The sequence below is a fragment of the Mus caroli genome, unplaced genomic scaffold, assembly GCF_978045245.1.
Source record: "Mus caroli unplaced genomic scaffold, Mus_caroli_1 scaffold_7, whole genome shotgun sequence".
Classification (NCBI taxonomy): Eukaryota; Metazoa; Chordata; class Mammalia; order Rodentia; family Muridae; genus Mus; species Mus caroli.
Window position 1 is genome coordinate 108,631,160 of NW_028227262.1, and position 72,089 is coordinate 108,703,248.

Sequence of the window (72,089 nt, forward strand, 5' to 3'; positions counted from 1 at the left end):
CAGGATTGTATAAAAATCTAAGCTATATTTTAAAAATCTATATCATGTAAATTTTCAGAATATAGTTGTACTCTACTGTTGTCATATTCTGCTGACCACACAGCAGCCACTTACTCTTTTCTCAGCCCAAAGAATGAGACAACCATGATTTTCCAGCTGTTTTCCACCACACACCATTCAGTCATAGATAAGCAAACTAAACATTTGTTATAGAAGATCCTACCAATGCTTTCCTGTATTGTCTGGAATGACTAATGACTACTAAATTTATAATGGGATTGTCTCAAGCATAGTGGAGCAAATGAAAGAGTTCTAAAAATGAAAACTATCCTCAGAGATAAGGAACGAAAGCGTTATTGTTTTAGGACACTCAGGATGCCATGACAATAATTCAGTAGACTACAGCCTAAAAACACAAATTAATTCCTTATAAATTAATTCCTTAGATAGGAATTCCTTATAATTCCAGTCTTTACTATCTTAACAGTTTCAAGTGATCAAAAGCCCAAGTCCAAAATCCCCTCTGAAACACAAAGCAAGGACAGCTGGCGATGAATCTGAGAGATTCACAAAAAGTTACACACTTCCAAAGCACAATGGTACAAAATAGAAATTTTTGTTACCAAAAGGAAGAGTGGAATACAAAAGAAGCAATGATTTAACTTTAAAGAATAAGCATTAAATCATAAAGCTTTGTGTGAAGTATCTGGGGAACATGCTTTCATTATCTGTGCTCCAAGAGACTTAGCACCACCCTGTGGCCTTGACAGACATAGTACATATTCTTTGTCTTTCTCTCCCCAAGAAGACATAACTTAAAGCTACCAGCTATTCTGAGCAGATGACTCAGATTCCTGGCACCTCTAGGTCAGTAATTCTTCCTTGCAATTAGGGCTTTCCACTACATTCTCAAGCCGTACCAGCTCATAGATTTCCCGAATAGATGTTCTTTCTTCACATTGGCTGAAATCACAGACTTTTAATAATAATTGAGATACAAGCTCTCATAACTCTGTGACACTTGAACCCTACATGGCACTGTCACCATCTCATAGACAGCAAGTTCATTATCAAGTTGATGTATGAACTTTTTACTTCTCTCTATGACTGCATGTCTTTTGACAATGGAAATAATACTCCCCAAGACGTTCTTTTCTAGAAAAGCAACAGGAGGTTTTGTTTTCACACTCCGTCTATCTCAAGGAAGTTCATTCAAGTGAGAATATGTCTAGAGACATTGACAGATGCAGTGTTTCACTCCAGAGACCTTCCTGATGGTCTCACTGCACACTGATCAGTTTCATTATAAGAATGATAATCTTTTTATAAAACTTCAGCTGATTGTAAGGCCTATTCTGTCCACAATATTACAGAGGTTCTTTGTTATATCCATCTTACACTATCCTATTCCCCATTTACTCCACAAACCACACTATAAACCTGTGTAAGCAGGAAGTAATACCCATGCCACAAATGCCTTTTCTAACTAAATTTTGACTCAAATGTCTTCTCAAAGCAATGAAGTTTGTAAGGAGATAATAGCATTCTTTCCTCCTGGAGACATTAGACTAGTCATTGCTTTGTTAGAAACTCATCATTCAAGGAATGAAAGCTTGCGCACGCCTTTAATCCCAGCACTCGGGAGGCAGAGGCAGGCGGATTTCTGAGTTCGAGGCCAGCCTGGGCTACAGAGTGAGTTCCAGGACAGCCACGACTACACAGAGAAACCCTGTCTCAAAAAAAAAAACCAAAAAAAAAAAAATGTTGTACAACACTTACATGATCTAACATTTAAAACTTTTAGTCCTAAATGTCTGTCATGTCTGTCAAGTAGTTTACTGTCATCAAATGAAGCATAACTATGAGTCACATGGTAAAATAGAAGAACACCATCTTGATGTACTATGCTGTGATAGTAAAGTCACTGTTGAAAGAATTCTTGTACAGATCAAAGAAATCATAAATGATGTAGGAGTCAGATATTGTAACTCTGTAAACATGACTTGGCATTACCACTTAAAGATATTTTGGTCCCTAGTTTGAGAGTATTAACTCTAACATTACATGGTGATAGATACTTTGGTAGTAAATCTTGGTAGCAGAAATTGGTGCCAGTGAAGATTTACTACATGAAGACATGCATAAAATAAAGAGTGAGGAGCTATTAGCACACAATATAAAATACAAGTAATAGCCCAATAGGCCACTACTGCCAACTCAGCTGCCAATTCAGTTTTAATCATGTCAACTGTTTAACACATGAGAGCATGAGTTCCATTTCAGCATTGAGCTACAACTTCCTCCAAACTGTCATGAATATGCTCCTGATTGTCTCATAATTGAAAATGAATTTTATCCATTTCCAAATATTGCCAAAATCTTAAATCACGTTACATACTTCTAACAACAAATGCAAACACCTAGTCACAAACAAAATGAATGAGACAAAGCAAGGAGGAAGCAAAGTAAGGCAGATACATAACATGGAAAAGAGTAAGTCCTGCAGCAGCAAGATCAGATTCTATGGCACACTCTACCTTAATATGGATTACTAAAAATATATTCTTGCTATCTTTAGCCACATAAACAGGGAATCTCTCTTGGTATGGGAAAATGCACTGCCTTCAACTTTTCTTTCTGTACATTCTGTGTTGCTGGCATCTCCAAGCTTTTTATCGCCACTGTATAATAGTTTTCACCATTACAGGTGGAGAAGCCATTCTCTCAAGGATTCCTGCAAGTACTATGACTCCCAATTTTAATTTTGGAAGTCAATTTTTCTTGGGAGTCAATTGCAAGACTCCCAAGATTTCTTTTGGTATTAGGGTGTCAGTGTCCATAGCTTTGCCTTCCTTTCTTTCTGCATATTTGCAAAACCATCAAGTGAATGATGTCAAATTTTGCCAACAACTTCAGATATGTCTAGGTTCAAATGTAGGATGTCTATAACTTCTAAGAATCTGCATGGTTACTTATTGTGAAAAGCCCACTGTTAAGGTTAGGTCTTTTGCTATGTATTGTAATGCTAAACACTGGCCCCCAAGGCCTGGTTACCCCCAGAGATGAGAGAATGAACACATAGACCCAAGTGGTGCTATGTAACCTTGCCCCCAAATTATCAATGATTAGTGAATAAAAATGCATACAGGTTATAGCTGGGCTGAAGAAAGATAGGCAGAGATTGGGTTTCTGGACTTGGGCTCAGAGGAGAGACAACAAGGAGAGAGATTGGTAGTAGGTGGGAAGAGTAGAAGATGCCATGGAGTTAGAAAATCATGAAAACATGGCCATGAGGGCTGGCCAATTGAAGAGCAGCCCAGATAAAACATAGCAAATTATAACTTGGGTTATTGGCAGAAAAATAGACATAATAACTTAGAGTATATGTATCTCTAGATTGAGTGCCTGTTAAGGGTTTTTTTTTTTTTTTTTTTTTTTTTTTTTTTTTTTTTTTGTAAATATAAGAGTTATGTGTCTCTTATCTGGAGACTGAATAATGAAAGGCATAGTAGAAAACCCCAAATGAGACTAAATATTTACTACAGCAGCCTGCTTAATCATACAATTTACTACTTGTTTGTGACTGAGTCATATGTATAGAAGCACTCTTTACTCAAGGAACATTCAGATAAATTTACCAATTCCTGTCCTTGAACTTTTGCTGGGCAACATACAGATACTTCCCAAGACATACTACAGACATATTTCTTTTTTTCCCATAAGAATCACATGGCATCCTTTTACTAAATCTAACATTTACCAGAATCTAAACTGCAAATGTCCAATACATTTTGCTGTGAAATTCTGTCTTAACTTCAATTCTCAATTTGGCCAAAAAATAGGCATAATATTCATGCTATGGACTCAATACTAGACTCCCTTCACATTTTGTATATTAGATAATTTATTTTATAAGCATTCATCGAGACAAAAAGTATCAGGACATAAACCACAAAGATTGTGCTTTTCCAGAATAGAGCATCAGAAAGTTGAGAATAGTTCTACTCAAGACCCAACTTTACCAATCCTGGGCATATACCCAAAAGATGCTCCACCAGTGGTAACAAGGACACTTGTTCAACTATATTCATAGCCGCTTTATTTATAATAGCCCCAAAATGAAATGACCTAGATGTCCCTCCACCAAAGATGGATAAAGAATGTTTATAATATTACTTAACTTTTAAAAGCAATGACCTCATAACATTTTCAGGCAAATGGATGGAACTAGAAAAGATCATCCTGAGTGAAGTAACCCAGACCCAGAAAGACAAACATGGTATGTACTCACTTAAAAGTGCACAAACAACCTAAATAACAAGGATGGCCCAAGGGGGATGGGACAATTTAATGTGGACATCCGGAGTGGAGGGAATTGTTGGAGAGAGGAACAGGAGGGATCAAGATGGGTAGGAAGGAGAGAATATGGAGAGAGAAAACTGGAATCAGTGAGCAGGGGGATCTCTGGGAGTTAGTTAGAAACCTAGGAAACTGGACACTCCCTGGAATCTATGAGGGTGACTCTGGTTGGGACTCATAGCAGTAGATGTGGAGCCTGAAATGGCCATCTCCTGGCCAGAAAAGATTTCCAATGAAGGAACTAGGAAAACAGCCCAGTCACAATACCTTAGACCCACAATTTCTCCTGCCAACAAGGTATGCAGTGGTGAAGATGGAGCAGAGATCGAAGGAATGACCAACCAATGACTGCCACATCTTCAGACATATGAGAAATACAGCTGACTTGGTGATATGGACATGGGGAATCTCTGTCTGAGAGTGGGAGTGGGAGAGATTGCCCCACCACCTAGTCAGAGCAGTACTGAAGAGCTAGCCCTAGTGGCTCAGGCACAGAAGAGCTGGCAAGCTGAAAGACAGCCACCACTCAGACACAGATCCAGGACTGTAAGTTGGCCCACCTCAACATCTACTCCATTTATAAACCGCATTATCTCCATGAGACCGGGCAACAACAGGATATCTACTACAGTATATCTGAGAGGAGCACCAGAGAGGATCCAGTATTGATTTCGTATCAAAAGCCAGAGGCCTCAGACCAGACCAATGACTCAATGTAATGAACATTTACAAGTAAAGCTGTTTGGACAAAAAGGTAAACTGTGGGATGCACCACAGCCTCCACAGCGAGATAGGTGTTTTCTTTTTCCTTTCGTATTCTTTACATGTTTTTATGAGAGAGCCCACAAATAGTGCAAATAGTGATAATTTTTCAATTTGCACCCCCTTGATATCCTTTAGTTGTTTTATTGCTATAGTTAGAACTTCAATTACTATTTTGAATAGATGTGGAGAGGACAGCCTTGTCCTGTCCCTGATTATAGTGGAATTGATGTTTATATTTGATGTTTTCTATAGGCTTGTTGTATTTGTTATTTTTTTGGCATGTGCCTTGTATCCCTGATTGAGCACTCAGAAAATGAATGAGTGTTGGATATTGTCAAAGGCGCTTTTAGCATTTAATAAGATGATAATGTGATTTTTTTTCAGTTTACACACACACACAGTGGATTACATTTAGATTTTTTTGTATGTTGAATCATCCCCGTATCCTTCCTATGAGGCCTACTTGAATATGATGGGTTTTTTAAAATATTTTTATTACATATTTTCCTCAGTTACATTTCCAATGCTATCCCAAAAGTCCCCCATAGCGTCCCCCACTTCCTTACCCACCCATTCCCATTCTTTTGGCCCTGGCATTCCCCTATATTGGGGCATATAAAGTTTGCAAGTCCAATGGGCCTCTCTTTCCAGTGATGGCCGACTAGGCCATCTTTCCATACATATGCAGCTAGAGACAAGAGCTCCGGGGTTCTGGTTAGTACATCATGTTGTTCCAACAATAGGGTTGCAGATCCCTTTAGCTCCTTGGGTACTTTCTCTAGCTTCTCCATTGGGAGCCCTGTGATACATCCAATAGCTGACTGTGAACATCCACTCCTGTGTTTGCTAGGCCCCGGCATCGTCTCACAAGAGACAGCTATATTTGGGTCCTTTCAGCAAAATCTTGCTAGTGTATGCAATGGTGTCAGCGTTTAGAAGCTGCTTATGGGATGGATCCCTGGATACGGCAGTCTCTAAATGGTCCATCCTTTCATCACAGCTACGAACTTTGTCTCTGTAACTCCTTCCCTGGGTGTTTTGTTCCCAATTCTAAGAAGGGGCACAGTGTCCACACTTTGGTCTTCATTCTTCTTGAGTTTCATGCGTTTAGCAAATTGTATCTTATATCTTGGGTATCCTAAGTTTTGGGCTAATATCCACTTATCAGTGAATACATATTGTGTGAGTTCTTTTGTGATTGTGTTACTTCACTCAAGATGATGCCCTCCAGGTCCATCCATTTGGCTAGGAATTTCATAAATTCATTCTTTTTAATAGCTGAGTAGTACTCCATTGTGTAAATGTACCATAATTTCTGTATCCATTCCTCTGTTGAGGGACATCTGGGTTCATTCCAGCTTCTGGCTATTATAAATAGGGCTGCTATGAACATAGTGGAGCATGTGTCCTTTTTACCGGTTGGGACATCTTCTGGAGGATTTTTTTTTAGATTTGGTGTTCTTAGCTTTGGTTTTCAAGTATTTAATTGCATATATTTGCATTGATGTTTATGAAGGAAGTTTGTCTGAAATTTTCTTTCATCGATGAGTCTGTATGGGTTAGGTGTCAGGATTACTGTGGCCTCACAGAATGAGTTTGGCAATGTTCCTTGGGTTTCTGTTTTGTGGAATAGTTTGAAGGTTATTGCTGTTAACTAGTATTTGAAAGCTGGTAGAATTCTGCACTAAAACCATCTGCCCCTGGGCCTTTTTTGGATGAGAGAATTTTGATGACTGCTTCTATTTCTGTGGGACTATTTATATTATATAAATAGGACTATTTATATTGTTTATCTGATCTTGATTTAACTTTGGTAACTGGAGTTTATCAAGAGAATTTTCCACTTTATTTGGATTTTCCAATTTAGTGGAGTACAAGCTTTTGAAGTAAGGCCTAAGGATTCTTTGGATTTTCTCACTGTCTGTTGCTACATCCATCCTTCATTTCTGAATTTGTTAATGTGGATACTGTCCCCCTGCCTTTTACTTAGTTTGACTAAGGATTTGTCTATTTGGTGAATTTCTCAGAGAACCAGCTCTAGGTTTTGTTGATTCTTAGTATCATTCTCTTTGTTTCTAATTGATTGATTTCAGCCTTGACTTTGACTATTTCCTGCCATCTACTCCTTTTGCCTGAGTTTGCTTCTTTTTGTTCTAGAGCTTTCAGGTGTGCTGTTAAGTTGCTGGTATAGAATCTCTCCAATATCTTTAATGAAAGCACACAGTGCTTACATCTTAGCACTGCTTTACATGTGTCCCATAGGTTTGGTATGCTGTGCCTTCATTTTCATTGAATCCTAGAACTTCTTTATTTCTTCCCTGAACCAGTAGTCATTGAGTACAGTGTTTTCTTTTTCTTTTATTTATTCTGTCTCCTATTATTTTTTTTCTTATTAGATATTTTCCTCATTTACATTTCAAATGCTATCCCCAACACCCCCTATATCCTCCCCCTGCCCTGCTCCCCAACCCACTTCCTGGCCCTGGCATTCCCCTGTACTGAGGCATATGATCTTCGCAAGACCAAGGGCCTCTCCTCCCACTGATGGCTGACTACGGCATCCTCTGCTACATATGCAGCTAAAGACACGAACTCTGGGAGGTACTGGTTAGTTCATATCGTTGTTCCTCCTATAGAGTTGAAGATCCCTTTAGCTCCTTGGGTACTTTCTCTAGCTCCTTCATTAGGGGCCCTGTGTTCCATCCAATAGATGACTGTGAGCATCCACTTCTGTATTTACCAGGCACTGGCATAGCCTCACAAGAGACAGCTATATCAGGGTCCTGTCAGCAAAAACTTGCTGGCATATGCAATAGTGTCTGAGTTTGGTAGTTGTATATGGGATGCATCCCCAGGTGGGGCAGTCTCTGGATGGTCCTTCTTTCCATCTCAGCTCTAAACTTTGTCTCTGTAACTCCTTCCATTGGCATTTTGTCCCCCATTCTAAGAAGGAGCCAAGTATCCACACTTTGGTCTTCCTTCTTGTTTTTCTTCTGTTTTGCAAATTGTATCTTGGGTATTCTAAGTTTCTGGGCTAATATCCACTTATCAGTGAGTACATATCATGTGTGTTCTTTTGTGATTGGGTTACCTCACTCAGGATGATATCCTCCAGATCCATCCACTTGCCTAAGAATTTCATGAATTCATTGTTTTTAATTGCTAAGTAGTACTCCATTGTGTAAATGTACCACATTTTCTGTATCCATTCCTCTGTTGAGGTACATCTGGGTTCTTTCCAGCTTCTGGCTATTATAAATAAGGCTGGTGTGAACATAGTGGAGCATGTGTTCTTATTACCAGTTGGAACATCCTCTGAATATATCCTCAGGAGAGGTATTGCTGGATCTTCTGGTAGTACTATGTCCAATTTTCTGAGGAACCTCCAGACTGACTTCCAGAGTGGATGTACAAGCTTGCAATCCCACCAGCAATGGAGGAGTGTTCCCCTTTCTCCACATCCTCACCAGCATCTGCTGTCACCTGAATTTTTGATCTTAGCCATTTTGATTGGTGTGAGATGGAATCTCAAGGTTGTTTTGATTTGAATTTCCCTGATGATTAAGGATGTTGAACATTTTTTCAGGTGTTTTTCAGCCATTCAGTATTCCTCAGTTGAGAATTCTTTGTTCAGCTCTGTACCCCATTTTTAATAGGGTTATTTGATTTTCTGGAGGCCAGCTTCTTGAGATATATATATATATATATATATATATATATATATATATATATATATACTTGATATTAGTCCCCTATCAGATTTAGGATTGGTAAAGATTTTTTCCTAATATGTTGGTTGCTGTCTTGTCTTATTGACAGTGTCCTTTGCCTTACAGAAGCTTTGCAATTTTATGAGGTCCCATTTGTTGATTCTCTATCTTACAGCACAAGCCATTGCTGTTCTGTTCAGGAATTTTTCCCCTGTGCCCATATCTTCGAGGCTTTTCCCCACTTTCTGCTCTATAAGTTTCAATGTCTCTGGCTTTATGTGGAGTTCCTTGATCCACTTAGACTTGAGCTTTGTGCAAGGAGATAAAAATGGATCAATTTGAATTCTTCTACATGATATCCAGTTGTGCCAGCACCATTTGTTGAAAATGGAGTACAGCGTTTTCAGTATCCATGAATCTGCAGTCTTTCTGTCTTGTTTCTGATGTCATTAATATCTAGCTTTAATCTATAGTGATCTGATAAGATGCAAGACATTATTTAAATATTTTTGTATCTGTTAAGGCTTGCTTTGTAACTGATTATATGGTCAATTTTGGAAAAGGTCTTTGAGGTGCTAAGAACAAGGTGAACTCCTTTGTGTTTGGGTGAACAGTTTTATAGATAATTTTTAGGTCCATCTGTTAATTCCTGTTACTTTGATGTTGTCAATTGTAGTGTGTGTGTGTGTGTGTGTGTGTGTGTGTGTGTGTGTTCCTTTGATCTTACTGGTATGAAATTATGTGTTTCTTCTTGGGTATATTTGAATGCATCTTGGGTTGAAGTTTTTATTCTTCTATCTTATGTAGGGGTGGATTAGTGGAATGATTTTCTTTAAATTTTGTATTCTCATGGAATATCTCCATCTATAATGACTGAACATTTTGCTAGGTATGGGCTGACATCTGTGGTCTCTTAGAGTCTGAAAGACATCTGCCCAGGCTCTTCTGTCTTTCAAATTCTATTTTGAGAATTCAGGTATACTTCTGAAAAGTCTGCCTTTATATGTTACTTGGCTTTTTTCCACTGAAGATTTTAATATTCTTTTGTTGTTCTTTACATTTAGTTTTATTATTATTATTATGTGATGGGAGGATTTTCTTGTTGGGGTCGATTTATTTGGTGTTCAGTAAGCTTCTTATACTTTTATAGGCATCTCTTTCTTTAGGTTAGGGATTTTTTTTCTATGATTTTGTTGATATTTTCTGAGCCTTTGAGTTTGGAGTCTTTTCCTCCTTCTTTTCTGATTACTCTTGGATTTGGTCTTTTCATAGGTCCCAAATTTCCTTGCTGTTTGTGTTAGAAACTTTTTGCTTCAGTATTTTCTTTGACAAATATATCGATATCTTCTTAGTTTCTATACTTGGGATTTTCTCTTTCATCTTTTGTGCCTAAAGTTCCTTATCTCTTTCTTAGGTTTTTCATCTCCAGTATTGTCTCATTTGTGCTTTCTTTATTGCTTACATTTCTATTTTCAGGTCTTGAACTCTTTTGTTTATTTCTTTTACTTGTTTAGTTTTATTTTTCTATAGTGCTTTATATTTATTCACTTATTGAGGGATTCTATTTGATTGCGTGTTTTACTGCACTTCTTAAAGAATTCATTCATTTCCTCCTTAAAGGCCTTTATCATCTTAGTAAGATTAGATTTAAAGCCATTTACTTGCAATTAGGTGTGTTAGGCTTTCCAGGACTTGCTGTAGTCTCTCTGGCTTTTGTCAGTTGTGTTCTTACTCTAGCCTTTATCCATCTGTTTTTTTCCTGGTGTTGTCAGATCTATTAGTCTCTGGTGAGGGGAGGCCTGTGTTGTTCAGGTGTAGTTGTTAATCTCTGATGTCAACAGGCCTCTGGGATTGCAAATGTAGCTCATTGTCCCTGGTGGCAGCAGGTTTCTAAGGATACATATAGAGGTGGTAGTCCCAATGGCTTCAGTCCTCCAGGAATACTGGTGTAATTGTGGCCCAGGAAATGGAGGGCAAAGGGGACAGGGAAGAACTCAGACCTGCTGGGTTTGTTCAATTCCAGGCAGGCAGGGCATTTGGGTAGGTGTCTCAGCTGGTTGTCTCTGGTAGCTGCAAGCCTCTGAGATTACAGGTAGAGGTTTTGACCAGAAGATGGGAGGGTTGCTAAAGAAACACCTGTAACTATCAGTCTACTATATTACTAAACTAGTAGACCCTAAACAATGAGAATTTCTCCAGGAATCTCATACTGGGAAAGGAAAATGTGTTGGCCTTAGGAGGCAAACTATCTTCCTATAAGAAATATCACACTTCTGTACTTGCCAGGCACTGGCATAGCCTCACAAAAGACAGCTATATCAGGGTCCTTTCAGCAAAATGCTGGCATGTGCAATAGTGTCTGCGTTTGGTGGCTGATTATGGGATTGACCCCTGGGTGGGGCAGTCTCTGGATAGTCCATCCTTTCGTCTTAGCTCCAAACTTTGTCTCTGTAACTCCTTCAATGGGTATTTTGTTCCCTATTCTAAGGAGGAATGAAGTATCCACACTTTGGTATTCCTTCTTCTTAATTTTCTTGTGTTTTGCAAATTGTATCTTGGGTATTCTAAGTTTCGGGGCTAATATCCCATCTATTAGATGGAACACAGGGCCCCCAATGGAGGAGCTAGAGAAAGTACCCAAGGAGCTGAAGGGGTCTGCAGCCCTATCAGTGGAACAACAATATGAACTAACCAGTACCCCAGAGCTCATGTCTCTAGCTGCATATATAGCAGAAGATGGCCTAGTCGGCCATCATTGGGAAGAGAGGCCTCTTGGTCTTGAAAACTTTATATGCCCTAGTACAGGGCTATGCCAGGGCCAAGAAGTGGGAATGGGTGGCTAGGGGAGCAGGGCGGTAGAGGGGGAGGGTATAGGGGAGTTTCGGGATAGCATTTGAAATGTAAATGAAGAAAATATCTAATAAAAATTGAAAGAAAAAAAGAAATACCACACAGTTTTTACAACTTTTCATGCCACTTTAGATGATGGGACGGAAACCCAGACAACGGTGTGTCGATGGTAACCAGAACTATAATACTGGAACTGCTTTGATGTGCATTATTGCAGCCCTCTGAATGAATTTCATTTTTAACTCAGGAGCCTAAGATGTATTAAGCTCTCTGTGAATCTCATTGTCCAACTTCCCAATGCAGATACATTGATAAATCTCCTTTTTATTCTCTCCATTGTTACCATGGTTCTTTTATGGGTTTATTGAGCATGTGTTGCTATACCAGACATGGGGCACATACTATGATCCCCGTATTCAATAATGCTGGAGACACCATCAAAAGAGCCGTTTCTGTAGAAAAATAATGATTCATCATAACTGCATTCTGAGTTTTTAAAGCTATAGCGAGGTATGGAAAAATCATATTTCTTCTAGTTATATATGTAAAAAAACTATGAACTGTGGCCTTTATACTTATATTCCTTATAACAAAAACTGATTCACCAAAATCTATATTTAACTATTCTTATATAACACATGTTCTCACATAAAATACAATAGATAAGTACCAGTTATTTCACATCCACTGTATGCTTTTACCCAGTATAGCAGTTAATTTATTGGTTAAAACTAATATATGTTAGCATGTAGGTAAAATGAACTCAAATCAATAAACTTGCCTAAACAGAACAAACACAAGATACTTTTGTTCTTAGAACCCTGACTTAGTCCATTAAATTGAACCCAAGCAATTGTTATGTCTTATAATAATTACCATTTTAAAGATTAAAAACAGTTAATGCCAGTTGGTATATTGTTTTCGATGTATGATGGTATGTATTTTATGTCAACTTGACAGGAGCTATGATTAACTTGAAAACAGTTCTCTCTGCATGTCTATAAAATATTTTCTAACTCTTGTTAATTGGAGTGAAAAGATTCACTTTAACTCTAAGCAGCACCATTTTTTTTTTGGTTGGGGTCTAGAATGTATAAGAACAGAGCTACCGAATTTGTCTTCCTCTCTTTGTATTTCTGACTCTGGATACAATGTGCCCATCAAACTCATGATTCTGGTAACATGCCTTCCTTACTACAATGGACAATATTTTCAAACTACAAACCAAAATAATTCTCTCTTTTTAAAGTTTCTTTAGTAAGTTATTGTGTCAAAGTAATGAAAAAAGTAATTGAGAGACCTTTTAGAAAGTAAAATTAAAAATGCCAACCATTTCTCATATTTCCCTGGTAGAGAAATATAATCTGCATTCTTTTATCTCAACCTGTAGAGTGAGATACAACCACATATCCTCGCCCACATTCCACCAAGGTGGAATCAGGGTTATGCACACTAAATATTTGTTATAGAAGAGCCTACATATGTTTCTTATGATAAATTAGAAAGATCAAGTGAAATTAAGAACATAAGGGCTTGGGTCAAAGCACACTGGAATAAATAGAAGAGTTTTGAAAGTGAAAAAGTAAATTATCTCAACAAGGAAAAGAATCCTATTGCCTTAGGTCGTTCAGGTTGCCATGATTTAAAAAAAAAAATCACAGCTTCAAAACATAAGTACATTTCTCATTAGTCTTCACTATCAACTACAGTTACAATGTATCAAAACTACAAATTCAAAAGGCCCGTCTGAGACACAAAGCAGTGTCCTTTAATCTTTCTCCACTGTTCTTTCCTGCTATGGAAACATATTACCACCAGCTGCAGTTGTTCCTTCCATTCCCATAACCTTTAGAGAATACTGGGGGAAACAATGATGTGGAAACTTGGTGCTGAATCATCTTCCACCAATCACAGAACAGAATTGTAAGTTTGATTTTGTGTGTGTTCAATGAAATCACCTTTTTTTGTTTGTTTGTTTTTCACCATTGATACCAAAAACTCAAGGTATAAATAGCTGTAAAGGAAAAGCGTTTATCCTAGTGCCCACTTCAGACACACTGAAAAACTATGAAGATCATCTTCTTCTTCACTTTTCTGGGAGCTGCTGGTGAGTCTTTCAAAGAACATTTCATCAGATGTGTATTATACATATAAGTTTGTGTTTAGTGAGTGGGAAAACAGTAACTAAGTAAATATTCCATGTGCAAGGGGCTAAAAGCTGGCAGTCAACACTATTTGCTACATTTATGTATTCTATAGCTTAGTAGATGAAAAGAAACAAACAGTGCAAATGAACCTAATGGGCATCCTGACATTTGTGTGAAGAAGTATAAATAATTGGAATTATTTTCTGCTCCAAGGAAAAGATGTAAATATTAAATTCTAATTATGTGGAAGATGAAACTCTGCTTATTTATATGAAGTTATCATAATTAGAAGAGATAGGGTATTTTTCATGGGTAAAAACTTTAGGTTCTACTCACAAAATCTTTACTAACAAAATCAGTCCTATATCAGTGTTGCTGAATACTGAAAAACAGGAAAAATGATCTTTTCTAGGGTAATACAACTAAATTTAAAACTAAATTTTCATAATTAAAATGGGTTTCAATTTGTAAAGTTTCTCATGTTTGGAAATTTCAACCACTATTTTTAAATATTACAATGTTCAGCTCATACAGATTTATTATGGTCTTTAGAATTATATTAAATATTGAGGGTAGTTATAATCATTATAAATTATGTACATGTATTGAATTTAGTAATAATAAAAATACTAGGACAAACTCTTGAGGAATCAGTGTATGAAAAATGCTAAATACATTAATATATGTCCAACAGATAACTGAAATAACAGGCAAGTTTTCGTAAGAAAAACATAGAATTGTGGTTAAATGATTTACACCAATTGTATTCAACAAATTAACTCAGTCACTCATTTGTATGTGTTAGGTATTTAAAAAATTAAAGATAAATTTAAAAGTCCATTGAATGTGATGAAAAAATGTTCCTTTGAATAAATAGCTTGCCTCTAAGCCTTGGGAACCAAGAAAGATACTGGGACCCTGTACCAAACAGATAAATTAAACACTTGAAAGTAGTTTTTGCTCTCCAGGGACCACTATGCTACACATAATCACACACACACACACACACACACACACACACACACACACACACACACCACAAACAGAGAGAGAAAATAAATAATTTTTAATTTTAGATTTGATTCATAGCAATATCAAGAGAGTATATGCTGATATTAGAAAATGATAACTTTCAAGAGACTACAAGCATATTTTACCCAACAGGAGGATATGTGTCATTTCTGGTTGGTCTGTACAAACTTCATTTGGAAGACCCATTGTGAGACAAGTCTTCTTATGCTAAATATGCAAAACTCTCCCCCAGTTGCTCTCCCTGCTAACAGTGATGACAAGATTGTTGGAGGCTACACATGTCCGAAGCATTCGGTTCCTTACCAGGTGTCTCTGCATGATGGCATTAGCCATCAGTGTGGTGGATCCCTTATCAGTGATCAGTGGGTACTGTCTGCTGCTCACTGCTACAAAAGGTAATGAAACAATACTCAAATTTCTATGCTCTACAGTCATTCTGTCCTCCAGTATCACCTTAAGGGCATGGTCCTTTGTGAATCTGTATGGGCAGGACACACGTGATGGAATGCTCTATCCTGAACATTGGTTGTAAGGCACAATACACCTTAACTTCATAGCCCTGACAGTACTGGATGCTTTAAGAAAATGATGTCTGTGTTTTTATGTTCAGAACTTTCAGTTTGGTAAAGAAAAACCTCTACAGGGATATTTAGAAATCTTTTATCTTTTAATGCAGAAGACTCCAGGTTCGCCTTGGTGAACACAATATTGATGTCCTTGAGGGTGGTGAGCAATTTATTGATGCAGAAAAGATCATTCGACACCCCGAGTATAACAAGGACACTGTGGACAATGACATCATGCTGATTAAATTGAAGTCACCTGCCATCCTTAACTCCCAAGTATCCACAGTTTCTCTGCCCAGATCCTGTGCATCTACAAATGCTCAGTGCCTTGTTTCTGGCTGGGGAAATACTGTGAGCATTGGTGGTAAGTGTCAATGGAACTTTTCCATGTGTAAAAGTATGAGAGTATGTAAAATGTATGTTGGTTGTCAACATGACAAAATTGTCACTGTGAGAGATACTTGTAAACGTTTTAAACAAAGACAATCTAGGAATGTATAATTTGTAGGCCAGAACATTGCTTCACTGAGACCATGGGGGAAAACCAATAGCATTTGAAATGTGAATGAAGAAAATATCTAATAATAATGTTTAAAAAACATGAGCTATTAGCAAGATGCTAAAGTATTTAGCTGGTGAGGTCAGTTATATGAGGGAATGAAAACTCAAGTGAAAAACAGAAGAGAAGCTTGGGATTTGTTGTTCCCTGAGGAATCTATCTCATGGAGGAAATACTAAAATATTTGAAAATCCAAAAGCCAACAATGTATTGTAAAAAAGGACAGCTTATTAAAACTATTGGAGGAAATGTTCTAAAAGAAAAATATGCTTAAATTATGATGTTTGGCAAATAGAATTAGAAATTTCAGGGAAGATATTGAGTGACCTTGCCTTCTTTTTTCTCTCAACAGGAAAATACCCAGCACTCCTTCAATGTCTGGAAGCTCCTGTCCTCTCTGCCAGTTCTTGCAAAAAATCCTACCCAGGCCAGATTACCAGCAATATGTTCTGCCTGGGATTCCTGGAGGGTGGAAAGGACTCCTGTGATGTGAGTGTTCTTTGATTCTTTCTACAAATGATTGTTCTTTGACTCTTTCTACAGCTCCCTCTCCCTCTCCCCCTCCCCCTTCCCCTCCCTCTGTGTTTTTATGTTCAGAACTTTCAGTTTGGTAAAGAAAAACCTCTACAGGGATATTTAGAAATCTTTTATCTTTTAATGCAGAAGACTCCAGGTTCGCCTTGGTGAACACAATATTGATGTCCTTGAGGGTGGTGAGCAATTTATTGATGCAGAAAAGATCATTCGACACCCCGAGTATAACAAGGACACCCCCTCCCCCTCCCCCTCCCCTCCCTCTCCCCCTCCCTCTCCCCTCTCCTCTCCCCCTCCCTCCCTCTCCCTCTCCCTCTCCCTCTCCCCTCTCCCCTCTCCCCTCTCCCCTCTCTCTCTCTCTCTCTCTCTCTCTCTCTCTCTCTCTCTCTCTCTCTCTGTCCCTCTGTCTGTCTATTTTTCACTCCATCAGTATCCTTCTCCTTGGCTGAGAACCATGTACATCTGTCTGGAAGAATTCCCATGGGATGAGATAAGTCCTATGAGTAAAAACAGGTTTTCTCACTGTAATATTCATGGAAAACCTCAAATTTGAACTATGTACAAAAGATGGTATGTAAACAGTACATGGTACCAAACTTCTGAGAAGCTGATTTATAGCATGTGACCACTCTTGAAAGACAGCAAAAAGAACAGCAAGAAATATCGCCAGCCTTTATCTTTACCTGACCTTTGTCAACTAAGGAAACATGAGCTTATAGAGACAATATTAAAAATAAGGGGAAAATTGCAATTAACTGTGCAGGAAGTCTTCATTGCTTCAGTGTCAGTATCTGTTATTTTGGCTCCATGAAAACAGGAAAACATTGTGGAGTCCATTCTCACACCTCAACATAAACATATTGTAATCTTATTTTCTTTCTGACCAGGGTGATTCTTCTGGTGGACCTGTGGTCTGCAATGGAGAGATCCAGGGTATTGTCTCCTGGGGTTCAGTCTGTGCAATGAGAGGGAAGCCTGGTGTTTACACCAAAGTCTGCAACTACCTAAGCTGGATTCAGGAGACCATGGCGAACAACTGATTTCTCTTGCCTTCCATAAATCATCTATTTCTTATCCATTTCTCTTTCTTCTTATCCCTGAAATGAGGTTGAAATAAATACATTTCTGCTGCTCTACATCTAATAACATTTTGCTCTTGTATTCTATGATTTACCATTCTTTTAAAATTGGTTGATAAATGAGAACATAATTATAGAGTTGAATATTCTAAATAATTCAACATTCATATAACAATAAGAATTTTCTCATATTTTTCTATGTTCTGTGATGTATGGTGAATACATTAGTAAAGTGCTTGCATTAGCATTATATTTTTACAGGATAATTATAATAATTTATTAATAGGTCAAATATATTTTGTTTTAAAATATAGCTATCAAACACATATGTTTAAACTTCCTTCATGGTACATTGCGTATTTCTAACTTAAAATAGATAGCATGAAATTGTTATTTATTGATAGCTTATCAATTGATATGAAACTGCTATCTATTTTACCAATCAGCAACTTATCTAAGTGCTTGAAAAACTGAAATTCACCATGGATATTTCTGATGCCTGGTGTCTTGCATGTCCTAAAACTTAGTGCTATGTCTTCCTTATATTTTTAATATTTTTAATTTTATTGCTAATCTTTTAAAATCTAAGAATCTCTATTGTGCTTAGTGACTGAAAACTACAAATGAAGTATTTTTTAGGATGTATTTTTTTCACTTCCATATCTGTGTGTACATATGTGAAGGTGTATACAGTTTAGCAAGGTGCCTGTAGAGAAAAGAGCTGTTAGAGACCTTTGTTCTACAGTATAGGGATTTCAGAGATGCCTAACAGAACTTCTGGGAACCAAATCTCAGTCCTTTATAAGAATAGTATATGCTCTTTTCCTCTGAACCATTTCTAAAGCTCTTGAGGAATTATTTTTAAATACATATTTGTCCTAAGTTTTGGCCACTGAGTTACCTCTCCTCACTTAAACACCAAATCAAGACCAGATTGTACATAAATTAAAGCTATATGCAAGCAAATATGAGTCATTTAAGTTTCACAATTCAGGTCCTCCCCTCTATTATCATATTTCCCTGGGAACAGAGATAGCATCTGTGTTTTAGCACAGCTTGCAGAATGAGAAACAACCACATTTCCTCACCTGCTTTCCACCAATCATCATTTGATCGTGGATCACCAAACCAAATATCTGCTGAAGAAGATCCTGCAAATGCTACCTGTGATTAACCAGAATGATAAAGGAAAATTAAGGACACAATGGACTTGAGTCAATGCAGAGTGGAATAAACGGAATAGTGGAAGGGTTTAGAAACAAAAACTATATCCTCAGAGTCAAGGGAAAGAAGCATAGTGCATTGGGCAGCTCAGGCTGCTATGATTAGAAGGAAATTCAGACCCCAGCTTCAAAACAAAAGTAATCTTCTCATGAGTCTTCACTATCAGACAATTTTCAATGAGGGGAGGTGAAATTCCAATAGATCAAAAGCACAAGTGCAAAAATCCCCTCTGAGACAGACACAAAGCAAGTTCAGCTGCCTATGAAGCTCCTGAAAGAGCTCACAAAGAATTACACACTTCCAAAATGCAGTGGTCCAAGAAAGATGTTTCCATGACAAAATGGAGGAAATGGATAGAAAGGAAAGAATGGACTAAAGCAAAAACACTTGACTCTGAAGCATAAGCACTAAATCATGAGACTATTTGTGAAGTGTCCAGAGCAGATGATGCCATCATCTGAGCTCCAAGATTTAAACAACCCAACCTGTGGCCATATGACCACAGTCCGTACTCTCTCTCTCTCTCTCCCAGAAAGATGCAACTCAAAGCTACATGCTTTTCTTGACAAATGCACTATATCTTTGGCACCTCTGAGACTGTAGGTTTATCACTGCAACATGGGCTTCAATCACAGCCTCATGCAGAACTTGTTCACAAGTTCCCTTAATGAAGACCGATCCTTTTACATCTTAGCTGAAATGCCAGGATTTTCCTAATTATCTAGACGACAGTTTCCATAACTCTAGAACACTTAGATTCTTCATTCCTGCAATGCCAGTACCTCTTAGACAAACAGTTTTTCTTCCAACATAAGAAGAAACATGGTCCTTTTTGGTCTATCACTGAAGTAGTTTCTGGGCAATTGAATTCATAGAAATTCATGTCTAACACAATTCTACTCTCCCTTTTGCTCCCGTTTCTCACTATAAACACTGTATACACTGTGAGTATCCTCCTGAAGTTCCTCTCAAGTGTCTCCCCACAAACCCTTAAATTACCAAGGAAAATATCATTCTTTCTTCTTTGAGACATTGGCCTAATCACTGATCAGTTAGAAAGTAATTGTGCAAGGAATATAAAACTATATTCATAGTTACCCAATCTTGCATGATAAACTTCTAATCCTAAGTAATACAAAGTAGTAATATGTAATTGGCACTACTATTAGCCATGAGGTTCAGAAGAATATCACTTTTATTAGTCATATGTTAGCCTAAAGCATTGTCCAAAGAGTTTGTGTCTGCATCAAAGAAATCATAAAAAATGTCATGGTCAAATTTTGTAACTCTATGAGGATTACTTGACATAAAAACTTAAGGGGGGTGGGGAAAATAACCTGGGCCCTTGGTTTGTGAGTCTAACATTATGTGGCTTGATTTAACTGTGCAGTAAACCATGGAGGAAAAACTGGTGGCAAAGAAGAATCGGTGTTTCATACAGTCAGAATACAAAGACTAACAAGATACTGGGGCTAAACATAACATACAGAGTCACTAGCCTGTTTGCAACTTTCTCCCACTCAAACCCACCTACCAAATTAGTGCCACTAACTGAAGATCAAGTTCAACACATGAAACCATGAGCCATATTTTATAGTTTAGTCCATGTGAACAGGATACTTCTCTTGATTTGGGTCCACTCAAGCCTTCACATTTACTCTCTATACACTTCCATATTGCTGGTATTTCCACTTTTTAAATCTCTCCTTTGTTATAAGTTTCACCAACACAGATGAGCTGTACCGATAAGGGATTGCTACAAGTATTATGAATGCATGTGCTTGTCTAGCCTGCCAGGTTTTCCTTTGAAATCTGTGTGGAAGCACCACCCTTCACATTTCTCCTCTTGCATTTTGTATGAAGGTAAAACTATCATCAAATGAATGACATCAAATTTTGCCAACAACTTCAGCTATGTCTAGGCTTACATGGATGGAGTCTGCAAACCCTGAGAATCTGAGTAGTCAAATATTGTAAAATCATACTTAAGGAGACAATTTCCTAGGTGGCTGTGACTGTGCTATGTGTCTAGAGGCACTATTTATCCAGGGACATTCAGGTAAGTTTACCACCTCCAAGTCTTAATATTCTGGTATCATATGGTTAAGTTCCAAGATGTACTAATGACATTTTTCCTTTTGTGCTAGTGTAATGCATATGAAGGGTTTTGTTATATCTAATATTTTCTGAAAAAAGAACTTCCTAAGCACAAATATTATACAAACATCTCTAACCAGACTAAAAACATCTTATTCATTCTGTTCTGATTTTCTTTTATAACTATATAATTATAAATTTCCAACACAGCCAGCCACCAAGTGTTAAGATATTCACCATTTAGACATGTTTTTTTTTTTTTTGTAGAATAGAGGATGCACATCTTTATCTCATCTATACACAGCATGCTTATTACACTTTATATGCCCAGTCTTCAATGTCAGTATTTTTATTAGCAATATGTATTCTAATGTGCTCCCATAAGATTTGTCTATTTATTGAGCTTATAACATCCTGTAGTTTGCATTATTTTCTTCTCTAAAACTTGCAAATTCTTCCTGCAAATGTTTAAAAGCCTCAGAGGAAGGTTTATCACAATAATGAATACATCTCTCATAAACCAATTTCAGTGTTACAATTTCCTTATGTGTGAAAAAATACTGAAGAAGGAAGATTAATTTTGACTTTTATGTCAGTAAATTTAGCCCATCATGATGAGCTTCATAGCATTTTGATGACAGTACAGTGTTCTGGATAGTCTCTACTTCATAGCACATAGAAAGGAAAAATTGGCAAAGGACTCAGGAATTTAAAGGCATACCTCTAATCAGTCATTTTCTCCAATCACATCTTTCCCAAATATCCTCCTCTTTCCATAGTAATTCTACCACTGGGGGACCAATTAGGTTTTCACATGACCCCCTCCCACACACACACACAACGGTATTTCATACTCTACCCAAAAATGCTATTGAAACTGAGAACTCTAGAAATATAACTAGGGATAAAAAGAAGACTAAACAAATAAATGAACACTCGCCAAGGGAAATATCTGATGCAGTTTTGGATCCTGTGACGTACATTCAATATCACAATTTGATGAATAATATGATAACAGAAATATCTAAAAATCCAAATGGACACAATGTTGCTTATCTTACACACATATCAAAAGTGACCCATAATCGACAAATACAAAGATTTTCCACACTGAGTCTTAGTGTGACTTTTCCATATTGTGCTTTGTCTGACCATTTAAAATAAAAGACCATTTTCTTCTACCACTAAAACATCTGTGGACAGCCCAAACAATATGCATATGAAGAAAGAAAATGTTCAAGATTAATAGAAATCATAGCAGTAACATGCCCCCCACCCCATAAATCGACTGTTCCTCATCAAGGTAGAAACTAAAATATCTGTTTTGCATCACTAAAGGTTAAAGGGTTCAAATGAACAGTGTGTCCACAACACAGACACTGGGAAAGAGTATGGGTAAGAGGAACCAGAGTATTTTAAACATAACACATAAGGATATATATAGTGGCCAGCTATTTAGTCTCAGATACTTGGAGAGACAAGGAAACATGCAATTTTGATCTGAAGAATCTGAAGAAGAGTATTGTGAGATAGTAATTATAATCACCAACAAATTTAACACCAAGAATCATGATCACCTTCAATTTCTATGACAAAACAAGGTAATAGGTTTATTACCCTTGTAGGTGGTGAGTAAGGAAAGATACTAAAAAGATATCAGACTCTGGATTCTGAACCAAAATATGTTGGCAATTAATATGGAAGCAATGTAGATGGTGGTCCTTTCATCCAAAGGTGTAGGGAAGGACAGAAGAATGGAGAGGTTATAAAATTATATTGTTAGAACTCAGGGAGAAATTAAGGCATTCTGATGAAACACCTGGCTCTATCAATGTACCAGACTACTGAAACAATAGAACAAAACCAGTGAGAATTCTCTCAGGAATCTCATATCGGCAGAATGAAAAGATACCAGCCAGAGTAGGGAACCTGTCTTCCTAAGAGAAATAGCACACTGCTCTTACAACTTGTCAGACTACCATAGAGGAGGAAATTGAAGCCCAGAAAATGATGGGTCAGTGGTGAACAGGGCTATACAGTGAAAGGAACTGCTTTGATATACACAATTTTGCCCTCTGTTTAAACGTGAATCTCAATTCAGAAACTTGATGATGATGTTAAGGTTTTCTATGGATCTCATTGTTCCTCTTCCCAATGTGGCTGCATCGATAAATCTCCTTTTCTGCTTTCTACTGTTAACATTTTGTTAATTGGCATATTGAGCATGGGTATCTAGACTTGGCTTTGGGTTCAACTGTGATGTCCAAGTCTAATAACAGTAGGGACACCTTCAAATGATCTACTTGTCTAGAAAAATGTTTAATTTAGCATAATTGTATTCTGACCAATTTCATAAAGCAACATTGAATGGGGTAATAACATCCCTTTTATAGCTAGAATCTTGAACTCTGAAGTTCATGCTTACGTTCTTTTTTAATAGAACCTAATAAATTAATACCTACACTTAACAGCTTGGCTAATTATAAAAACACACACATTGTCACAAAAATACATGAGATAGGGAATAGTGATTTCACATCAATTGTGTGTGTGTTTCTTCTATTTACAGGAGTCAATTCTTCAATTAAGAAGAAATTTATATCAATATGTGCTTAAGATCAATTCAACTCAGTAAATTTGCCTAAGATAGAACAAACTCAAGGCACTTTTATTCCTATAAACCTTATTTAATCCTTTATTTCAAATTCAAGAAATCACCACCTTTTAAGAGGAATGATTATTTTAATGACTAAAACCATTTATTGACAGTTATTTAACTCCCAATATATGACACTTTTATTGACATTCAACTTGGCAGGACCTCTGATCAACTTGGAAATAAATCTCTGTGTATTTCTATAAAACATTTTCTAAATTTGGTTAATTGAGGAGGGGAAGCAAAATCTGAGCAAAACCATTTAATTTGAGTGAAAGAATTTAGTTGGATTTTGGCCTAGAATGTTTGCAAAGAACACAGCTAGCTGCATAAGTTTTTATCTCTCTATGTGTCCAACTCTAGATGCAATGTGAAATCAACCTCAGGATTCAACACCATGCTTTCCCCACCCTGGTTGATTATTTTCTCAAAATGCATACCAAAATACCATCCTTCCATAGTTGCTTCATTTAGGTATTTTGTTAAAACAATGATGAAAGTAATTGATGAACTCTCGTAAAGTTGAGAACATCAGTCTTTTGTCATATTCCCCCAGGAAAGAGATGCCATCTTTATTGTTTTATTTCAGTGTGCACAGTGAGAGAAAATCACATTTCTTCACCTGATTTCTTTTACCCACCATTTTGTCATGCATCTCCAAATTAAATTTTGTTGTAGAAGAGCCTACAAAAAATACATGGACTTATCTAGAATAATCAAGGGAAATTAAGGATGTAGTGGGTTTGAGGTAAAGCACATTGGAATAAATGGAAATTTTTGAAAAAAAAAATACACACACACACATCCTTAGGGATAAGAAGAAGGAAGTAGGGCTGGAGAGATGGCCCAGCCATTAAATGCTAGTCTCACAACCAAAAGTATAAGAAGTCTACTTTCTTAGTTCAAGCTACTGTGACAAAAATTCTTGAAGCCAGGCTATATAGACTATATTTCTATCCTCCTGACTCTTGCCTTGAGGATCCCAAAAACAAGAGAAGAGGAAATTGCCAGTCAATACCCATCAAATTTTTCACCTGAAAATGTTTAATAGAGTATATTTAGTTTCTATTCCTATGACTCCCAATTGTAAGACGATAGTGGACTATGTGTCCTGACTAGCAGAGACACTTATGAAGGAATTCTGTAACCTGTGCCAGGAATAGTAATGTGTACTAACTTCAGTGATCCAGTGCTTAAATAGAATGTATTGTTTATGCTCATGATTGAAGGGGCTGGAGAAAAGAAATGATATTCATGTTGAATACTTAAGCTTTGTAAATTGTTTCTTCTGTTTTTTATATTATAATTACATGATTTCTCCCTTTCCTTTCCTCCCTTGAAACCCTCCACCCATGTATTAGTTTCTTTCAAATTTATGGCCTCTTTTTTATTGTTATTGCATGAGTGTTTGTGTGTGTGTGTGTGTGCATGTGCATTTGATGTGTATACAACCTTCTTGCTTAGTCTGTATAATGTTACTTGTATGTTTTCTATTTATGTCTCTGTGTATGTATATGTGTATAGTACATTACTGTAATGTTTTCAGAGTTGATCATTTGATATTGGTTAACCAATTGATGGGCTCATTCCTTAGTTGTTTGTAGTTCTTTGTGTAGGGTTGAGACTTTGGGGCCTTTCTCCAGTCAACCTTAGTGTGTCTATTAGTATCATCCCTATTGATAGATAGACCCACAAGGTCTAACCAACATGACTGCCTAAACACAAGCTGAACAAGGACATGTAAACTTTTAACTCTTAAACCCAGCCAACTACAGGTGTGTCTTAAACATAACATTGATGAAATTGAAGGTGCTGAGCAGTTCATTGATGCAGCCAAGATGATTCCCCATTCTGATTATAATTCATGGACTTTTGATAATGACATCATGCTGATTAAGTTGAAGTCACCAGCTACCCTCAACTCTAAATTATCTACTGTTTCTCTGCCACAGTCCTGTCCATCAGCTGGTACTGAGTGCCTTGTGTCTGGCTGGGCTGTTCTGCAATTTGGCTGTAAGTCTCTCTGTGATATACAAGAAGTAAATATGAGTACAGGGAGTGAATGAAAACTTAATGACAGTTAGTACAAATTCTCATTCAAAGTACAGTTCCCAGAGGACATATTTGAACTGACCATTGGAGAAATGCTAGCTGAAGTTAAGAAACTTCCAATCAATCAGCCCATGGAAACAAAAGATAAAATCAACTTAGAAAGATGTCAAGGAGTTTAACTATATCTTGGTTAGTGATGAGTTAAAAACTATAGAAACAGGAGATATCTAGAAGTGGGGTCATTGGACACAATCCAATAGAAGCCTCTGGACTTGAGAATGGTGGTCACTGATAGTAATGTAGAGGAAGAGTAACTGAGCAGTAAAACTATAAGAAACTGTGGAAAACCATACCTTAAAAACTTCTAAGCCAGGTGTGGTGGCCCACATGTTTAATCCCAGAACTCAGGAGGCAGAGGCAGGTGGATCTCTGTAAGTTCGAGGCTAGTCTGCTCTACAAAGCAAGATCAGGACAACCGAGCTGGTTACACAAAGAAACCTTATCTCACAAAAACCAAATTAAAAAAAAAACCTTCTAAATTATAATCTCATCTCTCTCTCTCCCTCTCCCTCTCTCTCTGATAACAAATGAGGGATATGCTTATAAAAATTGATAGGTAGAAGAGGAAATACTCAAAGTCAGCATGAATAATTGATTTTCACCCTTGTACTCTACAGTCAAGAGTCCTTCTTCTGTTCTTCAGTGTCTGAATGCTCCGGTCCTGTCTGACTCTGTTTGTCACAAGGCCTACCCACTTCAGATCACTAATAACATGTTCTGTCTTGGCTTCCTGGAAGGTGGAAAGGACTCTTGCCAGGTGAGTTATTGTTGCCTATCTCTATCTATGACTATGTCTACCATGAGTTAGCCAACTCTCCCACCCACCGTATTTCTCAGATAAAACAGAAAACAGTATATCTCTACCTGTGTCTCACTATGGGAGGGGAAGAAAGACTTTATGAAAATGTATGGGTTTTCTATTTTTGATATGACGATAAATATTAAGTATAAAGGGCCCAAAGAGTTGATTCTGTGTAAACTGTAAACCCAAGCACCCTTGAATTGTGGGAGTTGAGTCCATATGAAAGAGAAAAAGCTTGAGAGTCATATTAGAACTCTGCAGTCTATGTTTTGCATATCACCCCCAAAATAGCTGCAGGAAAATGAGGTGGGGCCACAAAAAGAACAAAGTAATAAAGATAGAGATACTGGATTTTTAAAAAAAATATTTATTTTTATTTATACGTGTATACTGCAACTGTCTTCAGACACACACCAGAATGTGCATCAGATTCCATTACAGATGGTTGTGAGCCACCATGTGGTTGCTGAGAATTGAACTCAGGACCTCTGGAAGAGCAGTCAATGCTCTTAACCACTAAGCCATTTCTCCAGTCCTGAAAACTGGATTTTTTTTTAAAAGGATAATCAGTGCTTTGTGAAGATCACTGGCCTGCAAATACAGTCCCAGAAACATCAATGAACATCTTAATCCCATTATTTCTCTGGGCATAACCAAGTCTATCTTTCCTTTATTACTTAGTATGACTCTGGTGGCCCTGTGGTCTGCAATGGACAACTCCAGGGAGTTGTTTCCTGGGGTGTCAGCTGTGCTTTGGAAGGGAAACCTGGTATCTACACCAAAGTCTGCAACTACCTGAATTGGATTAATCAGACCATTGCTGAAAACTAAGCGCATTTATCTCGCAGGAGTAACTTTCTGGTGACCTTTCTTCTATGCCTAAATCTATATGGAAATAAAGCACTTTTCTATGCTCTAAGTGTTTTGACTCTTGATGCTAAGTAAGAAATTGGACAACATTGAGTTATTTTTAAAAAAGTTTAGATGTTATTTATTCATGTGACCTGATCAGACAATTTCACTAATCATCTCCTATATTCCGGACTCTACATATGAAATCATGATTGAAATAAGGTTACCTTTAATAACATTACTTTTAACCTGTCAGATTGATTACCCATGGTGTAAAATGTTCTTAACAATACACATTGAGTCATAATATATATAGTATATCATGGTCCCATGACATTCCACAAAGTACAGAGACTTAAATATCAGTTGGTGAAACTCATTCAAATTGCTATTAGCAAAAGTAGAATAACACACAAGCTGACCTTATCCCTGATGCATGGTTCCTTGCATAATATGATGCTCACTTTGTCTTTCATCTTCAAACCACGCAACATTTCATGGAGATAGTAGAAGGGAAAGCTCATTATTTGGAAATACTGGGTTCACAAATTTCTTACATTTTCTAGTTTCACCTACTGTCTGTCCTGTTTCAGTTCTCCAGGATCACCCTATATTCCTGTTCCCTCTGGAGGGACTTTTTAACCCATTTAGAGTCATCTATGCAATCCCAACCCAGAACAAAGATATAAGCCCTGGTAGAAAGTACATCACAGAAGATAAGTCTACAAAATGCAGGTGTATTCCTTTGAGGACAAAAAGTTCTTGGGTTCTAGAGGGCTTGCCTGGAACTTTCAAACCTTGCTGATATGCACCATTCTTTGCCTTGGGTCCTTGGAAGCTCTCCTCCAATTCCTCCATTTTCCACATGGATCACCATGAAAAGGTCTTTTTGTTTTGTTTTGTTTTGTTTTGTTTTGTTTTGTTTTGTTTTGTTTTGTTTCCTGGTGAATAAATCTTACTTTTACTTAATACCATATAACAATATTTTTGTATCAGAGTATGGTGTAACCAAGAGAATACAAAAATTAAAATTTTAAGTCAACATTTACTTCAAATATGAACCCATTACATTGAATAGAAAATTTAATAGCATTTTGGATTGACTTTTAGTATTTTCTACATATTTTTTCCTAATTTGGTGACTTTAGTATTAGATACAGAGATCAATTTTTATTTAATTTTCTACCAGCTCCAAGAGGCAATACTTGTTTAGGTTTTATAAAGAAAATCATTCATAAATATACATTTGTGCATGTTATATGTTTAATTTAATAATATGGTCTGAAAAGGCTATCAACAATAGATAAGATAAACTAATTAAGAAAACATGTTATTTGAATACTTTATTTTCACTATTTTTCTCGTTTCAGCTTTTTCCCACCATATTTTATTAAGTTTTTAATTAATTATTTATTTACATCTTAAATGTTGATCTTCTCCAGATCTCCCCTCCCAGAGTTCTTTACCCTACCCTCCTTACTCTTAATAGAAACTGGAAGCAACCCAGATGTCTTTCAATCAAAGAATGGTTCATTTACACAATAAAAATGGTTTTAGTAGAGGCTCAAGACAGTATTCCTAGGAATATCTAGCACAAGACAAAGAAAAGGGCATGATGGCTGTCTTATTTAGGGTTTTACTGCTGTGAACAGACACCATGACCAAGGCAAGTCTTAATAAAACAACATTTAATTGGGGCTGGCTTACAGATTCAGAGGTTCAGTCCATTATCATCAAGGTGGGAGCATGGCAGTATCCAGGCAGGCATGGCGCAGGTAGATCTGAGAGTTCTACATCTTCATCCAAAGGCTGCTAATGGAAGACTGACTTCCAGGCAACTAGGGTGAGGGTCTTAAGCCCACACTCACAGTGACACACCCATTCTAACCAGGTCACACCTATCCCAACAAGGCCACACCTCCAGATGGTGCCACTCCATGGTCCAAGAATATACAAACCATCACAATGGCATTTGAGCAAAAATTCCTCAAATATATGAGTCAGGTTTAAAGTAGAGAAATAAGCCTCTACAGTAAGGTGAGGTAAGCACAATAATTTATTCAACTCAGAGTATTGTGACAAAATTCCAATGGGTTGGAAATCTTCTCAAAATAATTAAATTTTGTATTTATGGATGCTGTTAAGTTCTACATCGAGGTATTCATATGTATGGTCTCTAAGAAAGGCTGGTTTCCTGGTTTTTTACTGTATCTATAATCTTTTGGTATAGGTGAGAAAAGTGAATACAATTTGATGGTGACAATTTTCCAACTTTGTCTCTGGGTGATTTACTTGAAGACATCACTGTACAACCATCCTGTAGTTTAGGGTTTTGTTGTTGTTTTTTGTTGTTGTTGTTCTTGGCTATATAGATATACCTGTCCTTATTGTTAATTCCATATCAAAAGGGATGTTATAAAAGACTAAGAGTCAGTACCATAATTTTTTCTTACATGATTGAGCAACCAAAAGATTTAAAAGTAGATGTATTCGTACATTTTGGAAGTCACTGTTGTGAATCTCCTCTGTTCTGTAGGCATGCATCCCACAACCAGAAACTCTCATATGAGTTCCATATTTACATAATTTAAACACAAGTTACATGAAAAATAAAAGCAGAACACAGAAAATTTAAATAGTATTCAGTTTTCATACCTTTGAATTTAAAAAAAAACATATTTTTGTAAAACATTTTCAGAAAAATATCTAGATACCCGAAGAAAACTGTAAGGACACTTGTTCCACTATGTTCATAGCAGCCTTATTTATAATAGTCAGAAGATGGAAAGAACCTAGATGTCCCTCAACAAAGGAATAGGTGCAAAAAAAGTGGTACATTTATACAATGTAGTACTATGAAGTTATTAAAAACAATGAATTTATGAAATTCTTAGACAAATTGATGGATCTGGAGGGCATCATCCTGAGTGAGGTAACACAATCACAAAAGAACACACATGATATCCACTCAGTGATAAGTGGATATTAGCCCAGAAGCTCAGAATGCCCAAGATATAATTTGCAAAACACATGAAACTCAAGAAGAAGGAAGACCAAAGAAAACTTTAATTGTTTGTAAAACTGTTTAGTTCTATCAAAATCCTGCAAAGGAGAAAACAGGTATAGATACTAATAAATATGCTGAATACACACACATCAGATTCCTATAGACATCGAACAATCTATGAAAATACATTAACAATTCATCTATCAATATAGATCTGTATATTTTTAAATTCCTGGCTCCCCTGATGAATCCTAAAGTTACATATATTAATTAAACCTTTATATTAATGGTTTGAAATACAAGAATAGACAGAGTAATTGTAAAGTAAAAATCACAGTCATAGAACAGACTCATTTCTCTTCCTCGGTCAGACACATCGATTTGACAGAGTTCTGACTGTTAATCAAGTTAACGAAGCACAAAAAAGGTAATATTTATAATTTGAGTAAGTTGGATCTCCAGGCAAACCTTATTGTCATTTCAGTCCAGAAGATCAAAGTTTAACTTCAGAATCAGAAACATTGCACATCCAAGTATCATGGCACTGATAAGACTAGAAAGCACCAGTTCAAAGCCACTCTGGGCCACATGCAAGGCTCTTTAAAAAAAACAGAAAACAAAAACAAATCCACAGCCTGGAGTGGTGACACACACCTTTAATCCCAGCACTTGGAAGGCAGAGGCAGGCAGATTTCTGAGTTTGAGGCCAGCCTGGTCTACAAAGTGAGTTCCAGGACAGCCAGGGCTACACAGAAACAACTAGTCTCGAATAACTAATTTAAAAAAACAAAAACAAAAACAAAAACACAATTTTAAAAAGTACTGTTGTTCAGTTCAAGTTCTCACAAAAGTTTCACCAACCAATCACACAAAGTCTTCAGAAGTTACAATTTGCAGCAACATATTCATAGACTGAGAGATGCTGCTACATGGTGAGAGCCCTTGCTGCTCTCACAGGGGATCCCTGTTGGCCTCCCAGCACTAATGAACCCAGCTCCAGCGGTTGTAACCTCCACTCTTCTGACCTCCATGGGCACCCATGCAAAATGTGACACATAAACAGAAAGACACATATACATACACCTCAAACAATTAATCATCATCATCATATCTTTAATAGTGTTTTATATTTTTTCTTTCTTATTATAGAATCACAGTACAGGTAACTTTCAGAGAAGAATCAAATCATTTAATGAAGAATATTCCTTGATTTAACATGATTTTTAAGAAAACTTACTAAGAAATTCAAACATTGACAATTTTATTTATGTGTATTCATAAATTTATCTTTTTAGCAATTCTGAACTGTTCATGGGAAATCTGAGGCATTAAATAAATCTAGGTGGCCATTATCTAGGTATTTTGTTGATATTCCTGTTCCTAATGTTTATTAAGTAAATCTTAACTGAAAATTTATTTGTAAAGTCATAAGGTAAATGATTGTTTTATTTATGTATGGCAATCCTTACCTAATCTTTCCTGCCCTGTGCTTTGCTTCATCAGGTAAGCATGTCATTTTCAACTTCCATTTGCCAGTTTTCTGTCATTACACCTATAATCCGTGGGAGACCATAATCTCAGGAGCTCCATATTCATCGTCCGTTTGTCACACCCATCATCAGAGGTGACTACACAACAGCCCCGCTTTCCTCTACAGTCAACATTCCAAGGGCGCCTACTATTGTTATCAAATGTCTGCCTTGCCTGTCCTGGAATCATAGCCTGAAAATAGATTTAAAAAGAACAGCCTTGTATGGCTACCTTTGAAGTAGCCTCTGGTGCCCTAGGTCATCCCAAGGACTCATATCTAGGCATGGGCAATCCTCATACTACCCGTACCCATCGCGGTACTGGTCTGAATCTTTGAGATCTCAGTACCTGCTTGTCTCCAAAATTATCACCTCTCTTGGTCAGGGCATCATCAAAGCTGTCTGTGGCAAGACAAGAAAGGCCCTCTAGCCAGTGTCCCTGGTCAAATCTTGATCTCTAGCTCAGCCAAACGAACGATCACCACGGTTAATACCCGACAACGTCTGCTGGAATTCTCCGTTTCCTAGAGACTTCACTGAGACTCTGGGCACTGAACAGGAAATCCAGGTCCTTAAACTCAGCGTAACCAAAATCGTTCAAAGTGTCTGGATTGCTGTGTTCATGGTTCACGTGGCAAGGCCACGGCACTGATATCTAACCATCCAAAGAATCCCTTAATGGAGTCTTCTCTCACATCAGAGGGCACGCTGTTCGCCAGGCAAGTAGTATGTAAGGTGGCAACTTGGGAAGATGGCACCAGTTGACACTGAGTTCTGGAGCAACTTCATGGAACACTGGGTAGGATGAAATGGTCATTTGGAGGTGCCTAACTCACCCAGCCATCCTTACACACTAACTGTTAAGACATCTTCTTCCAGGTTGTCTGTGTCATCAACTGAGCTAACTAGTTTGGGGACAGAGAAATTTCTCCACCAGTCCTCCATCCTTGTGTGCTAGGGAGATGGTCTTTACTTCTTTCTGTCTCTTTTGCTGAGGACATCATGCTGTACAGGTATTTTTAAGACCATCTCGATAGGTGTCTTACAAAGTTAAATACACTGATCAAGCTCAGCTTCATTTTTATTTAGCCAACATGTAATCTACTAACATTTCTCCAAGTTATACAAACTTTGAAATGCAGTTTCTACATTTTCAACTTAATTACTTTTAAGTCACTTGGCAAGTATTCAAATACTATATGAATAACACTATTGATTTTGTGTTTTATCAATATTCCTGATATTTTTAGACCTAAAATTACTTAATTCTTATTTTAGAAAATTAATTTGTTTTATGTGTATAAATATTTGCCAGCACATATGCCAGTGTACTATCTGCCTTCAGAGTTTTGGCAAGCCCTTCATATTTTCTGGGAACCAAACCTCAGTCCTCTGCAAAGTCAGCAAATGCTCTTAAGGGCTGAGCCATCTTTTCAGGCCCAAGAAATTAAGCATTGTCAGAGCATCTAAATATCTTTTCATGTAAATTCTTTTAAATGAAAAATTTATAAACAACTATAATTTTGGAAAGTTCTTTTTATATATCTATGACCAGATATGTGCACATCTGGTTTATTATGTTGTTATTTATTAAAATATTATGCAAAGATTTAGAGTTTAGGGTACATGCTGTTAAGATATGCAAAATGAATAATATGTATTCTCTTTTGAACAATATACACTACATGTAGTCCTTCAAAGTATGAACCAGTCATTTAATTTTTTTGACATTCTGATTTTTGTAAATCCTATTTTCAAATATTTAAACCTAGTCTGCATCTATGTGCCTTGAGTAAGCAACCCTTTTGTTACTGTCCACAGGAGCGGGGAAACAGTGTTGTGTATCTGAAAGTAGCCTCTCTGCAGTCTCTAACACAGCTCCCTAAATTAGTAAGCAGTCTCTTATTTTCCTGATACTTGGATAAAATACCTTGACAAAAACAGCTTAAGGGAGAACTTGTTCACTTTGGCTGACAGTTCTAGAGTGGACACAGTCCATCCTGGTATGGAAGGCATGGAAGCCAAGTGAAGCAGATCACTTTGCAGCAGAAGTCTGGGAGAAATGGGAGGGGAGGTACAGGAGGAAGAGGGAGGGAGGAGGAGAGAGATAGAGGACAGAGGAGGAGGAGGAGGAAGGACAGTCACACAATAAAACCTCCAAGCCCATGCTTTCTCTAGGAAATCCTAAAAGTTATTTCACCTTTATAAATAACATGACTTTTGGGGGACCAAGCACTCAAACACATAACCCCATGCGGAATGTTTCACATTCTAACAGCAACAAGGCTTTGGGTCTTGATTTTCCTCAATGTAGGTGACTTATTTTTTAATTATTTTATTGGTTATTTTATTTACATTTCAAATGTTAGCCCCCTTCCCAGTTTCCCCTCTGAAAACCCCTATCCCACCCTTCCTCCCCCTGCTTCTATGAGGGTGCTCTCCCACCCACCCCCTGACTCCTGCCTCACTGCCCTAGCATTCCTCTACTCTGGGGCATTGTGCCTTCACATGACCAAGGTCTTCCTCTCCCATTAATGCCAGATAAGACCATTCTATGCTACATATGCAGCTGGAGCCATGGGTTCCTCCACGTGTATTCTTTAGTTAGTAGTTTAGTCCCTGGGAGCTCGGGGGGGGGGGGGAGTCTGGTTGAGATTATTGTTTTTCCTATGGGACTGCAAACCCTGTCAACTCCTTCAGTCCTTTCCCTAACCTCTCCATTAGGGTCCCCATACTCAGTCCAATAGTTAGCTGCAAGCATCCCCATCTCTGGCAGATCCTCTCAGGAGACAGCAATATCAGGCTTCTGTCAGTAAGCACTTCTTGGCATCAGCAATAGTGACTGGGTTTGGTGGCTGCTATGGGATGGATCCCCAGGTGGGACAGTCTCTGGATGGCCTTTCTTTCAGTCTCTGCTCCACTCTTTGTCCCCATATTTCCTCCAGACAGGAGCAATTCTGGGTTAAAATTTTGAGAAGGGTAGGTGGCCCCATCCTTCAAACGGGGACTGTGCCTAAACACTGGATATGGTCTCTACAGGTTCTCTCTCCCCCTTTATTTGGGTATTTCAGCTAATGTCATTTCTGTTGGGTCCTGGGAGTCTCTTGCTTTCTTGGCATCTGGGACTTTCTGGTGGCTACTCACAGTTCCCTATCCCCCATTGCTATACACCTCTGTTTGATTTCCTGACACTCTGTACATCTTCCCTGTCTCCTTCTACAACCTGGTCTTGTCCCCTCTTTTTTCTCTTCCCCTCCTCTCTTCCTCCAAAGTAAGTCCCTTCCACCCTCTATCTTCCATGATCATTTTGTTCCCCCTTCTACGTAGGACTGAAGCATCCAAACTTTGGTCTTCCTTCTTTTTGAGCTTCATATGTGACCTCCTATTTTATGCATCCAGTAATTTTAAATTTCACTACAGATGTAGAAAAGGAAAAAAATGAAGTATTTCTATGTAGCTGTAATGCTAGTAATTACTAATTTCTTCTTTATTAAATTGTGTCCTTAGTATATATGCCTTCAAAAGAGCAAAGCTTTAAAGAATACTTTACCAATTTTTTGTGCTACAAACTAAACTTGGCAATGATACTCTTGTGCTCTGAACTGCATCAATATAACTAGGAAGAACCAGGCAGTGTACTCCAAGCAGAATCTCTCTATTAATTAAAAGGATTTGTCACTGAGAGAATACAACTGTCAACAAATAGAACAAGTTCCACTTTATTTATCCATTATTACCTCAGAATACAAAGTTAAATTGAGTTTTATGTTTTAACATTCTATTATTGACAAATTATGTCACTTATTAAGCTGAGACAAGAATTTAAACACATTTATGAAGGGATAATAAGAACTTGACAGTATTGATACAATATTTTTAAACAATTATTACCCTAAATGGGAGAATCAAGAGTAGTACTGTTTTGTCAAGTGGAAAACCTTTCTTCAAATTTGAACCATGACTGCCTTAAGCTTTGTGCCATCCAGTGACAAGGAACAGTTAAAACCAAACCACAGAATGTTTTATGAGAAGTGTATTCAGAGAAAACTATTCAGACAAAGGAGGGATCATAAAATAATGCCACACCATCCACTGTGGCTCACAACTGTAATCCCAGCACTTGGGAACTCAAAGCAGGACAATTTCACAGGCTGGCCTTGAACTTGCAACCTAGCACTGGGTGATCTCAAACCGGTCCCTCTAACAATGAAGAGTAAGCATGCAGGTAAAGGATCAGAACTACCCTATGGTTTTCTGATGAATGAATCAGCAGGCATATGCATTGCATTTAGTTGTATGCTTTGTGCCAAGAAAATCAACAAAGTACATTGAAACAGCTATTAGTTACATAACAAGTGTACAGGGTTAAACATAGTCCTTTGGGCAAAAGGGCATAACTAGAATATTATATTTTATAAGAAACATGCAGATTTGTACTATGAGTTGAATACAACTAATTTCATATTGCAATGAACAGTTCCCACTAGGTGACTTTGCAGCTTCCATTTCTATTGCCATCTCAGAAAGTGGGGAACACTAACAAGTGGTCCTGCATTGTCTTTCATCTGTCAAGGTGTGAACTCTATTTTTTTCTTTTACTTTTCAGTGAAATCTCTCTTGTGGCACCCATGGCCTTGAGTGTCAATGACAAATCTGGAGGTATAAATAGCTATGGAGAAAAAGCCCTTTTCCTATTGCCCAGTGCAGGACTAGTGAGCAACCTTGAAGATCTTTCTCTTCCTGGTTCACCTTGGAGTTGCTGGTGAGTCTTTCAAAAGAATGCATCCAAAAGATATACATTGCATATAAATACATGATTTGAACTTAGAAATGAACAATGGCTGTTGAATATAGGATCTGAAATCAAGATGGTAGAAATATAGGAAAACTAGTATGTAGCATTTGTGTATATAAATGTCTAATTTTCATCAGAGAAAATTCATGGAAACTAAGTGTCCAGTGTATGAGGCATGGAGATATGGAACATGTTCTCAACTTCTTGACAGGCTCTCTGAACTAGGGAAGAAAAGGAAACAGTAGTCCACATTAAAGAAGTGATGGTCTTGATCACTAAAATATGGTATTAATGGTTAAGTGTAAGCATGAAGACAGAAGAGTTGGTTATTTCCCAGGGAAAAAGGATATAGCATGGCAAAGATATCTTTCTTATGTGCCACAGATAAAATCTTTACCTGTGTTTTTAGAAAAGTGTTGATGAATTCTTGTTAGTATAAAGTCACATTTCATTTGATTGGGGGGAGAAAAAGAGGGAGTTGTCTATTTTAATATTAGTACTACCAAATTTTTATTACTTGTAATAGCTATTTCTGGTTCTCAACTTTACTATATCTGGAATGAACTACAATCCAGACTTGGAAGGCTCTCCTGTGACCCAGATCTTGAGGCTGGAAGACACAAGTTTCTGACCTGGATCTTGGAATGGAGATCTTCAGGCATAGTGGCTATGAAAAGCTTAGGCCCAGGCAAAGTACTACATGCCTTTAATCCCAGGAGACAAAGGCAAGAAGATCTCTGAGTTCAAGATCAGCCTAGGACAAAACAAGTCCCAGATCCAGGCATGATGGTACACACCTTTAATCTGGGCCACATCTTCTGCTGGAGACCTACGAAAGGACATTGGAAGACGATAGATTTGCTCTTTTTCACCTGCTTCCATTTACTTGCCAGCACATCTGTAGGAACCTACTTCTACAGAAGACCAGGTGAAGCAAATTTCACAGGACAAAATTAATCCCTCTGAGTCTAATAAACCAGCAGTAACTTTCTCTGAAGAAAATACAGGGGCAAGACAATATTGGTATTCCTCAAGGCTCACCAATGGTTTTTTCTAGACCTATAACCAGACTCAAGGCAAAACAAACCCCTAGACAGGGGGGAAGAAAGTGTAGTTGTAGGCTTTACCAATAGCCTCTCATAGGCTCTCTTCATGGTACCAAGCTTCAACTCCTTTGCATGACCCCTTCAGCCCTGCACCTTCATCAGTGTCCTCCTGTGGCCTCTCACAATGCTGAGCCTCAGCTACTCTTCATGACCTCTTCATGCCTTCAAAACCAGTTCCACCTGAGTGACTCTTACAGATTACCAAGTCCAGCTGCAGCTCGAGGTACAACACTGGCTATCTCTGGAACACAGCTTCTCTTTACTCTCAGAAAACACTTCCGAGAAGATTTCATCTCAATGACATTGTTCTTTTTAATCATCAATAATTTCTTAGCTCCAGCTAACCAGCATCAATAGTCCCAGTAATACAAAGGTTCCACCTTAGTAGCTCTGGTATCTTGTTAACCCATAGCTGATTCTTCAGCCCCAGCTAACCAAAACCACAGAGTCTTCACAATCAAAATAGCAATAGCCTTGATAAGAGTCTTTAATCTTCCCTCTAAAATTTCACAAACCAGGCCTCAATCATTTGTACTGTTCTCAACATTATCTTCCATGCTCCTACAGAACATCTCACAGAACTCTTAACACCCAATGGCTCTTCTAGCCCAAAGTTCCAAAGTACTTCTACAGTCCTCCCCTAAACATGGCCAAGTTGTCACAGGAATATCCCACTATGCTGGTACCAATTTGTGTTAGCCAGGGTTTCTATTCCTGCACAAACATCATGACCAAGAAGCAAGATGAAGGGAAAAGGGTTTATTCCCTTTTCCTCCTCCTCCTCCCCCTTCTCTTTTCTTCTTTTTTTTTTCTATTTTTTAAAATCTAAAAATCACAGCTTTTCTCCATTTTACTAAACCACATCAACCAGTATGTCCCTTATTCTCCAAGATCTTGTTTTCCAAAAGTGCACTACTTCTTGTCATGGAGTCTCTGTTGAATATTTGGATCTAAGTGATAAAATTTCTAGGAACTAGGGTCTAAAATGGAGGAAATATACCACTGAGCGTGTAGCTTTGTAGAACACACATGGTTCCCAGTCTCATCTCCTTTCTGCCTTACCATTACCTAAAATGAATGTAGGCTCAAATAATCAGTCTCTGAAATCATGAGCAAAACTAAATACTTCTTCAAATTATCATAGATATTGATCCAAATAGTGAAAAGCTGGTGATCTCACCACTAAAGTAGCTGTGATCCTCTACAATAATCTACCCCTGTCCCAGCTCACCAATCAGCCCAGATTGTGTGTGAAATTAACTAATTAACTAAGGAGAAAAGTTTAAATGGTGAATGTATATACATTTAAGTTCTAGGTTCCAAAGATGGTGGTTATCTGTGCTTTGAGTCCAGCCTGAGAATGGATCACACACACACACACACACACACACATTCATGTGTGCACATAACACATGCACAAACACACACATCCACAAACACACACATCCACAAACACATTCAAATACATACACATGCTCGCTCACTCTCTCTCTCTCTCTCTCTCTCTCTCTCTCTCTCTCTCACACACACACACACACACACACACACACACACTGCCTTAGTTCCTTACTGGCTATCTCTCAAGTCATCATTGCCTCGCCAATCATCCAGGGAAACATCTGCAGTAGAAATCCTGCCACTGAGTTCCTGTTGTCATTTGGAATGATGAGAATGATGCAATGGAAAGGACACAATGACAAGTGGAGCCTAAGCGCGGATAACATTGAATAAATGGAGTAGGTTTAAATAAGGAAGCACACCAGGGTACTGCCCACTTGGTGATAAGGTTAAAAAAATGTGTAAGTCAGTTCAAGTAGCCATTACAAAACACCAGACCCCAAAAGGATTAAAAGTCATATACACTTCCCAGCTTTGGAGGGTGCTGAGTCCACAATCAAGGTGAAAGAAGGTCTTGGGAGGACTTGAGTCCTGATTTTCTGGAGTGCCTTCATACCTCCTGTAATTATATCCTCATGTGGTCACCTGAACTACCTCTGGTCCTTCCATCTTAAAAAAAAAAACAGGCCATCATGGGATGTCCACATTTCCAAATTACTCTATCCTAATTACTTCTCAAGCCCCCTCTGTTTTGAACACTCCAAGTTAATATTTTAACACAACTATCAGAGGAATACAAGCATGTTGTCCACAGGATACTTTGACAATAAACAGTGTACAGGAAGATGGTTACAATGTTACCTGATGTCTAACCCTTTTAAATTCTTGCTGATTTTTGATTGGATAAACCTCATGTAGCTGCTTGTATTCTATTGATAATTATCCACAAAACTGTTTGTACAAGAGGATCTTCATATAGCATCTGGGAACCTGCCCCCAGTTAATTTTGATCGGTAAAGAAAGATGCCAACAGCCATTAGCTAAGGAGGAGAGACAGGGGCAAGATTTAGGGTTCCCGGCCTTGGGACTTCGAGGAAACAAGAGAGAAAGAAATCAGCCATGCTTTAGAAGAGTGCAGAGAGAGGAGAGACACAGAGGCCACAAGGGGTAGAGAAACAAGAAGAGCACCCAAGACTCTTAGACCAAAAGAAGTGGCCCAGATGGCTGATGAATTGGAGTTAAGAGCAGCCAAGTTGGAACATAAAAATTAATAAGTAGTAACTCAGAATAATCAGTGGGAGGTGTATTCTAGCAGCATGGAGGTTAAGCAGTCACTCAGCTACTGTGCTGCTTAAGGCATATTAAAATCCATAATGTTGTTCCAACTATAGGGTTGCAGATCCCTTTAGCTCCTTGGGTACTTTCTCTAGCTTCTCCATTGGGAGCCCTGTGATCCATCCAATAGCTGACAGTGAGCATCCACTTCTGTGTTTGTTAGGCCCTGGCATAGTTTCACAAGAGAGAGCTATATCTGGGTCCTTTCAGCAAAATCTTGCTAGTGTATGCAATGGTGTCAGCGTTTGGAAGCTGATTATGGGATGGATCCCTGGATATGGCAGTCTCTAGATGATCCATCCTTCCATCACAGCTCCAAAATTTGTCTCTGTAACTCCTTCCATGGGTGTTTTGTTCCCAATTCTAAGAAGGGGCACAGTGTCCACACTTTGGTCTTCATTCTTCTTGAGTTTCATGCGTTTAGCAAATTGTACCCCGGAGCTCTTGTCTCTAGCTGCATATGTATCGAAAGATGGCCTAGTCGGCCATCACTGGAAAGAGAGGCCCATTGGACTTGCAAACTTTATATGCCCCAATACAGGGGAATGCCAGGACCAAAAGAATGGGAATGGGTGGGTAGGGAAGTGGGGGGGGGTATGGGGGACTTTTGGGATAGCATTGGAAATGTAATTGAGGAAAATATGTAATAAAAAAACAGGCATATTAAAATAAAAAGGCTCTGTGTGTGTGTGTGTGTGTGTGTGTGTGTGTGTGTGTCTTTCGTTTGGGAATATAAACCTTTGAAGTGGGGGTAGCAAAGCCTACAAATATTTAAATATTAATACTATATTCCGAATTAAAATGTAATATTACTGTTTTTTATATTAGCTATTTATTTCATTTACACTTCCAATGCTATCCCAAAAGTCCCCCACACGCTCCCCCACCCACTCTCCCACCCACCCACTCCCACTTCTCGGCCCTGGTATTCCCCTATACTGAGGCATATAAAGTTTGCACAACCAATGGGCCTCCACTGATGGCTGACTAGGCCATCTTCTGATACATATGCAGCTAGAGACATGAGCTCCGGGGTGTACTGGTTAGTTCATATTGTTGTTCCACCTATAGGGTTGCAGATCCCTTTAGCTCCTTGGGTACTTTCTCTAGCTTCTCCATTAGGGGCCCTGTGATCCATCCAATAGCTGACTGTGAGCATCCACTTATGTGTTTGCTAGGCCCCAGCATAGTCTCACAAGAGACAGCTATATCTGGGTCCTCTCAGCAGAATCTTGCTAGTGTATGCAATGGTGTCAGCGTTTGGAAGCTGATTATGGGATGGATCCCCAGATATGGCAGTCTTTGGATGGTCCATCCTTTCCTCTCAGCTCAAAACTTTGTCACTGTAACTCCTTCCATGGGTGTTTTGTTCCCCTTTCTAAGAAGGGGCAAAGTGTCCACACTTTGGTCTTCGTTCTTCTTGAGTTTCATGCATTTTGCAAATTGTATCTTGTATCTTGGGTATTCTAAGTTTCTGGGCTAATATCCACTTATCAGTGAGTACATATCATGTGAGTTCTTTTGTGATTGAGTTACCTCACTCAGGATGATGCCCTCCAGGTCCATCCATTTGCCTAGGAATTTCATAAATTCATTCTTTTTAATAGCTGAGTAGTACTCCATTGTGTAAATGTACTACATTTTCTGTATCCATTCCTCTGTTGAGGGGCATCTGGGTTCTTTCCAGCTTCTGGCTATTATAAATAAGGCTGCTATGAACATAGTGGAGCATGTGTCCTTCTTACTGGTTGGAACATCTTCTGAATATATGCCCAGGAGAGGTATTTCGGGATCCTCTGGTAGTACTATGTCCAATTTTCTGAGGAACTGCCAGACTGATTTCCAGAGTGGTTGTACGAGCTTGCAATCCCAACAACAATGGAGGAGTGTTCCTCTTTCTCTACATCCTCGCCAGCATCTGCTGTCACCTGAATTTTTGATCTTAGCCATTGTGACTGGTGTGAGGTGGAATTTCAGGGTTGTTTTGATTTGCATTTCCCTGATGATTAAGGATGTTGAACATTTTTTTCAGGTGCTTCTTAGCCATTCAGTATTCCTCAAGTGAGAATTCTTTGTTTAGCTCTGAGCCCCATTTTTAATGGGGTTATTTGATTTTCTGGAGTCCACCTTCTTGAGTTCTTTATATGTATTGGATATTAGTCCCCTATCTGATTTAGGATAGGTAAAATCCTTTCCCAATCTGTTGGTGGCCTTTTTGTCTTATTGATGGTGTCTTTTGCCCTGCAGAAGCTTTGCAATTTTATGAGGTCCCATTTTCCTGTTACCCCTAAGATGAAGCTAAAGACGTTTCTTAAGTGGGAAATCAATAGGCTGTTAAGTGTAAAGTCACAACTAACCTCAGTATAATTTCCTTAGCTGTCACAAAGCTACTTTGTTTTGATGAGAGGAATATGGAGAGAGTAGGAGGGGAGAAAGAAAGGATGAATATGATCATATTTCATTATATACATTAATAAAATTCTCAATAAAATGTATAGGTAAACCTATTTACTATTTGTTACCTATCTCAGGATGAAGGTGGCAATCAAGAAATTGTCACGTCAGATTTTCTTATAGAAAAAGAATATAATTCATTTGGAAAAAAACAGTGTAAAAAATAAAAACTTTAAAAAAAAACTGGTTTTATTTACTATTCTAACCAAATAGTATCAGCAGGGTACTTTTGCTCCAAACTTTTATGAGGGTGAGGAAGATTATGTGAGTTTTAGATGGAGAATTCAGAGTCAAGGTGGTTTTGCAATCAACTGAGAAACCCCAGTTCGTTGAATAGAAAATGATTAAGGATAGCTAATATTAAGAAAATAAACTTGTATCTTACCCCACTGTTTAAGAAGAAAAAAAGAATTTGGAAGGTTTACATCTGGCCTAGTGAGAAGATATAAGCATAAGGACTTGTGGGAAAACAAAGGAGTGAGCGAAGACTTACTGTAGTCAAAAATAAAATGTGCCAAAAGCCTGACCCAAATCTCAGGGAAGATCATATTCTGTGTTGATTGATTTTCCAGTTATAGTAAAGTGAGAAGATTTCATAGCCAGTGGTGTTTGCTAGGAGTCCAGGATTCAGGTAAACTTCAGTCTTGTCACAGGGAATCTGAAGAACTCATTGAGTCCTGATTTTGCCACTAACTTCTATAAGAACAGTAAGTAGACTTCTCAGTTCCAAAATGGGAGAAGAAAAATAGATGTTGATAAGTGCATTGTATACATCAATGTTCTGAGAGCCTCTGAAGATGGCAAAGAGAGACTGTAAAGACAGAGATACCCAGGGAGGCAGGTTAAAAGTCAAAATCAGGGATCAGGGAAGGAAACAAAGAAAAATTATGTCACAAAGAGGGGAGGGAAGCAGTCAGCAGGCACAGTTGATGACTGGGAAGGGTTTTAGTATCACACAGGAAGCACCAAGAACCAGTCTTGGTCCTCTTCTTCTCCACCTACATTAGAGTCAAACCCTGCTGACTCCCGTACATCTTGATAGATCAGATCCCAAGGAAAGAATTAGAAGATTTCTTAAGATCCTTGCCTTTTCCTCCTGCCACAAGTGTTTCTCCTTCAGCTGTTCTGGGCAAGGATCCAGGCGTCAAGATTGCGACAGTTGACAGTGTGACCACCTAGTTTGCTCTACTGAGATTATAGCTTGATATGAAGACTTTTTTCATCTTCACTCTCTTAAGTCTAGCAGGTGAGTCTAGAGTCTTGTTTCTGTCTAGGGTGAGATCCAGAAAGGTGTATCAGTGGTTGACATAAAGGTGATATAACGACCAGTAACTTATGAGATATGATGGGAGATGAAGAATCATTTTAAGACGAAATTAGTTGCTGAAGGAAATCAATGAAAAGACTCTCATTTCACATATGTTCCTAACAACATGTTCGCCAGGTCTCTCTGATATCTGGGAGCATTTTGAATATCCTTTGTGCCAAGGCTTTGCAGAAAAATCCCTAGGAACTGCACAGTAGGCACTTGAGCACATGATTTCCCCTGAACAGCCACCATTCCTTTTCCCTGAAAAGATGTTACGAAATTTTGGATCAGGAAGGGAGGTGGGCTAATTTTTAAGTTTTCATGTGATTTTTTTTTCACTGCCAAAGTCAAAAAGTGTTTTATTTATACCTCTATTGTTGGCAAAAGTTGTTAAGGACTAATATTTAAAGTACTTACTGATTTTATTAATTTCACTAACATACAGTGTTGACAGGATTTCTGATCAATATCAGATGAGCCCATGTGATAATATTAGACAACTTTGATATAGTTATATCACAACAAAAATAGCCATTAGTTTCTTTAATATATACACATTGTATGACACATTACATTATGTGAAATTTTTAAATGTCAAAATTAAAGACGTTGATATCTTCGAATAACTTTGATTAGAGAAAGCTACTATAACTAAACTAGCTTACTAAAATTTTTGTTTTTGTTCTTTCTCTAGTAGCTAATACTCCCAAAGCCGTTCTGAACGAATATAACAATTCAGAAGAATACTTACCAGAGAATTTTAATGTTCCTTATATGGTCTATCTGCAGTCCAGCCCAGAGCCTTGTGTTGGGACTCTCATTGACCCTCAGTGGGTGCTCACTGCTGCTCATTGTTCTTTACCGTAAGTGGTTCCTTACTCATAAGAGCTTGGAGGGATCTGTGCTATTGAAGTTAGTGTGAGAAGCAACTTTTCATACTTTGCATGGAATTAGAAATTCCAAGAAAATAGAATCTTACATTTTTATGTACTTCAGTATAGAAATCAATAAGAAGTCTTACAAGCTTTATTTCAAATATTCATCAATAAACATCCATCAATCATTTACTATACCAGAAATGCTATTCAAATAAACCATTTAGGGAACAAGATAGTAATAACTTTTTTCCCATGGAGTGTACATTCTGATATAAAGAATAAACCAAAGCAGAGAAGGGATCAGGAACAAAAAATAAAACAGTAGAGCAAGGTGTGGGATGTGTCATGTGCGATGTGTAACATGGTAATGTTAGGCCTCTTTGAAGATATGAGGACATCAGGAAAAACACAAGTCTGCTAAAGGAATAAAGCCCGAGGATGTTCCAGACCAAGGGAACAATGCTGAGTAGTCTCTTAGGTAACAAAGGTTTGAGGGTACGACATGTTTAAGAATCAGTGCTGACAGACTATAGGGGCGTAGTCACAGCATGAAACTGAAGGCTTGGGTTGATAGCACATCATATAAGTAAATAAGAGAAAGCAATGAAGCGCTGCGTAATATACGGCATCTCTTGAAAAACCCATTTGTCAATCAGTCTATTGTAATGAACTCAAATAAAAACACCACACAGCTAGAGTAACAGAATCACTCAAGCAAACACTGCCCAGTCCCAAATTCCATATGTCTCATTGAGTTTCTATACATTTAGAATGACCATTCTAAAGCCATGGAATATCACTTATGGATTTATGGCTTCATTATCAATTACATTTGTATGTACTTATTCACCACAAGAAGAAAAAGTTATGACAGAATTAGAAGGAAAGAAAGTAGTTTTAGTAGGAGGAAAAAGTATATCTCCTTTCACAACCCATGTGTTTTTTATCTTCATGTTATACTTCTTTATTACACAGTACTAAATCACACACTGTTCTTCTTTCTATGTTATATTTTAACCAGGTGTATATTTGCTTAATATATACATGTATATAGTACAAGCTAGGATACACATATAAAGAAGAACATTGTGTCTTTTACTTTCTGAGAATCTATTTTTGTTGTGTGTCCAGAATCTATTGAGATGATGGAGACACAACTAAGCAGTTAACAGTACATGCTGCACTTGCAAGAGGACCTGGATTTGGTTCCCAGCACCCACATACCTACTCCCAACTCAAAGTTCCAGGAGAATTTTATGTCCTGTTCTGACCTTCAAAAATACTTGCAAGTACATGGTACACATTAATACATGCAGGCAAAGTACTCATACACATAAAAGAAAAGAAAAAAAATTATTTTATTTAAAAATATATATATATATGGGGAAGTTTTACTCAGAACTTTGGCTCCGTTTCACACTTATGATGCTTAGCCTTGCAGTTGTCCAAGAGAAGTTAAGCTCAACAGAGTAGGAAGTTAAGCTCAAAACATTAGCATGATTACATAGGAAACAAATGCAGTTGACATGATGCTGGAGCTTGCAAATAAGACTTTCTATTACCCATAACTACTATGAACTGCTTTTAAAATGGAATGGGTTTTTTGTTTGTTTGTTTGTTTGTTCGGTATGCTGCATGACTGGTTAGTTTGTCAAAGGGGCATCTATCTGGCTCTGAATTTGCATAGAGAATATGACATGAAATAATGACTTGGTATCTCTACAACACTATTTATGTGGTTTTAAGGATCTAGGAAGTGTACACAATGCATGACAAAATAATTATATAGTCCCAAGAAGAGCAGTGGATAAGCTAAGAATGTTAGAAGCAGTTGGGTACTGCTCAAAAGCTGCCTGTACAGATATGGAGTATATAAGAGCACTGAAAACATCAAAGGTTGTGAAGTCTCTACTGGCTGCTAGTTCATATTGCTCAAATCTTAATTAGAATAGGATCTATTGAGTTAGCTGTAGATTGATCATCCCATATGCTTGGCACAAACATAATCATCCTGTAAACACAAGGTTTTATACACAATTCTATACACAGGTTAGTAAACTTTAACTATGGAGTTGAAAAGTAAAGCTAAGTTGATTGTATAAGTGACTTTTTACATTTTTTTCTAATAGTTTGACATTCAGTGACTGTTTTCTCTTCCATCTCTCTGCCTTTCTTTTTCCCCAAGAACTAAAATCCGACTGGGAGTTTACCGACCCAACATCAAAAATGAGAAAGAACAGATATGTAATTACTCATTCACTGTAGTCCATCCTAATTTTGATGCAAAATTTCTGAAAAATGACTTGATGCTGATAAAACTCTCATATCCTGCTACTATCAACATGTATGTGGGAACTATAGCCATAGCTATGGAACCAATGGCATTTAATGAAACCTGCTTCATACCAACATGGACCTGGAATAACTACAAAAACTGTGAGTGTTTGGCCCTGATTTCTTCATTCTGAGGAAATCAGGGCTGGTAAAGATGTGGTTGAATATACATGATAGAAATTGGTAATATTTATAAAAAGAAAAAAGTCTTAATCCTGCAGTGATTACCAGCAAGACTTGGTCTCCCAGGAGGTGACAGGAATAAACTCATGATACTGGTGCAAGGAAGCTACTCCAACAGCATCAAATAGGGCAGGCAGTAATTTAGAGATTGTGCTATTTCTATAATACTTGAGATCTGGGACTAGTGAATCAAATCTAAATAGATTTGAAAAAATTGTAATCCTCATTGACTAAGATGATATTGAAGGTAGAGAGGGTGGCCTTCTCAACAGGAACTGCCATGCACTTCTTAGAAGAGAGGTTAAGAGATGAAAAGCAAACTTTTTGTGATGGGTAAGGGTGCTTTCAACTCTCTACCACAGAGAACCCAGACTGTGTCTAGGACATATGGGCACATTCTTTCCACTGGACCCTGAATAACGAAGACATATTGAAGGAGCACAATCTAACCTCTAGCCAGGGCTGGTTCTGTTCAGAATATAATTTTCATACTTTGTACTACAAGTGAACATGCCTCACTTGTGGGTGCAGACTTGGAGAGTTCATAGACAAGATGGCTGTTATAGCATGCTTGTAGTTATGTCTCTAACTCGATACTTGTCATAGGAAAATAATCATATACCATAGTATGAGCACCCACCTCTCTTTCCTATGGACCCAACATGGGCAGAATAGAGAGAACTGCTGTCTGCAGAAGCTACTCTTCCAACATTGCTTTCTAATACGCTTATTAGTCCTTGATGGCTGTTTCTTCCTGTGATTGCTTATTTTAGGTTTTCTCAAAGTTGCTTGGTCAGCTTTAAATCCAGCTATCCCACACCTGCCCTTCCCCCTCCCCTTTGCCTGTATGAGAGTTCTCCCCCACCCACCCACTCTCTCCTGCCCCACTGCTCCACTATCCCCCTACTCTGGGGCATCAAACCTCCCCAGGACCAAGGGCCTCCCATCTGTTGCTGTCAGGCAAGGCCATCCTCTGCTACATATGTATCCAGTGCCATGGACCCCTCCAGGTACACTCCTTGGTTAGTGGTCTAGACTCTGGGAGAACTGGGTGATCAGGTCAGCCTATGCTGTTCTTCCAATGGGGTAGTGATCACCCTCAGCTCCTCCAGTTCTTCCTCTAACTCCCCGACCAGGTTCCCTGAGCTCAGTCTGATGGTTGGCTCCAAGCATCCACATCTGCATTGGTCAGTTGCTGGCCAGACTTCCCAAGGAACCACCACATGAGGTTCGAGTCAACAGCCTCTTGACCACAGCAACAGTTTTGAGTTTGGTGTCTATAGACATGATGGATCCCCAAGTGGGGCAGTCCCCAGTTGGCCCTTCCTTCAGTCTCTGTTCCATTTTTTGTCCCTGTTTTTCCTTTGGACAGGAACATTTCTTGGTTAAAAACTTTGAGATGCGTGGGTGGCCCCATCCCTCAACCAGGGGATGTGCCTATCTACTAGAAATGGTCTCAACAGGTTCTATCTCCCCCTTCTCTGCGTATATTGGCTAAAGTCTTCCCTGTTGGGTCCTGAGAGCTTCACATTTCCCTGCTGTCTGGGATCCTCCAGTGGCTGTCCCCAGTATCTCATCCCCACTGCTACATTTTTTTTGTTGTTCAATTTCCTGACCCTCTGTATCTCTGACATATCCTCCAGTTTCTGATACTGCCCTCCATATTTCCTCCATCTCCTCTCTCCCTCCAGGTCCCCCTCTCCCTCCATCTCCCATAATCATTGTGTTCTCCCCTCAATGCAGGACTGAATCATCCACACCCTAGTCTTCAGTCAATACATACCATGTGTATTATTTTGTGTTTGGGTTACCTCACTCAGGATGGTATTTTCCAGTTCCATTCATTTGCCTAAGAATTTCATGAAGTCATTGCTTTTAATTGCTGCATAGTACTCTATTGTGTATATGTACCACATTTTCTATATCCATTCTTCTGTTCAGGGACATCTGGGTTGTTTCCAGCTCCTAGCTATTATAAATAAGGCAGCTATGAACATAATGGAGCATGCATCCTTGTTACATGTTGGAGCATCCTTTGGGTACATGCCCAGGAGTGATAATAGCTGAGTCCTTAGGTAGAACTATTTCCAATTTTCTCAGAAACCACCAGACTGATTTCCAAAGTGGTATTACCAGTTTGCAATCCCACCAACAATGGAGGAGTGTTCCTCTTTCTCCACATCCTTGCCAGCATCTGCTGTCACCTGAAATTTTTATTTTAGCCATTCTGATTGGTGTGAGGTGGAATCTCAGGATCATTTTGGTTTGCATTTCCCTGATGACTAAGGATGTTGAACATTTAAGTGCTTCCCAGCCATTCAAGATTCCTCAATTGAGAATTCTCTATTTAGCTCTGTACTCCACTTTTTAATAGGGTTAATTGGTTCTCTGTAGTCTCCCTTCTTGAGTTCTTTGTATATTTTGGATATTAGCCCTCTATTGGATGTAGGGTTGGTAAATACTTTTTCTAAATCTGTGGGTTACTATTTTATACTATTGACAGTGTCCTTTGTTTTTCAAAAGTTCTTTTTTTTTTTTTTTCAATTTTAAGAGGTCTCATTTGTTAATTGCTGCTCTTAAAGCCTAAGCCACTGGTGTTCTGTTCAGGAACTTTCCCTCTGTGCTTAAGTGTTCAAGGCTGTTCCCCACTTTTTCTTCTGTTAGATTCAGTGTCTCTGGTTTTATGTGGAGGTTCTTGATCCACTTGGACTTGAGATTTGTACAAAGAGATAAGAATGGATCAATTTGCATTCTTCTACATGCAGACTGCCAATTGAACCAGCACCATTTGTAAAAAATGCTGTCTTTTTTTCCACTGGATTGTTTTATCAAAGATCAAGTGACCATAGGTGTGTGGATTCATATCTTGGTCTTCAATTCTATTCTATTGATCTACCTGCCTGTCTCTGTACCAATAACATGCAGGGTTTTTTTTTTTAATCACTATTGCTTTATAAATTGAAGAAGACCTCAGAAGATGGAGAGATCTTCCATGATCATGAATTGGCAGGATTATTTTATTAATAATGGTCATCTTACCAAAAGCAATCTACAGATTCAATGCAATCCACATCAAAATTCCAACTCAATTCTTCTGAGAGTTAGAAAGAGCAATTCTCAAATTTCTTTGGAATAATGAAATTTCTAGGATAATGAAAACAATTCTCAACAATAAAAGAACGTCTAGGGGGAAATCCTCATCCCTGACCTCAAACAAAATAGATTTCATGTTGGTTTTGTCATTGATTTTTTTTAAGCTTTATTTGAAATAATTCCATCACACCTTACAAAACTAATTTATTATGTACCATTTAAAATAAAGCAAACTATACTACATGACTATTTTATTGTCTCAGCTATGTATATCAAAACAATGAAAACCAATGACAGACTACCTCTAAAAGACCTCTTATATATAGGAAATCTTTATTTCAAGTAACTTATTTTCACACAGTTTTTTAAGTGAATTTTTCCTAAAAATAAACTCTCCCTCTCCCCCTCTCCCCCTCTCCCCCTCTCCCTCCCTCTCCCTCTTCCTCTCCCTGCTTCCCTCTCCCTCCCCCCTCCTTACTTGCATGTTTTGTTTAATTTACATGGCTCTGTCTTACTAGATATACTATCCACTCCTTGAGTAATACAATGCTTCACTTGATAAATTGTTTCCTTTTTTCTCACTATCTCTAATAGAGATAAAAATACTTAGTATCTTGGTTAAAGTTCATGTACCCAGACACTTAGAGTATAGTAGCAATTTCTATGATGCAGATGAACAATATGACCTCTCAGGGGAACATGCATATGTACATCACATAAATAACCATTAATAGCCAAGAACTACATAATGGTGTTTCAGACAATGAGGAGAGATATGTAATAGCGATTCTACAAAATTTATTTTACAATTTAAAAAGATCCTATCAAAAGTATTATACCAAATTTTCTATATTCATATATGTTTAGATACATAATTTGTTACTGTTGTGTGACAACATTTACTGAAATCACATGCTAAGAGTGTTTATAATCCAGACATGACAAACTATAAAATGTAGCTTAGATAAGTAGTAGTCTTTACAAATTAGATTTATATAAGTACACTTTGCCTAGGGATACATTTATCAGAACATTCCATTGTTATGTGAGGCAAGACTTGAGTTTGGGGGCTAGCAAAATGGCTTTTCTAAGTAAAGGCACTTGCCACCAAAACTAATGGCCTGAGTTCAATACCCAGAACTGACACAGTCAAAACAAAGAATTGAATCCCACAAGTTGTCATTTGACCTTTATTGATCCACTTTGGCAAAAGTACATGCAGACATGCACACATATGTACACATCCACAAACATATACAAACACTCACAATAAATAAATATCTTAAAAGAGTAACTTTATATACATTTTTATGTGATAAAATTTAAAGAAGATGAAATAAATACCCAACAAGGTTTGAAATAGAAATTTTGGAGAACAGAGATATTGCTATTTTTCTTTGTGGACATTTACAATCTCCATACAACATTTTCAAAACATTATGAATTATGCACAGCAGATAGAACTATATGTCTAATGATGGATAGATGAAGAACTTTGGAGTCTACTTCTCCACCATGGAGATTCTGCATGAGGAACTCTAAGGGTGATTGGAGCATCTATGGCTACTTGCACTGAGTATTCTCAGGAATTAATTTATTCACAAAATAGGGGCTGATAGAAGGTCCCTGGTCAGAACAACAGCTCTAAATCTCATCTGTCTTTTCTTTCCATAGTTAGCGATCCTGACGTCTTGACATGGATAAATGAGTATTCTCTTTCCCCAAGTGACTGTTTGGACACTCTTCATCAACAGAAACAAGAAACAAGAATGAACATTATGTGCATAGGACATTCACATAATGCTATGTCTGCAACTAAGGTATTGTTTCTTTCTCCATGCAAGAAGATAATACAGGGCCCACTAAGAAGGGAGGTTGTGTTGGAATATCAAAAAGATCCCCCACAGATTAAAGAGGAGAAAAGCTGAAGTCCCTCTCCTTGACTTAACATTCTGCAATGTACTTCATTCCCCTCCCCAATGTTAGAGTGAGAGAACTCTAGTGTGGATCACCTGTCCTTCTCCTAGTGCACTCAGGTTATATAAAACTTGAACTGAAAAGGGAGAGAACACAGCAGATAGAAGTAAAAGTTATCACTTCTTCCATACAATGGATTCATTCCCCCAGGTGATTTGGCTACTGTTACATGCCATATCTTAAGATTATTCGTTTTGTTTTGTTTTGTTTTGTTTTGTTTTGTTTTGTTTTGTTTTGGTTTGGTTTGGTTTGGTTTGGTTTGGTTTGGTTTGGTTTGGTTTGGTTTGGTTTGGTTTTTTTGAGACAGGGCTTCTCTGTGTAGCCCTGGCTGTCCTGGAACTCACTCTGTAGACCAGGCTGGCCTTGAACTCAGAAATCCACCTGCCTCTGCCCCCCAAGTGCTGGGATTAAAGGCATGTGCCACCATGCCCAGCTCTTAAGATTTGTTCTTGATCTGTGACAACAAAGTAACATTGACATCTTATATCTCTTTGTCAGGAAGTATCAGCTGCTCCAGCCATCTGCAGTGGGAGGGTGCATGGAATATTGTCCTGGGGGAAAGCAAGTATAGCCAATGGAGGCAAAGGCTTCTTCACTGAAATTCATCCCTATGCAAGATGGATCTTAAAAATGATACACTCACACTGAGAAGTGATACCACTCAGTATAAAATCATGCCATCTCTACAATGGATCAACAATTCATCATCTGTCTTATTGAAACGAACCCAGGGACAACACCTAATAAAATATCACCAGAAATCTATGACTCCTACCTTTATCATAATGTAAACTTTGAGAACAATGAGAACTTTAGTAACAAAATTGTTTATTCACACACCAAAAAAAAAATCATCGATCAGCAGACACTTAATAGCTTCTGATTGTGCTAAGAGAAATGTGTGTGACTATAAAGTGTCCTTTGTCATAATTCAGACAATTCTGTAATATTGTAATGATTACTCTAATGCAGATGATCAATAGTCTACAGTGGAACATAACTCTTAACTATTCTGCACAGTGGGAGAATCACCAAGGAAGTAGATAAACTAAATATAATTGATTAAAAACCAAAGAACTATATACCTGTTATGCACCCTCAAAAGTATGTGTTATAACAACACTTGAGGGAGAAAACTGGCTTTAGGGGAAGGAGAAATAATGTAATAAAATAATTATATAATAATATAATTTTATGTGCCCCACAGTCAGTTGCTGGCCACATCTAAACTGCAAGCTGCTCTTTATCCATCTCTTCAGATCTCATCCCATTTTCCCCAAGTCCTCTCTCCTTGCTCCCTGACCAGTGCTCTGCCACGAGCCTGCCTGGCCTGGAATAGGCTTGAAGTGGGATTCAGCATTGAATGATGCTTTTAAGACTGATGTTCTCCAGTTGTAATATGAACAGCTAGCTCTCTGACTATACCAAATGCTTTCTGATAACTCCTACATGGTTCTAAAAACTTTCTTGCTTATTCTATGGTTTTAAAAAAATGCTGACTTCAGCGGTCTCAGCTAAACTAGACCCCCTGAGATCTCTCAGATACTGAGCCACCAACCAGGCAGCATACACTACCTGGTCCAAGGCCAGCAGAGGACTGCCTGGTCTGGCCTCAGTGGGAGATGTGACTAACCCTGGAAAGGCTTGAGGCCCCAGAGAGTGGTAGGCCTGATGTGGGTAGGAAGGTGGCATCCTCTTGAAACAGGAGAGAGGAGAAATAGGTTGAGGAACTGTGGGAGGGCAGATTGGGAGAGGGGCAATGAGAGGACTGTAAACAATTGTAAGTAATTTTAAAAAACCAACAACACTGGCTTCTTTACTCTTTAACTCTATGCTTTATAAACATTATAACCCTCTGTGCTTGATCTAACTCTCTATGCTTAAATAAGCACCAGGAAAATTTAACTCTTTCTTACTCTTCTGTGCTTCTTTAAGTGCTAAAAACTTAACTCTTTATTACTTGTGCTTTAATAAGTCTAATATCTGGTGATTAACACATGCTGTCTCGCAGCTGGGAATTAAAAAGATTTATTGCTAGTGCACTTTTCTCTGGAAAGTCCCAGAAGTCTTTCTGGCTAAGCTGATTAACACCTTGTGAAACAGAGAGGAAGGAAAGGAGAAGAATTAAGATACTTTATACAGTCACATATACACAGACACATATACATTCAAACATTCACATACGCACACTCTGGCCAGGCCTGACTGTCTGTCACAATCAACAAGTAGTCATCTCTACTTACATATATACACACAAATATATAGACAAGCAGGCATATGATGAATGGATGGATGGATGGATGGATGGATGGATGGATGGATGGATGGACTGTTGGATGGGTAAAGTTCCCAAGCCAAACCATTCAACCAACAACTTTATTACTTTTCTCTGGTTTTTTATACCTTCTTGGACAAAAAGTTCTTTAGAAAATTACCCCAGAAATAAAGTATTACATAGAATGGAAGTTACAGAAGGATGTTGATATTAAGTTCAAAGCAGTGTTTCATTATAATATATTAATTATAAGTTCAGATAATAGTTTATACATGCCCTTGCCTAATCAAAGTATACAACTGTAAGTTTATCCTTGGAACTAAGTAATTTTTCCTTGAATACAAAATTATCCCAAGTCTATTTCTCTTTTTAGTGAAATTAAGAAAGATCATTGTATGTCTTATGATGCAGCCTTTACCTATTTATTATGAGGTGTGGGCACCTTCTATTCTTTTTTTTATTGGGTACTTTCTTTATTTGCATTTCAAATGTTATCCCCTTTCCCGGTTTCCCTCCCTCCCAAAAAGACCCTATCATATCCTCACTCTCTCTGTTTCAGTGAGGTGTTCCTCCACCCACCCACCCACTCACACCTTCCTGCCCTCAATTCTGATATACTGGGGCATCAAGCCTTCACAGGACCTAGGATCTCTCCTTCCATTGATGCATGACAAGGCCATCCTCTGCTACATATGCAGCTGGAACCATGTGTACTCCTTTCTTAGGACTAAGTCCCGGGGGGATCTGGTTGATTTATATTGTTGTTCTTTCTATGGGGTTGCAAAACCCTCCAGCTCCTTCAGTCCGTTCTCTAACTCCTCTATTGGGGACATCACAATCAGTCCAAAGGTTGGCTGCTAACATCAGCTTCTGTATTTTTAAGGCTCTGGCAGGGCCTCTCAGGAGACAGTCATATCAGCTTCCTTTCAGCATGCACTTCTTGGCATCCACAATAGTGTCTGGGTTTGGTAACTGTATATAGGATGGATTCCCAGGTGGGACAGTCTCTGTGTGGCATTTCCTTCAGTCTCTGCTCTATGCTTTAACTCCATATTTGCTCCTGTGAGTATTTTGTTCTCCTTCTAAGGACTGAAGTACCCACATTTTCATCTTCCTTCTTATTGAGCTTCATGTAGTGTGTGAATTGTATCCTGGTTATTTGGAGCTTTGGGGCTAGTATCCACTTGTCAGTAGGTACATACCATGTGTTATCTTTTGTGATAGAATGATATGCTCTAGTTCTATTCATTTGCCTAAGAATTTCATGAATTCATTGTTTTTAATAGATGAGTGGTATTCCATTGTGTAAATATACCACATTTTCTGTATCCATTCTTCTGTTGAAGGACATCTGGGTTCTTTCCAGCTCCTGACTATTATAAATAAGACTGCTATGAACATAATGGAGCATGTGTCCTTATTACATGTTGGAGAATTTTCTGGGTATATGTCCAGGAGTGGTATAGCTGGGTCCTCAGGTAATAATATATCTAGCTTTCTAAGGAACTGCCAAACTGAATTCCAGAGTGGTTGTACCAGCTTGCATTCCCACCAGCAATGGAGGAGTGATCCTGTTTCTCTACATCCTTGCCAGCATCTGCTGTCACCTGAATTTTTTTCCAATTTTTTAATTAGGTATTTTCTTCATTTACATTTCAAATGCTATCCCGAAAGTCCCATATACCCTCCCCCCCCCACTCTCCTACCCACCCACTCCCACTTCCCCTGTTGTTCCCCTGTCCTGGGGCATATAAAGTTTGCAAGACCATGGGGCCTCTCTTCTCAATGATGGCCAACTAGGCCATCTTCTGCTACATATGCAGCTAGAGAGTCGAGCTCTGGGGGTACTGGTTAGTTCATATCATTGTTCCACCTATAGGGTTGCAGACCCCTTCAGCTCCTTGGGTACTTTCTCTAGCTCCTCCATTGGGGGCCCTGTGTTCTATTCAATAGCTAACTGTGAGCATCCACTTCTGTGTTTGCCAGGCACTGGTATAGCCTCATAAAAGACAGCAATATCAGGGTCCTTTTCAGCAATATCTTGCTGGCGTATGCAATAGAATCTGCATTTGGTGGCTGATTATGGGATGGATCCCCAGGTGTGAAAGTCTCTGGATGGTCCATCCTTTTGTCTCAGCTCAAAACTTTGTCTCTGTAACTCCTTCTATGGGTGTTTTGTTCCCAATTCTAAGAAGGGGCAAAGTGTCCAAACTTTGGTCTTCCTTCTTCTTGAATTTCATGCGTTTTGCAAATTGTATCTTGTATCTTGAGTATTCTAAGTTTCTGGGCTAATATCCACTTATCAGTGAGTACATATCATGTGAGTTCTTTTGTGATTGAGTTACCTCACTCAGGATGATGCCCTCCAGGTCCATCCATTTGCCTAGGAATTTCATAAATTCATTCTTTTTAATAGCTGAGTAGTACTCCATTGTGTAAATGTACCACATTTTCTGTATCCATTCCTCTGTTGAGGGGCATCTGGGTTCTTTCCAGCTTCTGGCTATTATAAATAGGGCTGCTATGAACATAGTGGGGCATGTGTCCTTCTTGCCAGTTGGAACGTCTTCTGGATATATGCCCAGGAGAGGTATTGCGGGACCCTCTGGTAGTACTATGTCCAATTTTCTGAGGAACCTCCAGACTGATTTCCAGAGTGGTTGTACAAGCTTGCAATCCCACCAACAATGAAGGAGTGTTCCTCTTTCTCCACATCCTTGCCAGCATCTGCTGTCACGTGAATGTTTGATCTTAGCCATTCTGATTGGTGTGAGGTGGAATCTCAGGGTTGTTTTGATTTGCATTTCCCTGATGACTAAGAATGTTGAATATTTCTTTAGGTGCTCCTGGGCCATTCGATATTCTTCAGGTGAAATTCTTTGCTTAGCTCTGTACCCCATTTTTTAATAGAGTTATTTGGTTCTCTGGATTCTAATTTCTTGAGTTTTTTGTATATATTGGATATTACCCCTCTACCAGATGTAGGATTGGTAAAGATCTTTTCCCAATCTGTTGGCTACCTTTTTGTCTTATTGAAAGTGTCCTTTGCCTTACAGAAGCTTTGCAATTTTATGAAGTCCCATCTGTCAATTCTTGATCTTACAGAACAAGCCATTGGTGTTCTGTTCAGGAATTTTTCTCCATGTGTCCATATGTTTGAGATTCTTCCCCATTTTCTACTCTATATGTTTCAGTATCTCTGGTTTTATGTGGAGGTTCTTGATCCACTTGGACTTGAGCTTTGTACAAGGAGATAAAAATGGATCATTTTGCATTCTTCTACATGCTAACTGCCAGTTGAACCAGCACCATTTGTTAAAAAATGTTATATTTTTTTGGCCAGATTTAGCTCCTTCATCAAAGATCAAGTTACCAAATGTGTGTGGGTTCCTTTCTTGGTCTTCAATTCTATTCCATTGAACTTTCTGCCTGTCTCTGTACCAATACCATGTAGTTTTTATCACAACTGCTGGGTAATACAGCTTGGGGTCAGGGATGGTGATTCCTCTAGAAGGTCTTTTATTGTTGAGGATAGTTTTTGATATCCTGGTTTTTTGTTGTTGTTGTTGTTATTCCAAATGAATTTGCAAATTGCTCATTTTAACTCTAGAATTGAGTTGGAGTTTTGATGAGGATTGAATTGAATCTCTAGATTGCTTTTGGCAAGATAGTCATTTTTACTATATTAATTCTGCCAATCTGTGAGCATGGCAGATCTTTCCATCTTCTGAAATCTTCTTCAATTTCTTTCTTCAGAGACTTGAAGTTCTTGTCCTACAGATCTTTCACTTCCTTAGTTAGAGTCACACCAAGGTATTTTATATTATTTGTGACTGTTGTGAAGGGTGTCATTTCCCTAATTTCTTTCTCAGCCTGTTTATCTTTTGAGTAGAGAAAGGCTACTTATTTGTTTGACTCAATTTTGTATCCAGCCACTTTGCAGAATTTGTTTATCAGCTTTACGCATTTTCTGGTGGAATTTTTGGGGTCACTTATATATACTTGCTTGCCTGCAGAGATGGGGCTGACCACTGGGACTCAGGAGAAAGTTGGAATCCCAGTGCTGACAGAGGCTAACAAAATCACTTGAGGAACAAGCTCCAGCCAGAGTCAGCTAGAACTTCTAACACCAGAGATTTCCAGATGGTGAAAGGCAAAAGTAAAAATCTTACTAATAGAAAACAAGACCACTTGGTATCATCAGTATGCCCACCACAGCAAGTCATGAATACCCCAACACACCTGAAAAGCAAGATTTGGATTTAAAATCACATCTCATGATACTGGTAGAGGATTTTAAGAAGGACATTAATAACTCATTTAAAGAAATACAGGAGAACACTGCTAAACAGGTAGTAGACCTTTAAAAGGAAGCATAAAAATCCCTGAAAGAATTATAGGAAAACAACTAAACAGGTGATGGAATTGAACAAAACCATCCAAGATCAACAAAATTATAGAAGAATACTTCCCTAACCTAAAAAAGAGATGCCCATGAATATACAATAAGCCTACAGACCTCCAAATAGACTGTACCAGAAAAGAAATTGCTCCCGACACATAATAATCAGAACAACAAATGCACTAAATAAAGACAGAATATTAAAGAATATTAAAAGCAGTAATGGAAAAAGGTCAAGTAACATATAAAGGCAGACCTATTAGAATTACATCAGACTTCTCACCAGAGACAATGATCATGGACAGATGTTATACAGACCCTAAGAGAACACAGCCCAGGCTACTATACCCAGCAAAACTCTCAGTTACCATAGATGGAGAAACCAAAGTATTCTATGGCAAAACCAAATTCACACAAAATCTTTCCATGAATCCAGTCCTTCAAAAGGATAATAAAGGGAAAAATCCAACACAAGGAGGGAAATTGTGCCCTAGAAAAAGCAAGAAACTAATCCTTCAACAAACCTAAAAGGAGATAGCTACAAGAACAAAATCCCAATTCTGACAACAAAAATAACAGGAAGCAACAATTACTTTTTCTTAATATCTCTTAATATCAATGGACTCAATCCCCCAATAAAAAGACATAGACTAACAGACTGGCTACAGAAATAGGACCCAACATTTTGCTGTATACAGTAAATCCACCTCAGAGACTAAGACAGACACTACCTCAGAGTAAAAGGCTGGAAAACAATTTTTCCAAGCAAACAGTCTGAGGAAACAAGCTGGAGTAGCCATTCTAATATCCAATAAAATTGACTTCAATCCTAAAGTTATCAAAAAAAAGACATGGAGGGGCACTTCCTACTCATCAAAAGTCAAATCTTCCAAGAGGAACTCTCAATTTTGAATATCTATGCTTCAAATGCAAGGGTATCCACATTCATTAAAGAAACTTTAGTAAAGCTCAAAGCATACATTGCACCTCACACATGAGTGGGAGACTTCAACATCCCACTCTCATCAATAGACAGAACCTGGAAACAGGAACTAAACAGAGGAATATTGAAACTAACAGAAGTTATGAAACAAATGGATTTAACAGATATCTATAGAACATTTTATCCTAAAACAAAATGATATACCTTCTTTTCAGCACCTCATGGTTCCTTCTCCAAAACTGACCATATAATCAGTCACAAAACAGGCCTCAACAGATAGAAAAATATTGAATATCCCATGCATCCTATCAAATCACCATGGACTAAGGTTGATCTTCAATAACAACATAGATAATAGAAAGCCAACGTTGATGTGGATGCTGAACAACACTCTACTCAATTACAACTTGGTCAAGGAAGAAATAAAGAAAGAAATTAAAGACTTTTTAGTGTTTAATGAAAATGAAGTCACAACATACTCAAACTTATGGGACACAATGAAAACAGTCCTAGGAGGAAAACTCATAGCTCTGAATGCTGCCAAAAAGAAACTGGAGAGAGCACACACTAGCAACTTGACAGCACACCTAAAAGCTCTACAACAAAAGGAAGCAAATTCAACCAAAAGGATTAGATGACAGGAAATAATCAAACTCGGGGCTGAAATCAACCAACTGGAAACAAAAAGAACTATACAAAGAACCAAACCAGGAGCTGGTTCTTTAAGAAAATCAACAAGATGATAAACCCTTAGCCAGACTAACTAGAGGGCACAGGGACAGTATCCTAATTAACAAAATCAGTAATGAAAAGGGAGACATAACAACAGAACCTGAGGAAATCAAAGCATCATCATATCCTACTACAAGAAGCTGTACTCAACAAAACTGGAAAACCTGGATGAAATGGACAATTTTCTATACAGATACCAGGTACCAAAGTTAAATCAGGATCAGATTAATTATCTAAACAGTCCCATATCCCCTAAAGAAATAGAAGGAGTGACCTTAGATCCTAATCTTGCTTTTCTGGTGTGATAGTGTATGCAGGACTTCTTATGCTGAAAGAATTGGGTTCTGATGATGCCCAGTAACCTTAGTTTCTGTTACTTCCTTTCTTATGCTTGCCTTCCACCATCTGATTATCTCTAGTGCTCCCTGCCCTCACTATATCTGACTGGAGCCTGTCCTTCCTGTAATCCTGGTTTAGTCAGAGCTCCTCAGAGTTGAGCTGTCTCTGTGATCCTGTGATTCTGGTTGTGTCAGAGTTCCTGGGAGCCTCTGACATCCTGAGATCCTGGTGTGACCAAGCTCCTGGGATCTTGGGATCCTCAGATCATGGTCTTTCTAGATCACCCAGGAGTGGAGCCTTCTCTAGGTCTGTAGGACTGGTCGCTGCCCTGAGTTGCCATCCAAGGAAGGAACCTGAGCCATTTGTTGGGCGGGGTTCCTGAGTCCCTGGATCCTGCTGGTTCCAGTTACTTCTGGTGGTTTTGGGAGAGATGTTATGTTCTCTTCACCCCTGACCCTAAGATCCTGGGTGTGGTATGGTGCCTGGGAGTAGAGCCTCCTCTGGGGCCTGTGGGACTCACCGCCTCTAAGTTTGCACTCAAGGTAGACTCAGGTAGATTCTATTCTTGATTTTGTCTTTACTACATCTTTCTCACAACTAAGAGCATCTCTAAAAACATTCTTCTAAAAATTATTTGAATCAAACCAGAAATTCTGTAGAATCATTATCTATTTATCTGTATAGCATCACTACAAGATAGTGCATCTTCGTAGGTCTGTAGATATCTGCTCAAAAGGGTAGGTCAATACCTAGTGGTTGTTTAATATTTAATAATAACAGGAGAAGCATATTAATAGCAGAAATCTTTCCTCGGGTTTAATCTTTTTAGTTTTGCCTAGAGAAGCAAATCTGTCATAGATTTTAGTCCATGGTGAACCATCTCAGGAAGAGCACCTGCTAGTTTTTAGCTACTCCTAGATGGATCTTGGTAGTGCTCCCTGCTGCCATACTGAATTATGTTTGTGCCAGAGATTTCCATAACTCTTAAATAACATCTTCAGCACTTGATGATCATACATTACATTTAATTGTAATTCTCCATAGCAACTCTTAATTTCAAAGCATCTCTCTCCTCAAAGTTTCCTCGATGAACTAGCCACCAATTAGTTCCTCACATTATAATTAATAACTTCACTATAGATGCTTATAGTTATTATAATTAATAACTTCACTATAGATGCTTATTCGAGAAACACAAACTTAAACTCATCAATACCACACAAAAAAGTGAACGTATGAACTGGAAAAATGGTTCAGACATTAAGTGCATGTTCTGCTCTTCCAGAGGACCTGAGCTCACCCAACACTTCTTACAGGTGGTTTACAACTATAACTGCAGCTCCCATGGATCAAATGGATCTCCACAGGAACCTGCATTCACACATATTACATCTGCATACACAAACACACACACACATACACACACATAAACACACACACACATACACACACCTACATATACTTAATAAAATAAATGTTTTAAATGTGAAAACAAGAGGGGAAATTTGTTAGAAAGAAGAGAGACATGGGTTACCTCCCTATAAGCTATTGGTCAGGAAAGCCTCAGGCAACCAAAATTACACAGACTTGCCATACCCTTGATTTCTCAGCACAGCTATATATTAAGACTCTACTCCACTTTGTCACACACTTTGGTGAATGACATAGAGAAATCAATTTCAAATTGACCAGGATAATCTTCTGAATGCTAACTGTGCCAGAAGTTGTCATTCAGTCTGAAGAAGAAGAAGAAAATTTATCAGTGATCTTACCCAATGCTGTACCTTGTATGCTACAGTACTAGCCTGCCATTGGTACAATAATGACATAACTTCAGTGGGGATAAACAACTTGTTTCTGATTGTATCTGAAGCACATTTCAGAGAGAATTGATTCATGGTACTATAAACCTAGTCAAAAGCCCTAGGCTGGGGAATGACATGATAGGGGAATCTTGCTAAATGTTGTTTTTGCTAAATGGTCATATTTTCAATCTACATTCTAAATATGTTTAGCCAAATAGATTTTCACAGTTATCAATTTTGGAAATATCTCTCTCTCTCTCTCTCTCTCTCTCCCTCTCTCTCTCTCTCTCTTCATTTAAAATGTGGTTGGTTACTCTTATGACATTTTTGCCAGTATTACATCAGTATATCTTATAATCAGAATTGTGTTATAGGCCAGAGTATTTGCAGCTCAGTGATTAATGATTAATTTTCTCTTCAAGTAGAATGCTAGACAGTAGGGGGTGAAGCTTCTATTTGTGTGCCAGCTTGATTGCTCCAATTTGATGACATACATGAGTACTGTTTTCAGCAATAAGTCCTTGCCATTAGATTTCAGAGAGTAACCAATAGCCAGGGTAATAGTCCATGATGTTTCAAGGGTACTATGGGATCTCAATGGGTACTCAATGATTCCAAATTATGTAAACTATTACTATTACTGAAACACTGACTTGATGGTACAAGACATCTAAATAGGGCAGGATCTCTTCTATTACATGATGATTTCATTTATATTCCTGATTCCTGATTTCATTTATAATACCTGAATATATTTTAGTATATTTTTATTATTTCTCCAAAGGCCTTTAATGTTAATTGTTCTTGCCATATTCCCTCATTTATCCTGCCCTCCCACCCCCCTTTCCATTTAATCATCCTATTCTAGTTACCCTTATCTCATTATAACACTATATTCTAGTTCCCCTTCCTTGGACCACTACCTCCTGTCCCTTGCTGGGTACTCACATCTGCATATTAAAGCATACAAAGAAAGCTTAAAAACTAACATCTTCATATAAGAAAAAAACTTGCAGTATTTGTCTGGTGGGGGTTACCTCACTTGGAAGGATTTTTTTTCTACTCCATCTATTTTCCTTCATATTTCATGGTTCGTTTTCTTAACAATGGAGTAATGTTCCATTGTGTAAATGTGCCACATTTCATTATCCATTCATCACTTGAAGGATGTATGTACTACTTCCAATTTTTGGCTATTATAAATAGAGCAGCAATGAACATGGGTGAGCAAGAATTTCTCTAGTAGGTCATAAAGTCCTTTAAGTATATACACAAGAGAGATATAAGTAGATATTGAGGCAGACCCATTACCAGATGCCTGAGAAGCCCCCTACTGATTTCCACAGTGGCTGTACTAGTTTGCACTCCCATCAGAAATAAGTAAGTGTCCCCCTTCTCCCCTTCTCTCACATCTTCACTAGCATGTGCTAGCATTTGTTTAATTACCTTGACCATTGACTCAAATAAGATAAAATCTCAAAGTAATTTTAATTTGCATTTCCTCATGACTATGGATGTTGCTCATTTTAAATTTGTTTCTCAGCAATTTCTGTTCCATATTTTAGGAACTCTGTAAGTATTAGATTCTTGTAAGAAAAATAATACTCTATTCGCTCCCTTTTGCTGTGCATATACACATATGGGAAATGCCAAGTGAACCTCCAGAAGAGGGTACCTGTCTATCAGCCACTGTCATCAAATTTGTCAGTAACTGGAGAACTGAGTTACAAACTCCAGATCTATAAGAAGACTAATGTGTGTTGCTCACAGCACTAGACTATGCTATTTATTTTGTCAATCCAAGAAGACAAAACATTCAGTAAGGGGACCACCTGCTCAGATCTTAGACCCACATTCAAATCAGGTTCCTTGATGCTTGTTGAGTTTTAATATTTCCTTATATTTTTGGATGCATATATTTTAACAGATATGATTTACAAATAGTATTACTTAATCTATATATCAGTTGTTTGTGTCTGTGTACTTTTGGTAGCACCTATTTGTTTCACTATCACTTCTTCCAGCTTGGGAACTCCTTGACGATAGAAATGGAAACTTTAAATACATGGATACGCAATGAAAACACATATCCCAGTTCTGGTAAGGTTTGCATGGTTTTAAATGATGCCTGGTTTGGGTCATGAAGAAGATAACTAAAGCAACTCAAAGAGACACTGAATGCCAAGTAAAGTGGTTACTGTCAGTGCCAGAGTACAGATAAATGCCAGAGTCACACAAATGGGATGGGCGTCATCATAGAGGTGGGAGGGGTCTGCATCATGTGTGCAGCCCAGAGAGCAGCCTTCCTGCACAAGTCAAAGAGCAGGAGGCTGTGGAGACTTTGTGAACATCTCTCTTGGATTAAGTAACTTCTTCAAAAGAAGACAAAATTGAGATCTAGACAGCATGAGTGATCAGGTTTGTTACAAGTTATTTCCTCACTCTGACACCACTTTATACTCTGATGGGGAGAGCAGGAGAGCTTTTCAGAAAGTAAATCCCACCGCTGAAGTCATTCACCAGCATTTTATCTCATTCTCTCGTCTTTATGCTTTACAGAGACACTGAGCTGAAACCCATCTCAAAACAGCTTTCAACATCATAATGAAGTTAGCCTTCCTCTGCATTCTTTCAACCCTGCTGGGTGAGTATCTTCACTTCTTTCCCTATTTGCTAAAGAGGAATCCTAAGGAAGGCAGGGAAGATAGAAAAATGATAGAGACATCATTTGAGACTTAGTATGTGACTCTTTCTCTCTCAGCACTGCCACAGCACATACCAAGTTTAGTTACTTCCCATGAGAATGCCTGCCTTCTGCACTTCAAATTGATTGCTTATGTACTTTGAAGGAGGCGTGGACATTAACACATCTACAAGATAATCCATTCCACATTAGGAGCATATTCTGAACCTGTCTGGAACATGATAGATATTGTGGCCTAGGAACAGGAAAGAGAAGGCCCAGGTTAAAAGAAGAATTCAACTAAAGAGTGCAGCATCAGACGTAAAGTTATAAACTTTTGACATTGCTCAGCTTCCCACACTCCATGATCACTGTGTTAGGAAAATGTTAGTTGTTCTGTCTTCTAAATATATCCTAAGTCCAATCACATCTCACTACATTTACTGTTCATGATACTCCAAACCAGCATCTCTTCACTGGAATATTCATTTACTTGCCAGTAGATCCCTCCATTTCTACATGTTCTTCTTCCAGAGTTTCTAAGAGGATAATTCCATCACTTTAAATCTTGAAGAGGTCCCACTTCCACTTAGAATACAAGTTTGCATAACTCCAACATCACACAAAATGCACTATCCCTTGTACATTACTCTCTACCACCACCATCCTTACTTACCTCATGCCATGTCAGCCAACACTGGCCTCTATGATATTCCTTAGACAGGACCTAGACCTCATATTCTGTCTGTAGCTGTTTACTCTTTCTGGAATCTCTGGCTCCACACATCTGATGATCTAAATCCTCTGTCTCCATGACTTTGCTCTTTGCTGTTACCCAACCCTGGCCACTGATGCATGATGTTTTACTTTGTGATCTAACATCCACCCACAACCCCCAGGCCCCAACACACACACACACACACACACACACACACACACACACACACACACAACTGGTATTTTACATCTTTAACTGGCCTAACTCTATCCCCACAGCTTTAATCACTATCCAACATGCTATTTTATTTACTTGGGTTTATTATTTTCAAATATGTTTACAGATTCAGATGTTTAAGAGCATGGCTATCTGTTTCACTCATAAGCGAACTCAAACTCCTAAACAGAGCCTGGCATATACTAGTATGACATTAATTGATGGTTTTATTTACCCCATTGTTGTCCTGTTCTTGTCATGGTACTGGTTTTCATTGTTCATGGTACAGTTGTTGGAAGAGAGAGATAACTTGTGAAAGTCCTTGTATCACTTATTATTCCCATTGTTATGACAAATAACTGACAAGCAGCAACATAAAAGAGAAAGGCTCACTTGGCTTATGAGTTGAGAGAACATTCCATTAAGGTAGGGAAGCCATGATGACAAGAGCAACCTCTGAATTGGTAGCAGACACATGAGGTTATTTGCTCACATCTATGCAAATCAGAGGCTAGACAGGAAGTGGACTAGGCTAACAACCTCAAAGCTTGCTCCCTACAGATCTACTTCCCCAAACATCAGCATCAACTGGCATTCAAGTGTTCAAATACATGATTCTGTGTGGGGCATTTTACGTGCAAATGTTAGCAACAATTTAAAATTGGTAAAATGGTTTAGTAATTAGCTAGTCTAACAGATTCCACTTAATTGTATAAAATGAGGGAACTTGTATTTCTTTTTAAAGTCATTCCTTTATTATTGTATATGTAATATGAGGGTGTCCATGTGCTATTGTACATTTGTAAAAGTTGTAGGCTACTTTGTAAGGTAGGTATTCTCCTTTCATCTTTGGGTTCTGGAAGAATCAAACTCAGGTTGTCAGGCTTGCTCAACAACTGTTCCACCCATTGAACTCGGCTCACAGGCCTAAGAGAACTCATAATTCAAGTAGAAGAATATTTCTTTACAATTAAAAGGATGAACACTTTTTAAAATTTTAAAGTATCTATTTCTATCAACTCTCATTGTCTTCAGAAAAAAAAGTCACTTTAAAGATTTAACTTACAATTTAAAAGTGCTGAAGAAAAGGTTCAATAAGTTGAAGCTAGTGAAATATATTCCCCGCCCCCCCTTTTTTTTTTACTTTGCTGTTGTACTTTTGAACTTTTTGGTTTTATTTCAATGTTTTTCTTAGTGATTGATGAAGAAACCCTATCCTTTTCTTTCTAGGTACCTTTGCCTATAATCCAGATCACATAGCTGGCACCACGCCCCCCTACTTGGTCTACCTGAAGTCTGATTACTTGCCCTGCACTGGAGTCCTGATCCATCCTTTGTGGGTGATCACAGCTGCACACTGCAATTTACCGTGAGTGATAAGAACTTCAGATTGTTTTATTCTTTGAGTTCTCAGGTCACACATACACCCAGCAACTTGTATATGACTCTCAATAAATGATTCATGGAAGATCTTCAGGGAATGTTCTTTGGGGAAGACTAAGGACCATATGATTACAGAAAATTGATAAACTATTTTTAATCAATATCCCTCTATCATTCTAGGAACCTTCAAGTGATTCTTGGGATAACAAACCCAGCAGATCCCACGGAAAGGGATGTGGAGGTGTCTGACTATGAAAAAATATTCCATCATCCATACTTCTTGGTCTCTTCTATTTCATATGACCTCATGTTAATCAAACTGAAAAGAAGGATTAAACATAGTAACTATGCAAAAGCGGTCAAACTGCCTCAACACATCCTGTCGGTGAATGCCATGTGCTCTGTGTCTACCTGGGCCTACAATCTATGTGACGTCAGTGAGTTCAAACCATTAAGTGATGGTGTTTGACTTTGCTGGCATTCTCTGAGGACTCTCCTCTGAGCTTCGATAATTCTGCTTTCATAGGACTTTCTTCAAGTTTCTGCTTTTACCGTTTCCTTTTCTTTTATCTCATTGGAAGATTTTTTTCAAGTCTTTTCTCTGATATATCTTTCTATCTTTTTGCTTATAAATATAAAAAATAGTTTCAACAGAATACCTAGTGATGTGTAACAGGACTCTATTTTTGTCTCAGAGCTTCAATTTTCTTCACTCTAAAATGAAATACAACATACTATCAAAAGTTTTCAAACCATTTCAAGCAATAAATGAGCTCAAATTCTTGAAATGAGAAAAACATAAGATATCAAGTATAAGATCAATCTATAATATTGTGGCAAATCAGATAGAGCATTGCTATGTAAGCCTGAAAAAAGGTCCCTGAAGACTAAAGAGAGGGAGAATGGAAAGAAGTTGATCAAGTGATGTATATAGTCTGGTGTTTGAGTGCACAATAAAGTGATTATAATAAGTAATAATATTGTATACTTAAAAACACAAAACTTCATAAAAGAATAAATTCTGAGTATTCTTATCAACACCAGAAAATTATAACCTAGGTCACTCTCACTAGATATAAAAAAGAAAACTGACTTTCCTGCCCCCTCCATGTACCTTATTTTAGTCTAACTCATGAAGTAAACATTTCTGAAATTACTCTCAAAAGAAATGTAAAGCTATGAATGTATTGTTATACTAGAAAGCAAGGCAAAGAAGTCAATATTTAACTTTTAAAAAATTAGTGTCATATTTTCAAATAAAGATTTAGAAGTAAACACGTATTCAAATTTAAAAAGTAAAAATCTCAAAATATAGAACTTTTGCCCAAGAATCCCTAAAAGGAGCATCTGTAGACAGATAGTACTCTGGTTTCCCCATTCTCTTTGCTTGACAAATTAGAAAACTTTTCTTATTATGAGACTTTGATGTAAAAGAAACAGCTTGATTTATAGATCAGAAGACACAGTATTAAATTGTAATGTACCACATAGTCTAGCTGTTTTGTCTTCTTTACTTTTACTAGTGTCTTGGGTGGTTCTATTATTATTATTATTATCATTATTTATTATTATTTACCAGATAATTAATTAGTTTTGCCATCTGACAAATAAGAAATTAGTCTATATTTTGTAAGTTGCCTCAAGGTCTAAAATTTGCATAGAAAAAGACACTCTCTAAATGTTTAAATTTCCAGAAAAATATTTAAGCAATTCATTTCATTTTTGTTGCAAGAATGCCTCACATATTTCAACCACCCACCTAAGGGGATGGACATTTCCATTATGACAAGTTGCTAATTTGATAATCCCCTGTATACTTATTGTTTAAACTTCTTGATTTTATTTCTCAAATTTTGAACTCCTTTCCTGATAATAGAACAAATATTGAAAAAAAGGAGGAAAGCAAAGGAAGCTTTGATATTTAGAAAAACTCATGGGAAATATGGTTTTCCTTTTTCCTCTAGCCAAAGACCCTGACTCACTGCAGACCGTGAATGTCACTGTAATCTCTAAGGCTGAGTGCCGTAATGCCTATAAAACCTTTGACATCACAGAAAACATGATCTGTGTAGGCATCGTGCCAGGGCGGAGGCTGCCTTGCAAGGTAATGAACTCTTAATGCCTTCCTTTCCTCATTGGATTCCTTATCTGTTGCCTGAAAGATGACTTGGTTTTCTTTTTCCATAGGAAGTCACGGCTGCCCCAGCAGTCTGCAACGGGGTACTTTATGGAATCTTGTCTTATGCAGATGGCTGTGTTTTGAGAGCTGATGTTGGCATCTATGCTAGCATCTTTCACTACTTGCCCTGGATTGAAGATACCATGAAAAATAACTGAGCTCCCACAACAGAAAGAATTCTGAAACATGTGACAAAGCACATCCACAACCTCACAATTAAAGGAAATGGGCTCATTAGACCGTGAGAGGCATGTCGTCTCCCTTCTGTGGACTCAGTGATTTAGTAGTCACACACATGCAACCCTTTCTCTCTCTGTCTCTGAAAATGGGAAGCAGAAGACTTGTCATTTCTTAATCCAGCTGATAGAACTAGTTAAAGGTGTCACTTCACAGTCATTTGGGGTTATCAAACTTGCTAGGCATGTTTTCAGAAAGTTAAACACCTAGCTTGGGGAAAATGTTGTCTGACAGTGAATGAGTGAATGAGCTAATGGGGTATCAGTTGGAGGAAGGATTTAAAGATAGGAACTGTAAGGGCACTGCATTAAGTCTCCTACCCATACAACTCTAATACCAGACATGGTTAAAGCTTAGTCACTCATTTGGAATGTGTTCTTACAACATAATGTTAAAGTTCAAAGTTCATTAGTGCTTATAACAGCAGATAAACAGGGTTGAAGAATTAATTTTCCCAGTGTATATCTGCCTATTCATGTAATTAATGTTTTGAGGTGAGTATTCAGAGTAATGGGTTTCATCACCACGTCCCCACACATTCAGCTCATACATAGCTTTCATGCACTAACATCAGCTGCCTCGGGAACTCTACTTCATTTTGGTTATCACTCAAGCATCCTTTCTCCACTTTTCTGCTCACTTGCACAGCTTCACTAATGGCCACTTAGTTTTAACTGACAGGTTGTCATGGGGAATTTTCTTTGGCCAGTTGACTAAAGGTTTAAAAGGCAGCACAAAGACTACAAGTAGATCACTGGAGCCTTTGAGTACAAAGAGTTCTGAGGCCAAATCTTGTCCTCAAAGAGGTCCTAAAACCTCCAAGTTATCCAAGCCTCGCCCAAGATTTCCTGGAACCAAAACTGTGTGTGACTTGCTAAGCGTGAACCATGACATTTTAATTATGAAAGAAACAAGTAGTATTAAGCTCATAACCATCAACCAAAGAAAACACATGAAGGGACTCATGGCTCTAGCAGCATATGTAGCAGAAGATGGCCTAGTCAGTCATCAATGGGAGGAGAGGCCCTTGGTTCTGCGAAGGTTCTATGCTCCAGTATAGGGGGATGCCAGTGCCACGATGATGTGGGAGTGGGTATGTTGGTGAGTAGGGAGAGACGGGAGGGAATAGGGGGCTTTTGGAGGGGAAACCAGGAAAGGGGATAACACTTGAAATGTAAATAAAGAAAATATCTAATAAAAATGTAATTTAATTTAATTATTTAATTTAATTTAATTTAAAAGGCTCATAACATCTCACTTTCCAAAAACGATTTCCAGTTTAGGTAACTACAAAAACCTGAGAAGGGCACACTGCTGCTGAAGCATCTGAGTTGTGGGGGTGTAGGTGCCATCAGTCTGTCTTACATGAGCTTCATGAGGTAACTTCCTTTACTGGAGATAAGTTTAGTGAGAGGGGAGGTAGAATGCTGAAATCGTGAAGGCAGTTCAAGGGTGGTAGTGATTACAAGGGCGGTGTAATACAAATCCTTGACAT

The 72,089-nt window shown here is 38.1% G+C and overlaps 4 protein-coding genes across 9 annotated transcripts; all 4 read left to right on the plus strand.

The window, feature by feature from the left end:
* The first annotated feature begins 13,751 nt into the window (after nt 1-13,751).
* Nucleotides 13,752-17,562, plus strand: LOC110296559 (trypsin-4). 3 transcript variants are annotated; one of them, XM_085839723.1, is made up of 5 exons: nt 13,752-13,791; nt 15,096-15,258; nt 15,483-15,793; nt 16,341-16,477; nt 17,410-17,562. In XM_085839723.1, the coding sequence occupies exons 3-5, from the start codon at nt 15,664-15,666 to the stop codon at nt 17,560-17,562; spliced, it is 420 nt and encodes a 139-aa protein (XP_085695849.1). In that variant the 5' UTR covers nt 13,752-13,791; nt 15,096-15,258; nt 15,483-15,663. The 3 variants fall into 3 exon arrangements, with proteins under 3 accessions (XP_085695849.1, XP_021020921.1, XP_085695850.1); XM_021165262.2 differs by having other exon boundaries at nt 15,540-15,793; XM_085839724.1 differs by having other exon boundaries at nt 15,543-15,793.
* A 7,902-nt stretch (nt 17,563-25,464) lies between these two features.
* Nucleotides 25,465-27,323, plus strand: LOC110296577 (trypsin V-A-like). The gene is made up of 3 exons (XM_085839725.1): nt 25,465-25,595; nt 26,315-26,447; nt 27,174-27,323. Exons 1-3 carry the CDS (start codon nt 25,465-25,467, stop codon nt 27,321-27,323), a joined length of 414 nt encoding a protein of 137 aa, XP_085695851.1.
* Nucleotides 27,324-32,173: 4,850 nt separating this feature from the next.
* LOC110296627 (putative inactive serine protease 58) lies at nt 32,174-53,436 on the plus strand. 4 transcript variants are annotated; one of them, XM_085839726.1, is made up of 8 exons: nt 32,174-32,599; nt 36,487-36,642; nt 43,481-43,615; nt 44,029-44,154; nt 44,912-45,080; nt 47,281-47,531; nt 52,380-52,525; nt 53,181-53,436. In XM_085839726.1, the coding sequence occupies exons 4-8, from the start codon at nt 44,115-44,117 to the stop codon at nt 53,328-53,330; spliced, it is 756 nt and encodes a 251-aa protein (XP_085695852.1). In that variant the 5' UTR covers nt 32,174-32,599; nt 36,487-36,642; nt 43,481-43,615; nt 44,029-44,114; the 3' UTR covers nt 53,331-53,436. The 4 variants fall into 4 exon arrangements, with proteins under 4 accessions (XP_085695852.1, XP_085695853.1, XP_085695854.1 ...); XM_085839728.1 differs by lacking the exon at nt 32,174-32,599 and adding an exon at nt 33,710-33,770; XM_085839727.1 differs by lacking the exon at nt 43,481-43,615.
* Nucleotides 53,437-65,485: 12,049 nt separating this feature from the next.
* Prss58 (serine protease 58) lies at nt 65,486-70,596 on the plus strand. The gene is made up of 6 exons (XM_021165622.2): nt 65,486-65,596; nt 65,738-65,822; nt 68,026-68,164; nt 68,359-68,615; nt 70,143-70,282; nt 70,366-70,596. The coding sequence occupies exons 2-6, from the start codon at nt 65,783-65,785 to the stop codon at nt 70,513-70,515; spliced, it is 726 nt and encodes a 241-aa protein (XP_021021281.1). The 5' UTR covers nt 65,486-65,596; nt 65,738-65,782; the 3' UTR covers nt 70,516-70,596.
* The last annotated feature ends 1,493 nt before the right edge of the window (nt 70,597-72,089 follow it).

Excerpts from the sequence above, each read along its gene's own strand:
- Prss58 (XM_021165622.2), top strand. The coding sequence starts at position 65,783 with ATGAAGTTAGCCTTCCTCTGCATTCTTTCAACCCTGCTGG. Across the intron at positions 68,165-68,358 it reads GCTGCACACTGCAATTTACC|GAACCTTCAAGTGATTCTTG; the intron begins GTGAGTGATAAG and ends CTATCATTCTAG. Across the intron at positions 68,616-70,142 it reads CTACAATCTATGTGACGTCA|CCAAAGACCCTGACTCACTG; the intron begins GTGAGTTCAAAC and ends TTTTTCCTCTAG.
- LOC110296559 (XM_021165262.2), top strand. The coding sequence starts at position 13,752 with ATGAAGATCATCTTCTTCTTCACTTTTCTGGGAGCTGCTG. Across the intron at positions 15,259-15,539 it reads GCTGCTCACTGCTACAAAAG|AAGACTCCAGGTTCGCCTTG; the intron begins GTAATGAAACAA and ends CTTTTAATGCAG. Across the intron at positions 16,478-17,409 it reads GTGGAAAGGACTCCTGTGAT|GGTGATTCTTCTGGTGGACC; the intron begins GTGAGTGTTCTT and ends CTTTCTGACCAG.
- LOC110296577 (XM_085839725.1), top strand. The coding sequence starts at position 25,465 with ATGCTGATTAAGTTGAAGTCACCAGCTACCCTCAACTCTAAATTATCT. Across the intron at positions 25,596-26,314 it reads GTTCTGCAATTTGGCTGTAA|TCCTTCTTCTGTTCTTCAGT; the intron begins GTCTCTCTGTGA and ends TACAGTCAAGAG. Across the intron at positions 26,448-27,173 it reads GTGGAAAGGACTCTTGCCAG|TATGACTCTGGTGGCCCTGT; the intron begins GTGAGTTATTGT and ends TTTATTACTTAG.
- LOC110296627 (XM_085839726.1), top strand. The coding sequence starts at position 44,115 with ATGAAGACTTTTTTCATCTTCACTCTCTTAAGTCTAGCAG. Across the intron at positions 45,081-47,280 it reads GCTGCTCATTGTTCTTTACC|AACTAAAATCCGACTGGGAG; the intron begins GTAAGTGGTTCC and ends TTTTTCCCCAAG. Across the intron at positions 47,532-52,379 it reads CTGGAATAACTACAAAAACT|TTAGCGATCCTGACGTCTTG; the intron begins GTGAGTGTTTGG and ends TTCTTTCCATAG.